Below are 56,169 nucleotides of genomic sequence, written 5' to 3' on the forward strand. Positions count from 1 at the left end.
CGGTTTTATTTTGACTCAAACAAACCTCTGGCAAAGAAATCTTTCACCGCTTCCCAGACATCTGCTCCCACAATGTGCCAACAGGACGTGAAAAAATGTCCCGTGAAGCCATCCGGACCTAGCGCCCTGTCCACCCCCAGGCTGGCTAAACACAGCGTTCTTCACCTCTTCCAGAGAAGGGACTTTCATTAATAAGCTTTATCCTCATCCGTGAGAATCTGGGGGGTGTGACCTAATAAATCATCATCTTCCTGGATCTCCTGAGCGGTAAATATTTTCGAAAAATATCTAACCGCTTCCCCTGCTACTTCAGAATCCCCAGTTAGCCAAGTCCCCACTCCATTTTTAATATGCTCCACACCCCTCCTGCATCCTCTGGCCTTCACTAGAGCATGAAAAAATTTCGTATTCCTCTCCCCCTCCCTTAGCCATGTCACCCTCAATTTTTGCCGTCAGAAAATCTCTTCTTGTAACAACACATCATGAAGCTTTTTCTTCGCCTCCACCAGAACCCCTCTTGCCTCTTCACATGGGTTATGATAAAAAATTATTTCTGCACTGCTAACACTGTCCTCTGCATCCCACACATTCTGGCGTTTATTTCCAAACACTCTGCGATTTCAGGTTTGTAGGTGAGCTCTGAGCATCTTTAATTTTGCATAAAGAATATAGAGGGGGGACCCCCAAAACACATTCGACCAGCAATGTTTGACCGTGTTATAAAAATCTGGATGTGTCACCAACATTTACTGGAACTTAAACGTTGATGTGCGCATGCGGCTCTTGGTCTCCCATTCCAGAAGGATTGGCGAGTGATCTGAGCAGCATCTGTTCAGGTGCTCCACCCTCGACACCTAAAACACATTGGACCAATCAACATTAAACAAAAAAGATCTAACCTGGCCAAGATTTTGGAACTCCCCTCCTGATTGTTCGTCCAAGTGAAGGCGCTCCCACTAAAACCTCCATCCACCAAGTTTGCCATGCTCACAAAATTCCTAAAATAGTCCAAGGAAGCCGAACAGTCCCCCCCCCCCCCCCACCTTCTCCATCGGATTCAGGACGGCATTAAAATCACCCCTACAGCCCAGGGAGTGGAAGTCACCACCGTATCCTCCAATAGACTGTTCCATAGTGCATGACGTTCACCCGGCAGAGACAAACCATGCACAAAAGTCATCCTTACTATCAAGGACCCACTCAAAACGCACTCTAATGTGATGTACTGCAGATGCGTTCTCACCACAGTGGCTTGTAAATTGCTTTTCCAAAACACCCAAATCCTGTCACCATGCTCCACCCCATTAGAAACCACTGAGCTTATGCCAATCTTTTGCATGATATTTTGACCTTTATCAAATTAAATCTTTGGTTCCGCAATAGCTACGATGTACACCTTAGACGTGGATATAATGGATTTCAATCGCCTGAGAGATGGCTTAATCCCCACACCCGGTATGTTCCAAAACATACCAATCATGGAGAATATCTTTCAAGGGGTTTTGTGGTCCTCATGGACCTTGTAACACGGCTTGCTTTCACAACCGTATTCTGACCAGGCTGAACCAACCTCACCCCTTCAACATCTCCCTCAGGGGGATGGCTCCGCTTTAGCACCTCATCCTTATTGCTTCTCTGTACACGCTCTATGAAGGCCGCAAACGATTTGTTTAGATCTACGCTGCCCTGTCGTAGCCTCTCCACTTCATCTATACGAGATCCCCCAACCAGACCCTTACCCACGAACGAGTCATCCCTCCAAGCCTTCCCCTAAAACCCCCCACCCTCTCACACCTTGTGCCCCTACCTAGACCGATTCACTCTGTTGGATTTCATCACCTAGCCCTACATCTTTAGCAACAACATCTTCCCCCAAGTCAAAAGCAATCCCTCTATCATGGCTCCCCACCGCCCTATCCTCCCACTCCCTGCTCCCTCTCCTGGCATTGAGGCATCCCACTCGGACTCATGAGGGCCCCTCCACTGCCCGCCGACATCTGCACCAACCCAGCCAAGTCACCTCGCTCCTCGGAGCTACAACCTGTTCCTTCGAAGCCACACTCCCTCAATGGACTAACAGCTTGCTCCTGAACGGCCATCCCTTTCTCTCTCGCCAGCCTCACGGAGATCCTCGCAGGCGACACCTCCCTAGGAATGGCTCTCCTCTCCTCTTCAATTGTCCCCATTCCCTTATCCTTCTCCCCTTCCTCTTGCTGCCGCTTCCTACATCGCTCCACGCCGTGCCCAAGCTTGGCACAGCCTAGGCAGAACGCAGGCTTTTTCTCGTAAACCACCTTTTGAAAGAATCCTGTATCACCACACCCAATCCAAACACGATTGGGGTGCTCCTCCCTGAGATCCAATTCCACACATGCTCGAGCTGCCGACGTTCTAGTGCATCCCTTGGTCGCCCCATCGATCCTGAGAACCTTCCCAACCGTTCCTGCGATAGACCAAAAAAAATTGCCCTGGTAGAGGTTGACAGGGAGACTCAGGAAAGATATCCACATCGGCACAATCGGCAACTCCAACCCTGATCTGAAACTCCTTCTCCATTTGAAGAACGAAACGAGAAACCTTTGATGAACACCACCTCCTTGAGCCACACACGCACAAAATCGGTCTGATTCATGAATCTCAGAAGCAGGTGCCGCGAATCCAGCGACTTCACCACTACATCCGCTGAAAGGTGGAAGGAAGCCTGGAGCGCCTTCTTAACCTCGAACAATGACGGCCTGCCATAAGAACATTTTGCTACGAGAGCAAGCTTGAACGGCTCCTCCGATAGCGTAATTTCCTCTGGCGAGAAAAAAACTGTCGGTGCACCGAGATGAGAGGACGGGGTTTTCACCGGCACTACCACGGAAGGGATCAACAGAGGCGGGGCTACCACCGCTGCAAACGATCTGGCTAATGCTCCCGACCTGCCTGACAAAGCCTCCAACGCTTGCCGAACAACCCTGGCGACGGGCAGCACCGACATAGAAACCCTACTACGTAAACCCTAAACCTCCTGAAGATCCATGCAAAACCCTACTCCCTCACGTCTCAACGGTGTTCCTGGACATTTTATAATTATCTATTAATTTACAACAAAAAATAAAATAAAAGACTAATTATCTATTGAATAAAAGTATTTACAATTTAAGATTGGGCCAAGTATTTTGACCCAAAGTAAAGTCTAATAATCAATTGAGTATGAAACAAACCAATATCCAATCACATGAGACTGGTCAATCAAGGCCAATTCGGCCCGATCAGGGTCAATTAGGGCCAAGCTAGGCTGGGCTGAGCCCAGCAGGTTTGGACCTAGGCTAAGATATCTCAACCTGACCTAGGGCCTGGTTGGGGCTTGGGTTGAGCTAAGAGGACCCAAGGTTGGGCAAGGGGTTTCAAAAATCCGGCCCAACCCGACCCTGTTTCACCCCTAGATTGTTGTTTGGTGCAGGGTTTTAACACTTGCACCAGCATGGAGGCCGTAGCAATGCCAATATACATGTTAGAGGCAACCACTTGTTCTATTATTACCATTTAAGTGGTGGAAAGAAATATTTATAAATACAAAAAGGGCAAATGGTTGCCTCTCACATGTTTGGGCAGCTGCACGTACATGCAGATGATCCAATCTCGACATTTCGCCATTAACGTGTGGACTGCTCTCCATTTCTCAAAATGGAAGAGTAATGGATGCTTCTAAAAGCCGTCGATGGACACAATCAAAGTCATGGTCGCTGCAATGGTGAAGATAAGGTGTATATGGACTTGATTGGATCACAATTCTACAGGAATTAAAAAAGATCCAAGGGATTAAAAAATATAGAGTAAACATCTAGCAGACCCCCTAAGGTTTGTCTTTTAGCCCCCCTGTTTATTAAAACCTTACTTACAGAGCCATAAACCTCGCGATGTTAGTTAGGTGTTAGTTTTACAATGTAAAAGACCAAAATAGTCTTTGTCCATCTTCCAAATCAAAACAAAACCTTAAGTGAAAAAGATGCCTTTTGAAACCGAATCTCATCGTCTTCTTCCTCGCCTCTCCATGGATCTACAATCGGCCCAAAATCACAAGCTTTGCAACCATTTTTGGCAATCTTCCTCCCTCTCTGTGAAAGAGCTCTGCAAATCGATTTCTCCCAACTTCAATCTCTCTTCTTCCCTGCCCCGTAACCTCCGTCGGCTATGGAAATCGTTAGGGATTGACTTCTACTTCCATGACATTGTTAGTGGTGATAACTCAACTGCCATTAATGTTGCTGAAGTAGCATCTACAAAGACATCACCAACAGGGTTTGGTATGATGAGAATGATCGACGATCCATTAACGGAGAGGCCAGAGGTTATGTCGAAGCTCGACGGAAGAGTTCAAGGGGTCTATGCATCTGCATCACAGAGTGACTTTGGGCCATGGAGAAGAGAGAATTGAAACTGAGAGAAATCGATTGTATCAAAGAGAGAGTAAAGGAGAGATGGCATGGTGAGATTGGTTTCAGAGATGGCAGAATCAGAGAGGACTTGGGTTTGGAGAGTTCAATCATGGCCATTGGGTGTTCTTACCGGATATCATATCTCTCATCTCCCACTATCCCATCTTCATTATTTTAGTCATTCACCCATCTCCCATTATCTTCTTCCTCATTGTCTTCCATTATTTCCCATCTCCCATTGTCTCCATCCTCATTATTTTAGTCATTCAACTTGTATATATGTACCATTGTATTACGACAGAAATTACAAGGAATGAATCCATTTTGGGATACTCATTTTTAATAGGGTTTAGTGACCAAAATAAAATAAGAAGTGGGAGAACAAGAGTCGGAGGGGTATTCGGCTATGAAAATAGTTAGGGATTTGAGAGATGGAAACGGTTTCTGTCGGTGGGTTTAGGTTGAGATGTTGATGGAGATAGGGTGCAATTATCGTAGGGAGAAAATGAGGAAGGAACGTGATGGGTTGAAGGTGATTTCAGGTTTGGTTAAATGGGAAATGGAGAGGGTTTCACCAGAGAAAATAGGGATGGCAGAGCTTAGTGGTCATGGCGAGGGTTAAAGAAAAAATGAGAAGTGGCTATGGATGTTGTTCTATGATGGTCCCCTGGCTTAGGGAGACAAGCTTCACCGTCTCAGTCTCCCTCTTTGTTTTTGTGATTTGCAGACGCCGGAGAAGAACGTGGCAATTTGCAGAGGTCGAAGATGTTCTAGATTTTTTAACACCTCATCTGCAACCACCGCTCCCGACATCATGCATCGCCGCCCTCTTTTTCGGCCTCTGCTACTGTCCCAAACACTCTCAAACTCTACTTTTGTTCCAAAATCTAATTTATCCATAAGGGTATTATGGTAAACTCTTATCACCATAAGGGTATTTTGGCCTTTTATGAATTTAGGGTCTGCTGACATCATCACTTAATAGGTTCACCTTAACGGAATGGATATTCCTTCCGTCTTACGGGTCCGTAAGTAAGGTTTTAATAAACAGGGGGGCTACAAGATAGGTGAACAACCTTTAGGGGGTCTACTAGATGTTTACTCAAATATATATATCCATTATGGCATGTTTATAAGCACTGACAGGCATTAGAAATCTTAAATTTCGTTGGCACTTGCCCATTCAAGCTTCAGCTTTAAGCCTTTAAACAAAATCATGGCTCATACCTCATCATCAAGGAACTGCCATTTCCAATCTTCAAAGTTTAATTTCATTCTCTTTCAGGTCTCATTGTATTTCTTGCTTTTAGTACTTCTTGCAATATGTCATAGCAGGGACCCTGAGTTCCATAACGAGATCGAGATGATCTCCAACCTTCACACCTCCACCTTTTTAATTCACTTCTGAGGAAACCTTTATAGAAAAGAATCCAATTAATTGAACAAGCAGCTCGAATCAGAAAAAAGTTACATGAACACCCCTGGACCTTTCAACCTGATAAGGCAGGAAATCACCTCACCAACCAGAAGTGTCCACGTGGCAGAGCCGAGGTGGATGACCATGAACCAAACCGAGCCGAGGTGAGCCGGGCTTGACCTGGGCATCACCGATCTTGGTTCATCCCCCTTCGTGGCCCAAACACCTGGCCGAGCACGCGCCCCACCAAGGATGCGGCCTGGCTGTGTGGTGACCAACCTCCTTAGCCGAGCCTACGCAGGTTGACCAAAGTCTAAGTCCCCTGGTGTGGTTGAGCTCACACAGGTCAACCCTGGCCGAGATCGAGGTTGAGGCCGAGCTACGAAGCCGACCTCTGAGGCCGAGCTCTCTGCCACAGAAGCTACCATAATGCCCCACCGGGGATCGCGAACCACGCCAGCACGTCCCGGGAATCACGGGATAAGGATCGAGCCACGATCCCAACGCGATACAAAATCATGCCAAGTATGGACTCTACCTTAACGAGAGTCCGACCTTGAAAATGACTCTCCACTCCGCTCTACGCGAGAGAGCCTTCCAAGAGAAGAACTCCTGCCATACTAGGACTCTCCCAACCGCCTCACCTCATCCACACTCTATAAATATCCAGGTATGGAGCACTATTCCTCATCTGGCTTTTCACTAGCTGTTAGGATGTTGCATTGGAGACCTGACTTGAGCGTCGGAGAGTCCTAGGCTGGAGCCACACCATCTCTCTTGCGCTAACTCAGTTTTTACAGGCTCATCCGTGGGCGGACTGAGCACCAAAGGTTTTCACCCGCAACAGATTTGGTGCCGTTTGTGGGAACGACGTCAGCAAGACATCGTTGTTTCTACCAACCTGACAGGCAGGCGAGACGCTCGCCACCACTTGAGGCGACGCGACAAGGCGCAATCGAAAGACCCCCGTGAGGGGGAATAACCCAGCAGAGCATGGGAGCCACGATAAATCCGATCCCACCACCAGAAGGGCGGGCCCAGGTTGAGACTAACACAGATGGGCTGACCTTACCGTCGCCACCACCATTTCCGAACAGTTTGGATCCTGAAGGGCCGGTGAATAATCGACAGGTCATGGAGTTGCAACTGCAGATGCTTCAAACCAACGAGATGTTGCGAACCTTCATGACTCAGATGGCTCAGGGTGGGCAGATGGGTCAGCCACCAGTGGCGCCTCCGCTGGCGCCCGCGCGTGTCGTAGAAGATCAACGATAGCATGGTGGTCTGCAGAGGGTCGAGCTGAGCCGAGCTACGTCGTCCCATCCCCAGGGCCGAAGAACTCCCCCTCCACGTCTTAGCGGGGATAATTGACGAGATGGGCAAGGACCTCATCGAACCCCGAGGGCGGTAGAGGATATCAAACCGACAGGGTCGATCGCGAGGAGATCGGTTTTTTTTGGACGATTGAGGAGACACCAGGACCAGCGTGAAGAGCCCTGAGGGCGACGTGCTACAAGGGAAGAAGAGAATTCTCGCCATAGCTCCAAGAGATGAAGTCCACTTGGCCGAAGAAGTGGACGAAGGAGTCCACAAGAGTCTGACCACGAAGATAACAGGCGCACGAGAAGAGGTGATGTTGGCCAAGCTGACCAAAATGGTTGATCTCATCCACACGAATGAGAGGTTCAGGTAGGCCGACCTCACCAGGATCAGTTGGCCGACCAGAACGGCCGACCTCAGCAGGAAAAAGCTCAAGACCTCATTTGAGCTAAGGCACAAAATGGTCAAGCTCCAGAGTCTCAAATGGAAAAAAAAGCTAAGGGAGCTGGCCGAGCAAGTAGAAGGATTGAAGAAACAAGCCAACCCGGACGCTTACTCACTAGTCGGACGTCATCCCTATCCACCCGAGATCATTACGGCACCTCTGCCAATAGGGTTCAAGCCCCCTCCTTTTGATCGGTACGATGGGACTACCGACCCGACCGACCACATCAACTACTTCAACGCGATGATGACCATGTACGGTGGGATCGAGATTGTTTCCTGCCGAGCGTTCCCTTCCTCCCTTAAGGGTGTGGCGACCTCTTGGTTCTCATGGCTGCCGCCGAACTCCATCACTAGTTTTGGTCAAATCTACTGAGCCTTCGTCACGCGCTTTCAGAGCAGTATGAAGCATAAGAAGACGACGGTAAACCTCATGAGTATGAAGCAAAGGTCGGACGAGTCAATTCGGTCATTCGTCTCCCGATTCAATAAGGAGTCCTTAGATGTCAGAGACTTAGATGAAGCCACGGCTCACATTGCGATGAGCGATGGACTCACACATAAAGACCTGATCAAGGACTTGGCCCAAAAGCCGACCAAAAGTATGGTCGAGCTCCTTGATCGGTGCAACGAGTTCACAAGGGGAATGAAAGCAAAGGTGAGAAGAAGAGGTCATCCACTGGTGACCGAAAGGATGAGAAGAGGACTCGGACTGACCGTCGAGCTGAGAGGTCGGACCAATCTCGAAGTCCCGACTACACTCCATTGAATACGTCATAAAAAGAGATCTTGATGCAAATTCAAGACGATGGGTACATCCGTCGACCTCGCCCAATGCAAGCCGGCTCATCCCATAACCCAAACAAGTATTGCTTGTTCCATAAGGACAACAACCACGACACCGAAGATTGTTATCAGCTAAAGCGAGAAATTGAAGAGTTGATCAAGGCCGGACACCTGAAGAAGTACATCAAGGGAGATCGAGAAGAATGAAGTGGTCGCCAAAGCAACGACTGCGACCAGAGGAAGACCGAGCTGAGGTCAGAGGGTCGCCGACCTGATCGAGAAGAAGGCAAAGCCCGAGCTGATACAAAAGACGAGGAGGTCGGGCTGAGCAGCGACAAAGGAGCTCCCATATACACAATCCTTGGAGGGCCCGGACAAGAGTCTACTAAGAAGGCTAAAGCAAATGCACGATTCGTTGGAGTCGCCAAAATGCCCAGCAAGAAGCTCAAGCCCGAGGTGACGATCTCCTTCATCGAGGCTGACCTAGAAGGTATAAGTTTACCTCACGATGATGCTTTGGTGGTGCAGGTCAAAATTGCAAGAAGACCCATTCATCGGGTATTGGTCGACACAGGCGCATCCGTGGACCTCATGTCCCTCGACGCGTATCGAGAGTTTGGCTTCGACGACGATGCGCTCAAGCCAAAAGGCACCGTACTCCATGGGTTCTTGGGAGCCACCGCCACCATCAAGGGCTCCATTGACCTACTGGTCATGTTCGGGCAAGCTCCATGTCAAACGACGATCCAAGTCAAGTTCATGGTAGTGCGGTCGGTGGTAGCCTTCAATGCCATTCTCTGCCGCCCGTCATTGACCGCCCTCCAAGCCATCATCTAGCCGATGCATTTGAAGATGAAGTTACCGACCGAGAATGGCGTAGACGAAATCCGAGGTGACTAGAAGAAGGCCCGGGAATGCTACGCCACATTCGTCAAGCAAAACAAAGGGAATGTCCGAGGAATGGCCATGTGTATCGAACACTCCCCGGAAGACCAGCGAGATGAGCTCACTGAAAGAAGAGGACGACCTATGGAAGACCTGACCCCATTCTCCCTCAGCAAAGAAGACCCGACAAGGGTAGTACAGCTTGAATCTTGAAGGAAAATGCCAACATCTTTGCTTGGTCGGCCGCCGACATGCCCGGTATACCCCAGCATATAGCTGAGCATCGACTACATATAGATCCGAACCGAAAGCCGGTTCAACAAAAAAGAAGAAACTATGCACTTGATCGCCAAGCTGCCATCAAGGAAGAGGTGGAGAAGCTCCGCCGATCAGGGTTCATCCAGGAGGAAAAATTCTTGACCTGGTTGGCTAATGTCGTTATGGTCCTCAAGCCAAACGGTAAGTGGAGAATGTGCGTCAACTATACCGACCTCAACAAGGCTTGTCTGAAAGATGAGTACCCTCTACCTCGGATCGACCTCTTGATCGACGCCATGGTCGGACACAATATGCTGAGATTCATGGACGCATACTCCGGCTACAACCAAATCATGATGCATGAGGAGGACGAGTCGTACATGGCATTTTGAACTGACCAAGAAAATTTCTTCTACAAGGTCATGCCGTTCGGATTGAAGAATGCCAAAGCCACAAACCAGTGGCTCGTGAACTACATATTTCGTGAGCAGATCGGGAGGAATATGAAAGTCTACGTGGATGACATGTTAGTGAAGAGCTTGAAGGCTGAGCACCACTTGGCCGACCTGGAAGAGGCCTTCGGGGTGCTAAGGAAGAACCAAATAAAGTTGAACCCCGCCAAGTGTGCATTCGGCGTAACCTCGGGAAGGTTCCTTGGCTTCATGGTCTCTGTGAGAGGCATCAAGGCGAATCTGGCAAAAATCAAGGCCATCCAAGAGATGATCCCTCCAAGAACAATCTGAGAAGTGTAAAGACTAAACAGACGAGTGGCGGCGCTGGCACGATTCATGTCGAGATCGGACAACAAGTGCCTGCCATTCTTTAAGGCCCTCAAAAGCATCCGGAACCCGAAGGACTTTGTTTGGTCGGACGAATGTCAATAAGCTTTCGAAGAGTTGAAGAAATACTTGGAGAACCCACCTCTCCTCAGCCGACCCGAGCCAAAGGAAGAGCTTCAAGTTTACTTAGCCGCTACCCCAATGGCGGTCAGCACGGTGTTGGTTAGGGAAGAGAGTTGAGCTCAAAAGCCCATCTATTACATCAACCATGTCCTCGTCGATGCTGAGACGAGAAGGTGGCGTTCACCTTGGTCACCGCTGTAAGAAACTAAGGCCTTACTTTTAAGCTCATCCAATCGCGGTGCTGATCGATCAGCCCCTCAAGAAGATATTGCACAAGCCTGACGTGTAGGGGCGACTCATCACCTGGGCGATTGAGCTAAGTGAGTACGATATAAGCTATCATCCAAGGACCGCGATCAAGGGGCAAGTGCTGGCTGACTTCGTCGCTGAGTACACAACACCCGACCATGAAGTTGAAGAAGAGAAGACGATGGAGGGAGCTGATACCGAGGCTACGGCCGACCCAACCTGGACCATGAATCTGGACGGCTCAAGCAACTTCGGAGGAAGCGGAGCTGGGCTGATCTTAGTAAGCCCCGAGGGGTTTTGGATTCAATATGCCCTCAGGTTCTAGTTCCCTACCTCGAACAATGAGGCCGAATATGAAGCCCTCCTTGCCGAACTTCGAGTTAGCAAGGCCATTGGTGTTAAACGACTGAAGGTACGGGGGGACTCCCAACTCGTGGTCAACCAGGTCAATGGAGATTACGAGGTGAAAGATGAAAGAATAATATCCTATTTGAGCCGAGTACGAGCTCTGATCTCCGAGATTGAGCACTTTTAAATGACCCGAGTATCGTAAAAGGATAACACTGCGGCAGACTCACTGTCAAAGTTGGCTGAGGTTGACCTCCCAAATCTGACCCGATCAGTGTACATAGAAATCCTAGAGAAGCCATCCTTGTAAGAAGAAAGCGTTAAGCACATTGAAGAGGACAGGCCGACCTGGATGGACCCCATAGTCAACTACTTGGAGAATGACCAGCTCCCAGAGAATCGAGACGAAGCAAGAAAGGTCAAGATCCGAGCTGCCAAGTACACTATGATCGATGGAGTGCTCTATAAAAAAGCGATCTCGGCACCCCTCCTCCGTTGTCTCTGACAGAAAGGAGCAGAGTACGCCTTGGCTAAGGTACATGAAGGAATATGCGGAAGCCACATGGGTGGCCAAGCACCGGCATACAAAATACTTTGACAAGGGTTTTATTGGCTGAGAATGCAAGAAGAGGCCATGAAATATATGAAGACATGCGAGAAGTGTCAGCTCTTCGCACCAATGCCGAGCTGACCTGCAACAAAATTGACGTCTGTAACGAGTCCGATTCCCTTTGCTATGTGGGGGATGGACATTCTCGGGGACTTCACCATGGCATCGAAGAACCAAAAATATGTGGTCGTGGCAATCGATTACTTCACCAAGTGGGTCGAGGCTGAGCCCTTTGCAACCATCACCGAGAAGAACATGGAGAAGTTCTTCCGGGATAAGGTCATCTACCTGTTCGGACTACCAAAAGTGCTCATCACGAATAATGGCGCGCAATTCAATAATCTAACATTTCGAGAGTTCTGCAAGTCCTTCTACATTGACTTCCGACCAATCTCAGTAGCTCATCCACAAGCCAATGGACAAGTAGAAATGTCCAACCGAACACTACTCACCGGAATCAAGAGAAGATTGGATGAGGCGAAAGGAAGATGGGTGGAAGAGCTCCCAAGTGTCCTATGGGCATATAGGACGACTGTAAGAACACCTACCGGAGAGAGCCCTTTTCGACTAGCATATGGGATCGAGGCCCTCGCCCCGGTCGAGGTCATGGCATCATCATACCGAGTGCTCAATTTTAACGAGAAGACCTACGAAGATGGGCTGAGAGCCAACCTTGACTTTCTTGATGAGGTTAGGAAAAATGCCCTACTCCGAAACACCGCATATCAATAGAGGACGGCAAAGTACTATGACTCAAGGGTGAAAGAGCGCCACTTTCGCCAAGGTGGCCTCGTCCTCAGAAAGCTCAGCGCATCACAACCACGTCAGCAAGGGAAGTTAGCACCAAACTGGGAAGGCCCATACATAGTCTCCAAGCAAATTTGCCCAAGGACGCATCGCTTGCAGACTCCAGGGGCAAGAAGGTACCGAGGCCTTGGAACTCAAAAAATTTGAAGAAATTTATTTAGTAATTCTCTTAAGTATTCTTCTCGGCACAGCTCATGATAAACATTTATGTATTCGGCTTCGGCCTCGACATTCTTGATTCAATGAAATAAAGTCTTTTTTCCACTTGCTTAGCACACTTGCAACCCATCGAGCGACCAAGTCGTAAGACCGGTCCTTATAGACCTGGCCGACCTCAAAGGCCCACCCTCATAGGTCGGCAACCAAGTCATAAGACCGGTCCTCATAGACCTGGCCGACCTCAAAGACCGACCCTCATAGGTCAACAACCAAGTCATAAGACCGGTCCTCATAGACCTAGCCGACCTCAAAGACCGACCCTCATAGGTCGGCAACCAAGTCGTAAGACTGGTCCTCATAGACCTGGCTGACCTCAAAGACCGACCCTTATAGATCGACAATCAAGTCATAAGACCAGCCTACAAAAACTGGCCGACGTCTAAACCAACAAGAGCAAAACTCTCCATGGTCGAGCTAAACAAAGTCTAAAACTAAGCTAAGGCATTACGCTTATGCAGGCTACTCGACCACACAACCACCTATGTGATGGTCGACCGGAACTGACAGCTGGGGACAGCAAACTAACCGAGGCGACCCCGCCCAGGGATGAACTGTCCGAGTGGGACTCCTCGTCATCGATTGAGGATGATCCCGAGCTCCTAGCTCAGTCTTCCAGAAGTGGTTGGGCCTCAAGGCCGGACTCCGAGGGAAGAGGAGGCTCAGCTACTTCGACCTGACAAAATTCTACTACGCCGGGCTCGTCCAAAGTCAAGCCCAACAGGTCGATGGTAGAAGAACGAGCAGGGAGCCCTCGGCTCGGACTTGCGCCCACGCGACTATTACTGGCTGACATACTAGGCGGAGAGGACTTACTAGTTGAAGGAGAGCTGACGACGAGCTGAACATGCGCGAAGGGGTGAGACGAGCACGAGCTGGAAAACATCGGACACTTGGAAGCAGAGAGAACTGAGCTAGCCGAGCTGTCTAGAACTTGAAATAGTGATGAATGGCGAAGGAGGAGTCGCCTATTTATGGCCTCTGAGCAGAGGGGATCCAACGGCTGAGAAGAATTCAACAAGATTCAACGGTCCAGATCAAGGGATGATTCGAATTCCTGAGCCTGCCATAATGATAGGTTGACGTGGCCCTAACCCCCAACCGTCAGATCGTACAATGTCAAGTCACCAGCTAGATGAGATCAGCTCAGACCGCTGGAAACTGACCAAAAGACTTCACTCACCAGGGCCGAGCTGACCCCTGATGAGTGGGGGGGCCTGTGATAAGGCAGGGAATCACCTCACCAACCAGAAGTGTCCACGTGGCCGAGCCGAGGTGAATGCCCATGAACCAAATTGAGCCGAGGTGAGCCGGGCTTGACCTGGGCATCACCGGTCTTGGTCCGTCCCCCTTCGTGGCCCAAACACCTGGCCGAGCATGCTCCCCGCCGAGGACGCGGCCGAGCTGTGTGGTGGCCGACCTCCTTAGCCGAGCCTACGCAGGTTGACCAAAGTCTAAGTCCCCTAGTGTGGCCGAGCTCACACAGGTCAACCCTGGCTGAGGTCGAGGCCGAGGTCGAGCTACAAAGCCGACCTCTGAGGCCGAGCTCTTTACCATAGAAGCTACCATAACGCCCCACCGGGGATCACGGAGCCACGTCCCAGGAATCACGGGATAAGGATCGAGCCACGATCCCAATGCGATACGAAATCACGCCAAGTATCGACTCCTACCTCAACTAGAGTCCGACCTTGAAAATGACTCTCCACTCCACTCTACGCAAGAGAGCCTTCCAAGAGAAGAACTCCTACCATACTGGGACTCTCCCAACCGCCTCACCTCATCCACACTTTATAAATATCCAGATATGGAGCACTATTCCTCATCTGGCTTTTCACTAGCTGTTACGCTGTTGCATTGGAGACCTGACTTGAGCGTCGGAGAGTCCTAGGCCGGAGCCACACCGGCTCTCTTGCGCTAACTCGGTTTTTACAGGCTCATCCGTGGGCGGACCGCGCACCGGAGGTTTTCACCCGCAACACCACCTTTCCAAGGGGAGTCAGCAGTCTTTTTGTGCCCGGTTGTGTCTAGGTGCAGATACACATCCCCACACAGCACCAATTAGTGTTTTTTCTCCCAAAAATTTTATTAAGGACATGAAGTACTTTAAAGCACTATTTTTTTTGGACTCAAAGAAAGGCAGAGTTAATATTGGGTTGAAAATCAAAGTTGAGTTAGATTGGGTGGGCTTTCATTGATGCATTGGATAGCCCGCAACTAGCCCATGCCGAATCCCGAAAAAACCCAAACCTTTGAATTATCTGTGAGTATATGACATTTGTATGTGAATTATACGGTGTAAGTTTGAAATTATAGTAGAAATCATTTAACGATCTTTTCACCAAAAAATATTTAAAGATCTTAAGTATATTTAAGAAGTAGATTGATTGTTATTTTGGAAAGAAAATGCTAACGTTCGTCATGGTAGGTGAACTTTGTAGAATTCACCAGTTGGTATATATGTAGCATGAAATGGAGTTTGGATCCCGTCCCCACGTGGGGATGGGTGGAGATAGACTCACACCCTCCATGGGTATGCATCCTACATGCCAGTGGCAATTCCCACACCCCATGGAATGTGTAGATCTGTCCCCATCTATCTCAACCATACTACAATCCCCGACCTTCAATTGTGCAAGTTATTATTCTCAAGTTCGATGCTCCACTGCCCATTCTCCCATATTGTAGGGAGACTGTTTCCTCCAATGGTTCTACAGAATATGATACAAGTCATACCCAATGTTCTTCGAATAACTACACCACTGATTATTCCAAGTTAAACATGTCAGCTTCTTCCCCGGCTTCCCTCTTGAATAATGGAAGGTAAGCAGAAATGTAATATATTAAGCTCAAGATTGCAGTTCTGTCTCTCTCCCCCCCCTCCCCCATTCTGTCAAGAATTGTTTTTACACGTCGTTATATTGAATTCCCTCTGTGTGCTCTTGTGGTGTGATACTTCCTTGATATATATTCTGCTTTTTTCTGTGTAATGCATAGGAATCGTCTGGTCAAAACAACTGCTTGATGGAAAGCCCTACCCTTAAATAATTATCCCTATGTCAAGTTCTGAGTTACTTATCGGAAAAAAAAAAAAAAAAAAAAAAAGTTCTCAGTCTCTCTGTTTTATGACCCATTTAACATTATCATCCTTCTATTTTGGACAGTTGAGATGAATTTCATTCAGTTTTTGAAGTTTTGTGTTCCTAATAGGGAAAAACTTAACAGACTAAAAGATGATGATGTGCTAAATGTCTTCCATTTGGCATACATATTAGTTTTTTTTGGGTCACCGGTTGTTTTGGCGGAGAATTTTTTGAAACGATTCCAACATTCAGGATGATCTTAGGAGGGTCGTTGTGGCATTTTCTGCATCCAGTAGTAGCCAATTTTGTCGACGTTCATGGTGGTTTTGGGGTTTAAAATCAGGTTGATAGAGGAACAAAGGGATTGTTCAGGTTGTTTTTACCAAAAATGATGGCCTGCATTTGGATCGCTCCAGTAGGTCGTCATTTGCCGAGAATGCTCTAATGTCAGCAAGGGCGATACCGGTGGTGAGGGCGGCGATGTTTGGTCACTCAAAGGTGGTTGCAGGAAGAAGAAGAAGAAGAAAGAAAAAAAGAAAGAAAGAAGAACGATGGGTATGAGGTTAGAGATGAGGGAATTATTGTACTTTTCATTGCATTTCTAACACTTAACAGCAATTTTTCACAGAATAGATATGGTTGATAGAATCTTTTGATTTCAGGGGAGGAGAGAACTATTACTCAATATGCAGGGGAAGGGCTTGTCACTAGGGCATAATCGTGTGGAGGGAGGGAGTAATTTATTCAATAATATAATTAGTTGGAGTTTTAGGAAGTGGTTGTTGACATGATCTACAAGATTCGAATCTGCAATTTAAACTTTAATCTAGACAAATAATGCATCTCCTAATTCCACGGGTAAGAGAGAAGGGAGGGAGGGTCGATGTCAGAGATGCTCTTTATAATATAATATAATTAATTGGAGTTTTAGGCAGTACTTGTTGACATGATCTACAAGATTGGAATCAGTAATTTGAACTTTATTCTAGACAAATAATGCAATCTAGACTTTCGGGCATTAGAAATCTTCAGTTCCTTCGGCAATTGCCCGTCCAAGCTTCAACTTCAAACTTTAAACCTAAATCATGGCTCTTATCTCATCAGGGAATTATTGTACTTTTCATTGCATTTCTAACACTTAACAGTAATTTTTCACAGAATAGATACGGTTGATAGAATCTTTTGATTTCAGGGGAGGAGAGAACTATTACTCAATATGCAGGGGAAGGGCTTGTCAGCAGGGCATAATCGTGTGCAGGGAGGGAGTAATTTATTCAATAATATATTTAGTTGGAGTTTTAGGAAGTGGTTGTTGACATGATCTACAAGATTCGAATCTACAATTTAAAATTTAATCTAGATAAATAATGCATCTCCTAATTCCACGGGTAAGAGAGAAGGGAGGGAGGGTCGATGTCAGAGATGCTCTTTATAATATAATATTATTAATTGGAGTTTTAGGAAGTACTTGTTCACATGATCTACAAGATTGGAATCAGTAATTTGAACTTTATTCTAGACAAATAATGCAATCTAGACTTTCGGGCATTAGAAATCTTGTTCCTTCGGCAATTGCCCGTCCAAGCTTGACTTCAAATTTTAAACCTAAATCATGGCTCTTATCTCATCAGGGAATTATTGTACTTTTCATTGCATTTCTAACACTTAACAGCAATTTTTCACGGAATAGATACGGTTGATAGAATCTTTTGATTTCGGGGAGGAGAGAACTATTACTCAATATGCGGGGAAGGGCTTGTCACCAGGGCATAATCGTGTGGAGGGAGGGAGTAATTTTTTCAATAATATAATTAGTTTTTTTTTTTTTTGGTAAACAATAATATAATTAGTTGGAGTTTTAGGAAATGGTTGTTGACATGATCTACAAGATTCGAATCTGTAATTTAAACTTTAATCTAGACAAATAATGCATCCCCTAATTCCACGGGTAAGAGAGAAGGGAGGGAGGGTCGATGTCGAGATGCTCTTTATAATATAATATTATTAATTGGAGTTTTAGGAAGTACTTGTTCACATGATCTACAAGATTGGAATCAGTAATTTGAACTTTATTCTAGACAAATAATGCAATCTAGACTTTCGGGCATTAGAAATCTTCAGTTCCTTCGGCAATTGCCCGTCCAAGCTTCAGCTTCAAATTTTAAACCTAAATCATGGCTCTTATCTCATCAGGGAATTATTGTACTTTTCAGTGCATTTCTAACACTTAATGCAATTTTTCACGGAATAGATACGGTTGATAGAATCTTTTGATTTCGGGAGGAGAGAACTATTACTCAATATGCAGGGGAAGGGCTTGTCACCAGGGCATAATCGTGTGGAGGGAGGGAGTAATTTTTTCAATAATATAATTAGTTTTTTTTTTTTTTGGTAAACAATAATATAATTAGTTGGAGTTTTAGGAAATGGTTGTTGACATGATCTACAAGATTCGAATCTGTAATTTAAACTTTAATCTAGACAAATAATGCATCCCCTAATTCCACGGGTAAGAGAGAAGGGAGGGAGGGTCGATGTCAGAGATGCTCTTTATAATATAATATTATTAATTGGAGTTTTAGGAAGTACTTGTTCACATGATCTACAAGATTGGAATCAGTAATTTGAACTTTATTCTAGACAAATAATGCAATCTAGACTTTCGGGCATTAGAAATCTTCAGTTCCTTCGGCAATTGCCCGTCCAAGCTTCAGCTTCAAATTTTAAACCTAAATCATGGCTCTTATCTCATCAGGGAATTATTGTACTTTTCAGTGCATTTCTAACACTTAACAGCAATTTTTCACAGAATAGATACGGTTGATAGAATCTTTTGATTTCAGGGGAGGAGAGAACTATTACTCAATATGCAGGGGAAGGGCTTGTCACCAGGGCATAATCGTGTGGAGGGAGGGAGTAATTTTTTCAATAATATAATTAGTTTTTTTTTTTTTTTGGTAAACAATAATATAATTAGTTGGAGTTTTAGGAAATGGTTGTTGACATGATCTACAAGATTCGAATCTGTAATTTAAACTTTAATCTAGACAAATAATGCATCCCCTAATTCCACGGGTAAGAGAGAAGGGAGGGAGGGTCGATGTCAGAGATGCTCTTTATAATATAATATTATTAATTGGAGTTTTAGGAAGTACTTGTTCACATGATCTACAAGATTGGAATCAGTAATTTGAACTTTATTCTAGACAAATAATGCAATCTAGACTTTCGGGCATTAGAAATCTTCAGTTCCTTCGGCAATTGCCCGTCCAAGATTCAGCTTCAAACTTTAAACCTAAATCATGGCTCTTATCTCATCAGGGAATTGCAAATATCTCCTAATTCCAAATCTTTATTTCATTCTCGTTCAAGGCTCATTTTATTTCTTGCTTTTAGTCCTCCCTTTTGCAACATCCGTGAGCTTCAACTTTTCCAGTTTCAATGAATCAGTATTTTATGGGAATGGTATCATCATGCCCTTGGGAGATGCAACACTCTCTGATCCAAGGATCGATCTCACTCGAAATCGACAGGATCAAACCTCTACTGCTAGTATCGGTGGAGTGTTTTATAATGCTCCCGTTCATCTTTGGGACAAGAAGACCGGAAACCTAACCAACTTCACCACCCATTTCTCCTTCACCATCGGAAAGGCCTCACTACAGTGCAATTCTTGCAGTGGAGTTGGAGATGGGCTTGCTTTCTTCCTTGCTCCCAATGGTTCCTCCGTAGTCCACAATATTGATGAAGCAGGTGGTGGTCTTGGTCTTTTCAACAACACACCATCCACACCATATAACAGAAGTGGACCCATCAATAATTCCATCATTGCAGTGGAGTTCGATACTTTCCAGAACTATTGGGACCCAGATGCCAATCACATAGGTATCGACATCTCTTCCGCTGTATCTGTAAATAATATCTCATGTAATGGTTCTCTTTGGGAATCGATGAGAGATAATAATAGCCCTTGGGAGGCTTGGGTTAATTATGATTCAAGTTCCCAAAACTTGAGTGTTGTATTGAGTTGTGCTAATAAATCTCTTTCTTGGGAGTACTGTAGCCTTAACTATATTGTTGATCTGAAGGAATATCTTCCAGAGAATGTCACTGTTGGGTTCTCTTCATCCACAGGACTTTCCGCCGAGCTACATCAGCTCAACTACTGGGAATTCAGTTCGAGTATGGAAATTGATAATTCGAATAATACCACCGGAGCATCCAACTTCAGTTCTTCAAGTGTGGGAATTGATAAATCGAATAATACCACCGGAGCATCCAACTTCAGTTCTTCAAGTGTGGGAATTGATAAATCGAATAATACCACCGGAGCATCCATCAAAAACAAGCTAGTAATGGTGGTGGGATTGCCTGTGGGCGGAGCTACCATGATTACTGTCTTGGGTTTGTTTTTGTTTTTCAGGTGGAGAAAGAATGGAGAAAATAAAGCAGTTGACGATGTGGTCTTAGATGTCCCCACGGGGCCTAGGGAGTTCTCCTATCCTGAATTGGCTGGAGCAACTAGTAACTTTGATGAGAAACAAAAGCTGGGAGAGGGAGGATTTGGAGGTGTTTATAGAGGCTTCTTGAGTGATCTAAACATGGATATTGCTGTGAAAAGGATCTCCAAAGGGTCTAAACAAGGGATAAAGGAGTATGCATCGGAGGTGAAGATCATTAGTCGATTGCGGCATAGGAACCTCGTACACCTTCTTGGTTGGTGCCACCAACGGAAAGAGCTACTCCTTGTGTATGAGTTCATGCCCAATGGAAGCCTTGATTCCCATCTATTTCGAAACAGGGGATCCTTGACATGGGAGTGGAGGTACAAGATAGCTCTTGACTTAGCCTCTGCATTACAGTACTTGCACGAAGGGTGGGATCGATGCATCGTCCACAGAGATATAAAATCCAGCAATGTAATTCTAGATTCCAACTTCAATGCTAAATTGGGGGATTTCGGTCTGGCTAGGGTTATGGAAAATGATCAGAAAGGGTCACAAACAAATAATGTGACTAGTACCATGGGAGGATGGCTTGTGGAACAAGAGAAAGGGACACAGACAACCAATGTAGCTGGTACCATGGGATACATGGCACCTGAATATGTTTTTACTGGGAAGGCTAGCAAAGAATCTGATGTCCATAGCTTTGGCATTGTTCTCTTAGAAATTGCTTGTGGGAGAAAGGCCATTGAGAAGACGGCTGACCCAAGTGAAGTTTGTTTGGTAGAATGGGTTTGGAATCTCTATGGAAGTCGAAAGCATCTCGAAGCGGCTGAACCAAGTCTATGTATGGATTCTAATAAGCAGCAATTAGAGTGCCTGATTGTTGTTGGGCTATGGTGTTCTCAACCAGACCACAATCTCAGACCTTCTATTGGGCAAGCTATTAATGTTCTCAAATTCGATGCTCCACTACCCATTCTCCCATATTGTAGAGAGCCTGTTTCTACAGAATGTGATACAAGCCATACCCATCGTGATGTTCCTCCAATAACAACACCACTGATTCTGCCAAATTAAACATGTCAGCTGCTTCAGCTTCTTCCTCGGCTTTCGTCTTGAAAAATGCATGGTAAGCAGAAATGTGATATATTACGTCAAGATTGCAGCTCTGTGTCCCCCCCCCCCCCCCCTCTCTCCACCACCTGCCCTTTTCCTTCTGTGTGCTCTTGTGGTGTGATACTTCCTTGATATTCTGCTTTTTTTTTTTCTGTGTAATGCATAGGAATCCTCTGGTCAAAACAACTGTTTGATGGGAAGCCCTACCCTTGAATAATTAGCCCTATGTCAAGTTCTGAGTCTCTCTGTTTTATGACCCATTTAACATTTTCATCCTTCTATTTTGGACCGTTAAAGATGAATTTCATTCAGTGTTTAAAGTTTTGTATCTCTTGATAGGGAAAAGACTAAAAGAAGATGATGTGCTAAATGTCTTCCATTTGGCATATATATTGATGCTTAAATTTTGTGGAGATTTTTTTATGTCATCATTTACCAGCTTGGTATCTTCATCCCATTACAGATAGGTATGTAAATGGATCGGATTCAGCTCGGATTTATAGCTATCCAAATCCGAATCCATTTGCCGAATGACATATCCGTATCTGATCCGATATCCGATGGATTCTTAAAAACTAATATCATATCTGAATTTGGGAGTTTATTTAATATCCGAATATTATTCGATCAAATAAACTATCCAATTAGTAAACGAATTTGACCTATATTAATTACGGATTTTCGATTCCAAGTATCAAAATATCCTAATAAAAGTGTTTATAATAAGGGTAATATAATAATATATATGATTTAACAAAAATATTAAACTAATTGCATTGTACAATCGCATAGTATTTACTATCCAGATATTATCTGATCTGAAATGGAACTATCCAAATCTATCCGAAACATAATCGGATTCGGATATTTTTCGAAAACCCCCAAATGGATTCAAACATAAATCGGACACGGATTTTCAACTATCCATTTACATCCCTAGATATGGAGCTTCAAAATTGATTAAAAACTCAACATTTGAAAATTTGACATAACTCTGAGAATACAAACATAAGACTCTTAGGATCTGAGGCTCTTAGCTGAGACCTTCTTCTTCTTCTTCATGTTCTTAAGTTCTTTGGATTTTTTAGGCCTGCAGGTAAGGTCCAACTGGGCCTGGGCCCAGATAAAGGGACTCAAGATTGGGCTAGGATTTTAAAAAACTTGACCCAACCTGACCTTGTTGCAGCCCTAGATTCATGATAGTGTATGCCTATTCTAGGATATATATTGGAATCGTGGGTGTATAATTGTTCTAGGATTTTTGCCCCTAAAAAAAAAGTTTATGACAACCTACAACGATTTTATTCCGTGAACTAGGTTTTTATCCTTTAGAATGTAATCTTTTGATAAGATGGTGAATAAGTCATTTTATTTGCTTTGACAAACCTATATATTTTGAGCCCATAGACATGTTTGGTGTATGAATGAATAACGAAACCTGACCTTACGATATGGGTTCTAGTTTGCTAAAACAGTTTTAATATGGACCCATTTTATTGGCCCATATATATGTTTTTACTTAGGTTTACCTTGGACCAATTTATTGGACCAGACTCGTATTGGGCATTTGGTCAAAAAAACTCATTTTGGGTCCATGCGGTATGGGCGTACTTTGTAAAGCACATATCTAAGTAAGGACAGTAATTGTTGTGAATAATAGTAATTTATTCAATTCAATGGGAAACGATCCTCCAAACTCGGCGCGTTCAGAGGAACCCACTCACAGTGATAAGTTTATTTGGGAAAATCTCTCATTCCCCATGGTTTTAGTACATTATCGGATTGGGTATTGGTCACCATCAGATTCGATACGATATCGACACCTTATATGCATGAAACGTTTCTATTGGACAAGTTTACCTTTGATTTTTTTTAAAAAATTAGATTTTTTTAACTATTTTACCCCTTGTCCGTACATAGGTACAATATCGACCAAGTATCGATATCTCTCAAGTTCTACACTTACACTCTATTTAATCAAACTTCCTTATCAGAAGTTCCACGTATGAAAAGATCGTACCCAATGCACAAGGCTCCGGCATTTAGCAAGATCCGCAGAGAGAGGATCAAATGTATGCAGCCTTACCCCTGTTTGCGGGACTTGAACCCAAAACAGTGAACTCTTGATTCCCCAAAATGTGTAATCTTGCCTTTTTTGGATCTTTCCTGTTATTTTGAAATGATCAAATAACTCTTCCATTAAAAATCTTACCCTCACCCACCCCTGCTTCAACCCCGCAACTGCCCTCACCCAACCCTACCAAACCACCCCATCCCCCGCATATGTACCATTTTTCATGGTTTGGCTTCCTTTTGCTTCGTGCGCAGGCTAATCGGGATTCATTAGTGCACCAGTCACATTCTGAGTAACTCAACAATTGAAGGAGACGCATCAGAAAAACCAATGGTAAGTTGTTATTCTGAGAACGAAGGAAACTCCCTTCTTGGCTTCTCTTTATAGAATTTTTCTGTTTACCTCTCCCTAGTTTTATACACTAATGTTTTATCACTATATCTGTCTCGTGGCTTTCTTTTTTCTATTTGTCTCTCTAATAGGTGGGGTGGGTGCAGATTGCGCAGTAGGGGGAAAGGGGGCAGGGTTGGGCAAAAAGGTGGGGATGGGTTGAGGGTGGGGAGGGGTCAGAGGCAGGAGCGGTGGAAGTGGGGGTGGGGGTGGGGATGAGGGTGAAGTCCGGGTTAGCAAGCAAGGAGTACTGGTAGGCGGGGGTGGGTGGCAGCTGTAGAGCGCAGGGTGGCGATGGACTATTGGAAGGGGAATCAGGAGAAGGATGGATATCAAGGGTAATCTAGGAATTTTAAAATACCAAAGGAGAAGTAGAGGTTAAATTCTGTATCAATGTAGAGGGAATCAAAAAAGAAGTTTGGGATAAGGGACTCTGAATAATTATTGGCTGAACGTAGGGAAGTATAGTAATTGCCCTAATTTTAATTCTAGTTTTTAAGTTACAAACCTACCATTTTATCTAGGTAGGTCCTTATTATAAAATATATAGAAATATTTAAAGAATATTAAATTAGGTTACACATTCATTTGTAACCTACTAGGTTACATTCACACATATCCAAATATTTAATATAATATAAGGAGAGGGTTTGCTACACAGATAATTTGCGGTTTCATGCTTTGGAGTTAGGCATTATGGAAAAACGAACATTAAAGATTAGAGGGACATATAAGACATTTTACAGGGGTTGTGCTACGGTAATTCGAGTCTTACTCTTATGAGGAGTGTCCGCAAGCAATTTTGAAATTAAGCAAGCGTTATGCAAATCTTTTATCCTATAATATAATATAACTGAAAGGGGACTTCAATTTAGCTTCAGTAGACTACACCCCAATAACAACCTGACACGAAGTTAATATTGTGAAACCATTTTTAAATATTTGTGTGGATCTTCAAATTTGGATTTCAGAAAGAGACATGCAAAAGAGAGGTCATCCATGTATCATAGTAACCACACAGTGGGATTGAGATTCTCCCCCTACCCACCACCACCATGTATGCAAACCCATCCAGGTTCATTGAATATAACCTAGCTAATAGCCTTCAATTTTTAATTTTTTTTTTTCTTATTTTTAAATGTATCCTTCAATTCAGCAGCCTAGCTAACATCTGATAGTATAAATATAGACTCAATATGGCTAACTCTCTTCAGTATGATATAAAGGCACGTTGGGTGCCCCCTGGAGTTCCTCCATTCACTTCAGCCAAGATTCATTCTCTGAACACAACTTGCATAGCTGAAGTGTTTGGAGGAACTCTCGGTGCCACCAAAGATTAATGCATGTGACTCGTTGGAAATTGAGGAGCTCTACCAGCTTCTTCTAGAATCTTCTTTCCCACTTTAAACGTTTTTTTAATACGTTTCGGAGTCTGAGTGGTGGGCTTTATGCATGGCGGTATCTACTAAACTCCTGCATTTTTTAAGCTAAAAGATTCTCTAAGCCGTCAGGGTAGAGTATGCTGAGCCCTTTGTGTCTAGCTCTCTCCTCTTTACGTGAAATATCCTCATTGTCTTCCTATATACAATATTGTTATTGAAGCATGCTTATGTCTCTCCTCCTACCAGTCTCTCCGCTCGCAATTTTTGCATTCAAGATCCATTGGAACCCTCCTTGTTCATTGATGGTTGATTGGGTTATCGTTCAGACGAAGAATTCAATCATATAAGACGACATATATGTGTTTCTTCGTAGTGGACATTGGTTTATAGATTTTCGTCTTGATTTGGCCTTCTTTGGCTCTGAATCCTAATCTTCGTACCCCAATTGAATGAGAGACATTCACAAGGAGTGAGAGAGACGTGAGGAGAATTCAGTCGACGAGGAAGATCAGCAAGGGTTTCGCCCTTGGATTGCTTGAGCCTTCAATCACAGAAATCGTAAAGCATCTGATCCCTAATTTTCATTTAGGGCAAAAATTGTAGTGCGAATAGTGAAGGTAATGAAGGATATGGGAGAACACCCATGCTGGTGGTTTCTTTGCTGTCATTTCGGCTCACTGGCTACCATATCAATGGCTTAAGTGACCAGAGGTGAGAGCGGCTAGCCAGGAAGAAGGGGAGATACAGTTGTTTTGGGGAAGGTGGATGTTATTTTACAAACATAACCTTCCTATGTAATTGTTTGAAGTTAAAAAAAAATTGAATTCCAAATGTTAAACTTAAGGATTGAGTTTCCCTCCACCCACGGTGAACCCATTCACTGAGGGACATGAGAGGGTGAGAATGGATATCGTGGGGATATTCTGGAACATGCTAAAATCCTATGAGGGATTTGTAAACCCTAGGATATGGTGGGTGAACCGTCCTCAATGGGTGGAGGAAAACTTTGTCCTCAATTAAATGTCTTTTTTTACCTTAAAAATAATCACAACATGACAAAAAATGGGGGCTTTGTATTGTATTAAAGATATAATAAAAATACAAATTATAATTGGGGTATTGTAAATGAGGTTACCTTCACCCCCAAAAAAAATATGAAGTTACAAAGTCATTTGTAACAGACCAACTGATATACGGACGAACCCTTTTTTATATACTAAAATTTTAGAGAGGAAAAAAAAACAAGTTTCTGCACACTTCCTACACACCATGCCATGTGGATAATTGATGTGACCATATAACCCTTTTTTATGTACTATAATTTCTATATATTATATTTTATAAATTATATAAAATATAAAATATCGAATACCAGTACCGTACCCAATATAAACCATATCGAAACTGATACCATACAGTAGGGAATCGGTATGGAAAAGCCACCATGTACCTGATACAGTACGGTATAGTACAATATGTGGTATTTGTCTTTTGTTCCATACCAAATTGACACCCTTACTCATCAGGCTTTTGTTTGTAGATTCTGTAGAGTCATACTCAAAGACATTATTAGCCCGGTAGAGTAAGCACCTTATAGTGTTGTCCATATTTCATGGCTCGAGTCCTGATCGAGCACAAGAGGTGGTTGAACTTCCTCAAAGAGAGAGGCAAGGAGCATACTAGTAATGACATCTTGTTGTTATCAAGTGGCGACCTCATCAGGAACATCGGGGCATGGTACAGAGCCATCAACATAAGAAAAGAGACGTTGTCCTTTGAGAAGAAGGGCAGTAACTTGTGTACGCCATTACAGATAATTCATAATTGGTAGGCGTGAGTTTGAGAAAAATAAAGAGATGGGTAGCGAGAAGAGTGGTAAGGAAGGGGGCGGTGGATGGAGATGTAGAAGACGGACGGGACGAGTGATGGATGAATTGATAGACATGATATAGAGATGGGAGATAGCCGACTAGGGTTGGGGGAAGGGGCTCGGTGATATATATATATATATATATATGAGAGAGGAGCTCGTGGGAACTTTGTTTGACTTTGATACCATTTTAGATTAGAATGTGTTCCATATATTGTTGATGATCTCCAATAGGCGAACCTTCACAAGAACCCTTGGCCGACTCATTACATGTGATATAAAATTCTAATACAAAGCTCAACTAGAGAATTATAACAAACACTCAAACTGAAATAAAATAAGACCTAATATTACTAAACTATATCATTTGTATTTTTGGTAAACTAGCTCAACTATATCATGAGAGCATATCCAAGAGAAAACCTCAAATGGAATAGGAAACGACGGATTAAGGATAAACTATTTGAACGGTTGATAGCGTGAGATTGTTGTATCTTCTATGAATGAATATTATCTTAAATTAATCGAATTTAAATCAAAATTAAAGATATTACAAATAATTTTCCAAAATCGTCATTACAAACCACATGTAAATAATGAAAATCGAACCAAAACTGGACGATTGACATGTGCTATGATTGGTTGTCAAGAAAAGAAAGAGATAGATAAATCAGTTTTGCATCATCATGATTTTTGTTTTATTATATTTTTATCTATTTTCTTTTTTTCTTTTTTCTTTTCTTGGCACCCAATCATAGGTTATCAATGTCGAACGAAACTACCTTGCTGGTACTTGGATTGTAAGCATGTTCCTGCGATGCGGCTCACAACCAAAGAAACAGAATCTTGAAGGCTGTTTTTTAAAATACCAAAACCTAAGAGGGTATTTATAAACCCAAAGGAAAAGTAGATATTCCATTTCTTTGGTTGTAAGCCCACGTGGATGAAATTTTATTGCTATAATAATAGCAAGAATGTTTCTGCTATAAGGCTGGTAGCCAAGGAAATGGAATCTTAAGAGGTATTTTAGAAAATAATAAGACCTAGAAACGTAATTATGAACCAAAGGCGAAATGAATTATTCCATTGCCTTGTTTGTTAGCTTTGTAGCACGAACATTCCTACTACAGGTGTAGCAGCAACAATTTTTCCAATCTAGGTAACAGTAAAAAATTTCCATTCATACCAAGGAGACGTCGCTGCAACTTACAAAACTCTGTGGGACGTGGCAGCGTGGGATCGACTCCGAATTCACCGACCCATAATAGGAAGAGGTAATGGCAGTGGTGTCCTGCGTTTCTGTAATCAAGCTTTCGATGTTGAAACCCAGCGCCGGTACGAAGTCAGGTTTGATGTGCGGCACGTCAGGTGGTGGAACGGATCCCGAAATTACCAGAACGATGGTGGGCATCTTGGGCCTTTGAGATGCAACGGGATGGGAGCAGGCGAGCCCGACGAGAAGGAGGCGGTGGGCTTGCTGGGCATCGTATTCATCCTTAAGCCTCTTGTCGACGGCCTCGAAGATGCGACCCTCACGGTAGAGAGTCCAGGCCCAGTCCACCAGTGATTTGGTGCCGGCGATCTTAGTCCAGGGGCGCTTACTACAGACCACTTCGAGGACGACGGCGGCGAAGCCAAAGACGTCCGACTCGGTGGTGGCCTCGCAAGTTCGGAAGCACTCTGGGGCCACATAGCCCAGCGTGCCTGGGAACCCCTCCACTTCGGCGTAGGAGTTCTTCTCTTTGTCTAGGGCACGGGCAAGTCCGAAGTCGCCCAACCGAGCGTTGAAATTGGAGTCCAGCATGATGTTGCTGGCCTTGAGGTCACGGTGGATCACCATCTCGTCGTACTCGTCGTGAAGATAGTGCTGGCCCGATGCTACGTCTGCTATGATCTTGTATCGACGCTCCCAGTTCAGTAACTTTTCAGGCCCACCAAATAGATGGTTATCAAGGCTGCCATTTGGCATATAGTCGTACACCAACAAAAGCAAGCCTTTCTCGTGGCACCATCCTGCCAATGGAATTTTATCAAATCAGACAGATAATAAGCAACGCACGTGCAATGACCGTCTTATCCCTGTCCCAAAGCCTTATCCCAATAAGGGTAAGTGTTTTGTTGGTGAAGGATTGTAAAGTCGATAATACCCTCAACTGTCACCGAAATTGATGGAAAGAATTTTAAAAAAACAATCTGGAACAATACCCTGTCCTTACCGATTAATCGGACGAGATGTTTGTGCCGGAGGCGATTAATGATGGTGAGTTCAGCGAGGTAATCATCGATCCCCTTCATGCTTTCCCTGGAGAACCTCTTCACTGCAACTTCAAAGTTCTTACGTTCGAGGAACCCCTTGTAGACCACTCCAAATCCACCCTGCCCGAGCTTCAGCTTCTCGTCGAAGTTGTTGGTGGCCTTCTTCAGGTCTTTAAACTTGAGCTCCTTAGGCGTACCTGGCAGGCTCTTCATCAGCCCCAGAATGTTTGGGTCGTTGTCCCTATCCCTCCACTTTTTCAAGTGGTGAACCAACCCGAAAACAAAAATCCCAAACAATGCCAAACACGCCACTCCAACACCGATCACGATCTTAACCAAACTTAGATTCTTCTCGTGAGGGAGCACCTCCACCGATAGATCCCACTTGAACACGCTGTTCAGCTGCGCCTGCACACCTGTCGAGGCCGAGAAACCTATGTACGAGTACTGGCTCACATAATCCTTGAGGTTTATCTTCTCATTGAGAACCGGGCTACTCGGCTTGTCGGAATCTGAGTCGCCCATGTAAACCTTCATCAATTTGACTCTTCCATCGTATTGGATCCACACGGTATAGTTCTTGGCAACCTCTGGTGCAATCTGGATCCCAAACTTGGAGAGCGACACCGTCCTGCTCGATTTGACGCTGTATATGTCCAGACCCATGTGGTTGTCATCTGGATCGAACTCTTGTTTGACCGTGTCAAACTCAATGGCGACGATCTTGTTAGATGGGTTGCCATCGAGGGTGGCGTTCGTTAGCCCCAGCCACTGGCCATAGCTCGCCGAAGGGATGTTAAGTTCTGGGGCGATCACGAAAGCGAAGCCTTCACCTACTGACTCGTTGAATGGTCGGTAGATGTTTATGAGGAAGGTTGAGTTGAAAGAGGCCACGATATCGGAATCCGTCGAAGAAGAAGATTCTTCCCAGAGCTTGAAGGGTACTGAGAACATGACACGGCCAGACTGGTTTAAGCAGCCGAAGGCATCGTTGAGAGTGTAGGTTGTTATCTGTAGGGCTTGTGTACTGATGGATGCATCTCCTATTACATCAAAAACACTACCGTACTGAGATGGATCAAAGCTATTGAATGTGAAGTTTGTTGACTGTTTCGCTGAAGATGTTGGGGCCGGGAATAGCAGAAGCGAGATAAAAACGATGATGGAGGCAGAGTTCCCCGGCGTAATCATACTCATTGGAAGGCGAGAGCCAGAGGAACAAACAGAGCTAAATGACCAAGCAGAAGAGACCAAACGGGCCGTAGAGAAGAGACGTAGACTATATTAATCAATCCAGACTCCAAGGAGTGGGCGTAGGTGCAAAAAACATTTTAACTATTAAATGATTCTGCTGAGTCAAAAGAGATAAGAACCACGTGATTCCCTCCTCAGTGCTCACAGGAAACATATACAAATGGACAAGTAATAATAAAATATGTTAGGGATTGGTGTGAGATAAAGGTGGCAGGGGATAGGTTCCAATATATAAAATGACGATGACTCGAGTCGAAATTGGTGAAGAGATCAGCAACTCAATTTACCTGACGATGGACATGCACAAACCGTACTGATCGAAAGTGGATACGCAAAAATAGACAATCTTGAACAATGTTAGCAATTCTCCAAGGGACTGAATGAGAACTTTGATTAAGAAGGTTTTTCACCAAAATCGCGTGATGATGATTGCAGGTAGATTCCTTGAAATAGCCGCTTGTAAAGCCATCGTAATCGCAAGTGCCTCAGCCACAAAGGCAAATGTACATCCAACATAATCAGCAAATCCACTAATGAATTGCACATCTCTATTTCAAAAAACCACCTCCCACTCTAGTAGGCTTGTGTTGCACTGCCTGAAGGGTCATGTGTAGTGATGGATCCGGATCCTCTATTGCCGAGCTGTCCCAATTTCCTTACTGTATCTCCTTACTGTGCAGACACAGTAGGACATGAAATGACCGCCTTACCACCACTCGGATAAGGCACTCAGGCAGGGATAAGGCGGTCATTAGGCGCCTTACTGTGTCTGCGTAGTAAGGCGCAGTACGGACAGCTCGACAGTAGAGGGATCCGACCCTCTTGCCAATGGCGAGCAGGATAACATCGTCAGAGAGGGAGGCAATAAGGAGAATTCTGATAATTGCATCTTGCTATTTCCATAGGTGAGTAGCATTCTCGTTGGCTGGACAGGGATTGGTGTCGTTAATGTAGCCAAGGAGAGAGAGACCTGGATGTGCCAAAGAACATAGTTCTTTGAGTTGAGCTTAATGGATATCTAGTGATGAGCAAGGGAGGATGAAGAGAAGGGTGTAGCACCACCACCGGTGGTGGTGGAGGAGGCGGTAGAGGTATGTGCCATGAACAAAGAAAAAGGAAATTAGAGAGGAAAGAGGTCGTTGCAGCAATGTTCTCTTGATGCCATATTAGAAATTGAATTCTATATCAGTATATTCCAAAAAGGACAGATGATTGCGTCTCACATGTTTGTGCAGCTGCACGTACATGAAGATGATCCAATCTCGACATTTCTCCAGTAACGTGTAGACTGCTCTCCATTTCTCAAAATGGAAGACGTCATGTTGTCTTAATGGATGCTTCTAAAAGCCGTCGATTGACACAATCAAAGTCACGGTCGCTGCAATGGTGAAGATAAGGTGTATATGGACTTGATTGGATCACAATTCTACAGAAATTAAAAAATATCGAACATGGCATGTCTATAACCACACAGAGGCATTAGAAATCTTCAATTCCGTTGGCACTTGCCCATTCAAGCTTCAGCTTTAAGCCTTTAACCAAAATCATGGCTCATACTTCATCATCAAGGAATTCTCATCTCCAATCTTCAAAGTTTAATTTCATTCTCTTTCAGGTCTCATTGTATTTCTTGCTTTTAGTATCTCCTGCAACATCATTAAGCTTCAACTTTTCCAATTTCACTAAATCATTAGTGAATAATGGAAGCATCAGACTCCAATTAGATGCACTACTCTATGAGCCAATCATCAGACTCACAAAAAATCGACAAGATCAAAATAGTACAAATAGTACGGGTAGAATGTTGTATAATGCTCCCGTTCAGCTCTGGAATTCGAAGACCCTAACGGATTTCACCACCAATTTCTCCTTAACTCTCAGAAATCCCTCAGACTACCACAACTGCGCCTCCCCTAACAAGACTCTCTGCATTGGAGATGGGCTTGCTTTCTTCCTTGCTCCCTTTGGTTACTTCATTGCTTCCGATGATTCCACAGTCGAAGATGTAAGCCTGGGAAGTGGTGGTCTGGGTCTGTTCAACAACTCAGCAACTCAGAAGATCGTTGCAGTCAAGTTTGATACTTTTCAGAATACATGGGACCCAGATAACAGTCACATAGGTATCGACATATCTTCCATCTTGTCTAATAAAACTATCTCATGTAATAGTAGTCTTTGGAGTTGGATGAGAAATAATTCTATCCCTTGGGAGGCTTGGGTTAGTTATGATTCAAGTTCCCTAAACTTGAGTGTTGTATTGACTTGTTCTGATAAAACCATTCCTTGTGAGATCTGTAGCCTTAACTATAATGTTAAGCTAAGTGATTATCTTCCAAAACAAGTGACTATTGGGTTTTCTTCAACCAGTGGAGAGGCCTACGAGCTACATCAGCTCAACTCCTGGGTCTTCGATTCGACTTTGGAACTGGAAGTTAATTCTTTGAAAGATTTTGTGGCAATGGCTGCGGTCGAATCTTCCATAGCTACTCTCTCGGTTTTGTATGGTATTTACAGGTGGAGAAATGTTGGAATTCAATATTGTGTCTTGTATATTCTTCTCTCAATGGAGGATCAAATATATAGTTACATAATCAATTGTTCTAACTATGGTATGAAAGATCTCATCTATTATCACATGTGATAATAGAAGATTGTAGAGGATATGCACATGTGATAATAGAAGATTACAAAGGATATGCACATGTGATAATAGTGGATTTACACGTTATACAAGGGATTGCTTGCAGATAATAGAAGATATCCTAGGAGAACCGAAAATTGAGAGTAAACTCAATATTCGGTCAATAAGAAAGTATTGAAAAAAGAAAGCAGCAGCAGATGATCAAGTAGTGGTCTTAGATGTGCCGACGAGGCCTAGGGAGGTTTTTTTTTCCCCGGAGACAGGAGGGGTATCCGACTTTAGGCCGACTAAATCCCCCATGGGCTTGTACATGACCCCCGCGCCACGTACGAACTGGGAGCTTCTGGGCCCTAGTGAGCCTCAGGCGGGTGGCCCCAAGAAATTATGCAGCTACGAAGGTTTGATCACGAGACCTCACTTCCTGAGGCAGAGTCTCATGTCCCCTCCAAGCCAGCTGCGCTAACCCCTTGGGGTTGGGCCTAGGGAGTTTTCGTATGCTGAATTGGCTAGAGCAACTAATTATTTCCATGAGACACAAAAGCTTGGAGAAGGAGGATTTGGAGGTGTTTATAGAGGCTTCTTGAGTGATCTCAACATGGATGTAGGTGTGAAGAGGATTTCTAAAGGATCTAGACAAGGGGAAAAGAAATATCCATTGGAGGTGAAGATCATTGGTCGATTGCGGCATAGGAACCTTGTGCACCTTATTGGTTGGTGCCTCCAACGTAAAGAGCTACTTCTTGTGTATGAGTTCATGCCCAATAGAAGCCTTGATTCCCATCTATTTCAAAATAAGGGTTCCTTGGCATGGGAGTTGAGGTACAAGATAGCTCTTGACTTAGCCTCTGCATTACAGTATTTGCATGAAGGGTGGGATCAATGCGTTGTCCACAGGGATATTAAATTGAGCAACGTAATTCTTGATTCCAACTTCAATGCTAAACTAGGTGATTTCGGTCTAGCTAGGGTTGTTGAAAATGTAACAAAGTCACAAACAAATAATGTAACTAGTCCCATGGGAGGATGGCTTGTGGAACATGGGAAAGGGACACAGGCAACCAATGTAGCTGGTACCATGGGATACATGGCACCTGAATATGTTTTTACTGGGAAGGCTAACAAAGAATCTGATGTCTTTAGCTTTGGTATCGTTCTATTAGAAATTTCTTGTGGTAGAAAGGCCATTGAGAAGACTGCTGACCCAAGTGAAGTTTGTTTGGTAGAATGGGTTTGGGATCTCTATAGAAGTCGAAAACATCTCGAAGCAGCTGACCCAAGTCAATGTATGGATGCTACTGATAAGCAGCAATTAGAGTGCTTGATTGTTGTTGGGCTATGGTGTTCTCAACCAAACTTCAATCTCCGACCTTCTATTGGGCAAGCTATTAATGTTCTCAAATTTGATGCTCCAATGCCCATTCTCCCATGTTGTAAGGAGCCTATTTCTTCTCCATTCAATAGGAGGAGTACATTCTCGATTACATCTTTCCAGGGTTTTCTAGAAGAGTCCGGATCACATTCCCTTACCCTCCCATGCCAAACCTATCGGTTGTAAATGGGTCTACAAAATCAAGAGAAAGGCTGACGGTACCATTGAGCTTTACAAAGCCCGCTTGGTCGCCAAGGGTAACACGCAAACTGAGGGCATCAATTACCATGAAACTTTCACCCCAGTTGCAAAATTAGTCACTATTCGCACATTACTTGCTATTGTGGATATCCAACAGTGGCCCCTCTCCCATCTTGATGTACAAAATGCTTTTTTACATGGTGACCTCGATGAAGAAGTTTATGTGCATCTTTCACCGGGTTACTAAGGATAGGGGAGAATGTTGTTTGTCGCCTCAATGGCTCTTTGTATGGCCTCAAACAGGCTTCCCGTCAATGGTTCGCCAAGCTCTCCATAGCCCTTCTCCGTCTTGGTTTTACTCAATCCAAGGCTAACTATTCATTATTTTTCAAGGGTCATGATGCATCTGCTATCTATATTTTGGTGTATGTCGATGATATCCTTATCACAGGTCAGAACTCCACTGCTATTACCGCCCTAAAAATGACCTTGCATCAACAATTCCGCCTCAAGGATCTCGGCCCGGTTAAGTACTTTCTTGGTCTTGAAGTGGCCCGGTCCCGTCATGGAATCTTTCTAAATCAGCAGCAATATGCTTTGGACATCCTTTTGGACATGAATTTTTCTGGGGCACGCACTACAGCCTTTCCTATGGAACAACACCTTAAATTATCCCCCTCCGAGGGAGATTTACTAGATGATGCTGGTTCTTATCGCCGCCTGATTGGCCGGCTTATTTATCTCACCATTACTCGGCCTGATATTGTACATACTGTTACCCTCCTCAGCCAATTCATGCACCAGCCACGATAGCCCCACATGGCTACAGCAACTCGCCTTCTTCGGTATTTACACAGCACCGTCGGGCAGGGCATCTTGCTCTCCTCTTCTAGCGCCCTCACCTTACGCGCTTATTGTGATTCAGACTTGGCCGGTTGCCCTGTTACCAGGCGATCCACTAGTGGCTATTGCATCTTTCTTGGTTCCAGTCCGATCTCTTGGAAATCCAAGAAACAACATACTGTATCCCACTCCTCCGCCGAGGTCGAGTATCGTTCCATGGCTGTCACCACTTGTGAGCTTATTTGGTTGACTACCGTCCTCCAGGACTTGGGGATCACACGGACCGAACCCATTTCTCTATACTGTGATAACCAGGCCGCTCTCCATATTGCAGCCAACCCTGTGTTCCATGAGCGAACCAAACACATTGAGATCGACTGCCACATTGTTTGCGACCACATCAACAACGGTCTTCTTCGTCCCACATATGTACCTAGTTCTGATCAAGTTGCAGATATATTCACTAAAGCTCTGGGTGCTACTTTATTCAACACTTTGAAGGCCAAGTTGGGTGCTCTCAACATTCACAGCCCAACTTGAGGGGGAGTATTGGAGACCATGCAATTCACATTGATCACATTTCTCATGTGATAATACAGCTGCATAGATTGATTGCCTCCTGATTTCATTCTTTCATTTTTCCTTATTCATTTTATTTTATACTCTTTCCTTGTATATACAATTGTCCTACCATTCTTTTCCTTCTCCAAAGTTGTATAAATATAACCTCATATCAATGGAATATTCAAGTTATTTCCACAATTTGATTGCATTCGTAACACATCTCTCTCCCATGTAATTTATGTATCAAAATTACTTTTAACTATTGGTATATAATAGGAACTCCTAAACAAGGAGGGTGAGGCTCTCTTTGCTGTAATGTTTTCGTTTAAGTAAACAGGATTAGGTCCAAATCCTTAACCTCCTCATTGATTAGAGTGGTACAATAATCTCAATCTTACCCTCCAAATGAGATTGGGTGCAAAAGGTAAATAGGTATATCCACTCACAATTAATTTTCAATGATGTTCCAACTTATTTATCTAACTAAATTGCAAAACGATTAGCAGTTCTTCTGCTTAATCAACTTTCTTATTGGTTGCTGCAACTTGTTTATCAAAGTAATTTGCGGAGAAATTCTCAAATTTTCTTCTAAAATGTACTTTTTTTAAAATATCTGCTTGATTAACAAAATGAAAAAGATTTGAAAATGGAAACTTACATGAGTAGAGTTGGCAATGCTAAGAGTGCATTTGGTAACATTCAGAACAGTGTTCTGAATAGTTCTTTTGTTCAAAAAGAACAAAAAAACATGAAAAGTGTTTGGCTTTGCGGTTCATTTTTTCGTTCTTTTAGAACGAACTGGAGGTCTTGAGCACCAAAAGAACGTTCTTTACAGACCGTCTCCAAGACAGTCTGCAAAGAACAAAGAACAAGACGCGACGGACAAAAGTCACAAAACACGGGTTTTTTTGGAGAAAAAACACGACTCTCACATCTCTCTCGCTCTGCTACCACGAATTTGGGAGACAACAAAGGGCTCACTCTGCAACCCTAGGTGAGATCTCTCACTCTCTCTCGCTCTCTCTCCTTCTCTATCTCTCGCATGCTGGTAACATTGTTTCCCTCTCTCTGTTCTCTCTCTCTCTTGCACTCTCTGCACTTCTCTCTCACTCTTTCCCTTTCTCTGTCTCACTCTCTCCTTCTCATATACTCTCTGTGTCGTTCTTTTGGTTCATTTCCTCTCCCTGTCTCTCTCTCTCTCTCCCTCTCATACTCTCCCTCTCACCGTCTCTGTGTGGAGACTATGGAAGACTGATCCAAATTTTTTTCGATTTTGTCTCAGGAAGTGGATCTGCACCCTAAAACCAAAAACAACAGACAGATTAGCCCCCCTTTGCTTCCCATTTTGTCTCAGGTAATTTTATATCTCAGATCTAGTGTAGTCTACTTTTTTTTTCTTTTAAATTTTTTTTCCCATTGTGATACATTACAATATGGATGACAAATAAAAATGGTTTTGATTTTACAAGTTGGTATGCCTCTAGATGATTCCATGGTAAATTTTGTGACGTTGGAGTTTTCTGGTTTACTCTCTTCTGTCTTTGATCAGTAAATTCAAGGTGCAGGAATTGCTTGAACTATAGCTTTTCATGGGGAATAGTTTTGCAGATTGAATCATAAGTTGGGACAGTTGGTTGAATAGTTTTGCCACTCATCTTTTGACTTGCATTTTTTTTTATTTTTGTTATTAATTTGTTAGGATTTCTTTTTCCATTTTTATTGCTATTATTTCTGCTACTGTATTTTTTACCACATGTTCCAGAGACCTGGAGAAATAGCATTAAATAAGAAACCATCATTATAACTCCTACAATTGATTCATAATATCATTTATATCAATTCCAGAATTGGTAATTGTCCTGAACATCCTGAAATGTCTAGGAAGCATGTGATGCAATCATTGGTAATGGATATTTTCTGTCCACAATGGATTAGTTTCCAGACTCGTGTAGATAGTCCACAACCATGACTGACAGGGTAATTCCACCTAAGCAGGGGTTTTTTTTTTTTGTGGATAGGTAAGGGGGAGGGAAGATGTGGACGAAGAGGCTTGAACCCAAGACCTAGTGGTAGCAATGGGCTTTTAAGCACCACAAGCTACCAAGTGCACTAAGCACTTGTTCACTAAGCAGGGGTTGTTAGTAGGCCAATCCATGGAGTATTTCAGCCTTGAATTTGTGTTAAAACTAGTAAGCTCACATAGGGCTATTCAAAGTGGACAGAAGGGATATAACAAGAAACTCTCACAAGTCTTAACTATCCCCACTACATAATTTTGGACTTATTAGCGATTACTCCTTGCTTGGCTAGATCATTGGCTATCTCATTTGCTGACTTTGGCTTCTACTGGAATGAGGTATGAGGTATTCTCTTAGGAAGCAATGTGAATGATGAAACAAATAAGGTGGGTATAAACACCAAGGCTAACTAGAGGCTTTCCTCATCCAACCAGTGACTATAGCTGAATCATCTTCCCAAGGGGAGTTCACCTTTACTTGGAGGAGGAGATTGGCGAACTCAATAGCGGATGAGCTTGCTTGTAGGTTTTTTTTTTTTTTTTTGGGGGGTGGGGGGGTGTTGCTGGTCAGGCACTCATTGAATTTGGGGTCCTATCCTTTGATGTAATCTGTTTTTGTGTCAGATTTTACGCCTTCTGTTGTTGTTATACTCTTCCTTTCTCCTTGTTCTGTTTTTTTTTGCCAGTTTTACTTTATGTTCTCTTTCTTAACCAACCCATCTATCATGTATTGTTTTTTAAAACATGAACATGGTTTATATTCTTTGTACTTCGTTTGAGTGTTCGGTACATAGCATGATTCAAAGAAACAAGAATTAATAACCGGATTTGTATTAGTAGTTGGTGTTAAAAAAATTTCTTCTTCTTTTTATGGGTACGTGGTAATTATGATGTTTGATCCTAGAAACCTAGATATATCTCCTCGATATATTTGAAGGTTCAGTTCTCTTTCCCTTTCTAATCATTGTGTTGTTTTGTAAACAATTAATCATGAAAGTTGCATAGTATATCCAAGACATTAGAATTGACACAGAGCAAAACTGTTGTCTCTGACGGGCCGAAAGGTGATGATTTCAAGAGTAATAGGAGCATTTTTTTTTGGGGGGGGGTAGTGGCAACACTTGTAGTACTGCTGAAATCGGAAGGCCAAAGGTGCAAATCAGAAGTCCATTTATTTATGTTATGAAGCATAGATGTGAGGTTTGGTTTAGAATTGTGAAAAAAAGATGACTCTTTGTTTTGTACTAACAATCCAATATATCCATGTATTCATCATAACATACCCTTCTGATGCTTGTTTTAAGCTTCTGATTGGCTGGGTATGCATTAGGAGCAGAATCGTAGATCCATACTCAAATCACCTTTATCATTGTCCCATCCTCATGTAATGGAAAACCCAAACTACAGCATAAGTGACTTCTTTATCAAGAAGAAAATTGTGGTTCCTTCTCTATTACCAACCAACAGTTGCAAGTCACACTGCTTAATGCTCCAATTATCTCTGTAACTATAATCCAATTGAACTGATAACCTATATTAAATCAAACCACTTTACTGAACAAAGAAGGAGTCAGCGAATCCTTAATTAGTCATTAAATTAACCCCAGATTTCAACCATGAGGTCCAAACTCCAAAGTCCAAACCCTCTTAATCTCTTATCTTACCTCCACACTTCTGTATCACAACTTTGAGCTCTGTCTCTGTCTTCAACTCACAGACCCACATCCACCAAATCTCAGTCCTCTCTTCTTTCTCTTTTACAGAGTCTCTGGTTTGCATTTCTGTGACTATTTTTTTAAGCTCTTAAACACATATTTCCAATTTCTTTCCCCTCTTTAATTGCATTTAATATATCTTTTTCCCCCCCTTGGGTAATTGGGATAGATTTGTCTTTAACAACTAATGACAGGAGAAACGGTTCCCTCCTGCATGGCAGTATCAAAGCTCAGCGATTCGGAGTTTATTCTTGAAAAACAAGCACATGGGTTCTTCTATGCAGTCCCTTTTATGGGCCTTACAGGGACTGAATTCTCATTGCTTTCCTCGTAGGATTTGTGGGTCTTCTCTAATTTTTTTTGTTCTTACTTGAAGATTACCCATCTCTTACTTCAGTAATTTGTTCTATAATTTATTAGTACTTTTGTTCTTGGCCAAAAGGGCCAAATCTGTGTGGTTAATACCTATATGTAGCCTTGAAAATAGCATGTTTGTATGGAATTGTTTGGGTCTTTTGGTTATGGTTGAGGAGTGGTTCTCTTTCAAGTGGACTAACTCTAGCTTTGCTCATTGTGATCAAACCTCCTATTTCTCTCTATTTTTTTTAATCAACATTCTTCAATTCTTTGGTAATGAATATAACTATTTATTTTTTTTGGGTAATAGATATTTTTATTTCATATTATTTGTTACATAATATATGTGTTATTATTTAGATATTATGGCTACTTCATCAAGGTCAAAAGGAAAATCAAAAGTTGGTCCTGTATCTTGGTCCACTACTGAGGTTGCCTTACTAGTTAGGTTGATGGTAGATAATGTAAGGGCTGGCAACAAGAGTGGGGCAACCTTCAGCAAGAATGGGTGGGATGATATTCAGACCCGGTTAGAAACCTCTCTTGGTAGGGTGTTCGATAGAGAACAGAAGGAACAAGTTCAACAAGATGAGGATAGATTATGGAAGTTTCAAGTCATTACTTCAAACTACGGGATTTGGATGGAACTCAATCACCCAGACAGTTACTGTTGACGATGACAGTGTTTGGGATAAAGCTATAACGGTAAATACTATACTAATATCTTCTTTGGTTTGATCTAAACTATTATATTTAGTCTTATGTTGATTATGTAGCAAATATCTAATAATTTATTTGATATTATATATAGGCAAATTCAGGATGGAAAAAATTTAGGCATCAAGGCTTGGCACATTGGTCTGAACTCCAAATTATATTTGGAGATTCTTATGCCCATGGAGATGGTCATTTGGATAACACGCAAGACTGGGTGACAACTGAGATTGATGATTTAGATGTTGATGATGAAATACCTACTTCAACCCACACCACTTCAATGGGTCTAGATGACTTTGAAGTCAATGAGGTTGAGGAAGAGACTACAGTCCATAAACAAGATAGAACTCCAACAGCTAAACGGAAGCGAAGTATGAGCGGTAGTGTGACAACTGCTTTGGGATATGTTGGGAAGTTATGTCAGATAAAGATAGAGAAGGCAACTGCAAGTGCTGAGGCTACTTTTGAAGTTTCTGGCCATGGCACGTCAGTGACTCCTATCGATACTAGTGTTTTGGCATGTACACGTGTCCTTGATGAGATACCTGATATAAGTAAGGACATGTATCTGAAAGCCTTAAAACAAATTAGGGAGTCAGGACCATGGAGGAAGTCATTCATTGGTTGTAGGCCTGATAGGAGGATGTGGCTGTTGGAGGAGTTATAGTGTGATGTTATTTAAATCTATGTGGTTGTTTGAAACAATTTACTTATGTTATGTTTAATTTGGATGGTATGATGATACAATCTTGTATTTTTTTTAATTCTATGTGGTGGTCTGAAACAATTTAGGTTGTGTTATGTTTAATTTGGATGGTATGATAATACAATCTTGTATTTTTTTTAGTTATATTTGAAATAATTTACTTACTGTATTATGTTAAAAGTTTATTACTTGTTGTGTATATTTAGCAGTCATGACAACAATATACCAGTTCAGTAATGACTCTTCAAGTGATGAGGATGACTTGATAATGATAGCTGCAACTTTAGTTGCCGCACAATCTCTATTTACAAGAGAACCTTGTAGGGATGGTAGACATCCAGGATCAATTATGGTCCATGAGGTTTTGAGTGGTCATGCGGACCGTTGCTTTCAGAAGTTCAGTATGGAAAGACTTGTCTTCCAAAATCTATGTACACTGATGATATCTAGAAAGTGGTTAAAAGACAGTCGATATTTAAGGGTGGATGAACAAATAGCCATGTTTATGATGATAGTAGGAAGGGGTTTCTCTAATCGGGATATTTAAGAGGAGTTTCAACATTCTGGAGAGACCATTAGCCGTACATTCAAGCATGTTTTAATGGCTATGGGAAAATTGGCAAAAGAAATGATCACACCACCAGACATCCAGAAAATTCAATTAGACATGCAATCAAAACCAAAATACTATCCTTTCTTTAAGGTAATATACAATCAATACAAGTATGAAAATTCAATTATTTCAAATTTTTCTTATTTTAATATGACAAGTTTATTTTATGAAATTTGTTTTTAGGATTGTATTAGAACAATAGATGGTAGTCATATTAGTGCCATAGTGCATCAACAAGATGCTACGCGCTACAGAAACCGAAAGGGCATTACCACACAAAACGTGATGTATATATGTTCTTTTGATTTGCGATTCACGTATGTTTATGCTGGTTGGGAGGGCAGCGCTAATGATTGTCGTATATTTGAACGTGCAAGGAGAGATCCAACATTACAGTTCCCACATCCACCTGAAGGTAAAACCCATTTAATCCTACTGATATATGAAGTACTTTATTGGTAAAGTTGGGTTTTTCCTTACAATGGTTTGTATGTGTGGGAAAATATTATGCTGTAGACTCTGGGTATGCAAGTCAAGTTGGTTACTTGACTCCATTTCGAGGTAAGAGGTACCATATTCCAGACTACAAGGAGCTGGGAGAAACCCAAAGACTACTAAAGAGCTGTTCAACTACAGACATTCCTCACTTCGAAATGTAATTGAGCGTACATTTGGGGTTCTGAAAAATAGGTTTAGAATATTAAAACATATGACTAGTTACTCAATCAGAGATCAGACTTACATTGTGATGGCCTGTTGTGGGTTGCATAATTTTATTCGTGATGAACAAGAGGCAAACAAAATATTTGCTGGTTTAAGTGTTGATGACAAAGTAGTCATAGATCCACTGAATCCTGTACACTTGCCTTACGATACATCTATGTCTACTCTCAATCAGAGAAAGAGTGCAAGAATCATGAATGGATTGCGGATAAACATTGCAAATGAATTGGCCATAAGTTGTAGGATGGCACAACTTACATGAGTTTCTTTTGTATTTGTTTGACCAACCTAGATATTCAATCAGAGAGACAATGCAAGAATGTGATTTGAATGAGTTTCTTTTGTATGTGTTTGACCAAACTATGGCTTGTTTATGTAACTTATGTTGGATTTTACAGAGTGATAATTGCGGATGTGGATTTTTTCAATGGATAGAAGAAGGCATGACCTCATCTTCTAGCAAATAGACTAATGTATCAGTGGTTTGTCCCTTAGGCTGAACAGCTGTATCCGCTCCGTCTTCTTCGTAATTTCTGAAAGGTTATTGCAAGAGTGCAATTACATCCTCGGAGAATCATGCCAAGATGTTCAAAGACATCCTTGAAGGTCTTACCAAGTTAGACTTGAAGAAAGAAGAAAATTAAATCATGAGAGGGGTTGTCAAAGTTGTAATTTAATGACTTTAATTAACTATAAGTTGACATATTTTAATTATAAACATATTTTAAATTATGTTAAGTTTAGGAATTTATTAGATATTTTAATTTATGTTAAATATGAAACTTATGAGAAATTTTTAATTTATGTTTGTAGAGAAACATGTATTTTGAGGTAAGAATGGCATTATTGTAATTAACATCAAAACTATTCTGGACAGATTTTACCAAACACCATTTCCGTTTTGAACAGCGTTCTTGAGAACGTTATCAAACGGTCATTTTCGGCCTCAGAACGCCATTCCAGATGAAGAACTCAAAAGAACGTTCTTAGTCAAGAACGGGCGGTCTTTGTTCAGACCGTTACCAAAGTATAAATACCAACATGCACATGGTATCAGTTGTAATTGTATTGAATTGTACCATCACATTTTTTTCTTGCTGCCTGTACTCTCAGCAGAACCTTTACCCTTTCCACTCTTTTTTCACCGATGAGTTCTTGAGCCAGTTGGACTAGCAGAAGTCCACCCGGACTGGTCAAAGGTATTGAGCAATATAGGATGAATTATATATCAAAACGAAGATCTCGTCAAGCTCTTTAAGTATTAGGGCCTTCGGCACTGATGTATGCTCTTTTTGGCCATTTTTGCGTGTTTTGAAGGAGAAAAAGCCCACCGAATGTTTGAAATTTGAATTTTGAACTTTTATTTTCTTCTTCTATAAACAAGCCTCTCTATATAAGGGCTTTGATTTTTCCTTCGTAAGCAGTTTACATTTTGAATTGAATAAGTTTTTCCGTTTGCTCTACTTGTAGATTCAAGGTTCGTCGACATTAGAATGAGATCTAATCCCTCGGTTTCCTTCTACGTCAACAAGGGGGGGGACCAAAGTTTCAGAAGACGCTTCCTAAGGAGGGGGGGAATTTGGCGAAGCTGGCCTAGGACATTGAGCAGACCCGGTACTTGAACGAACCAGGGGAGCTGGAATAGGGGAAGGGGGATCATGGGCTTCACGATCATCTACACCGATAACAGAAAGGACCTCATTCCCAGTGGGCTTAATGGGCCCAAGGTCAACAAACAGCTTAAAAGCTCCACTCGGGTTTGAAGAATAAAAAGCCCACTCTGCTTGGACATGTTATTTTCTTCTTAAGTCCCATGGCCATGGTAGCTGTAGATGAGGTTCTTGAGATATCATTAACGAAAGCCCAAGTCATAGTGGATGGTGGATATCCTCATGATATTGTACATTGCTCCTTATTTGAAGAAACCTATACAATAGGTTAAGTATGAACTGAACCAATCATCGTTCACATGGTCAGACAACAACATGTTCACAGCCATCGGATGCAACATCGCTGCATCATACATACGCCTCAGAAATTTACGAGTACGTGCATGTCTCTGTGCGATATCGTACCGTGCCGCTTGAAGTGACAGAGGAGTACTGTTGTTCTAGAATTGGTTGTTGCCAGACCTCAATTCCTTCAGGTCTCAAAACTCTTAATTTTAGTGTTATGAGTTTAGGTAATAACTCTGTGAATTGGAAGTTCTCTGCTTGCAACGTTGCTTTCTTGACCAATCAAACCCGGTTCAGCTAGCTATATTTTAAAGAAGATTCCGGTGGTGTTGGACTGGGCTAGAGGAAGTCAGACATGTGAATCCAGTGCACTGCCCAGTGCACCTACGTGGCGCATTGGGCGATATACAACACTTGAGAGGATAAAAATTCATCACTCTCGTACTGTGGTGCATCATCCCATGCGTCACTTAGATGCACTGGGCAGTATACTGCACTTGAGACAATAAAGATCTGCCAAATTGAAGTGAAAAAATGGGCCAAACATTTATCTTTCACACCTCAATCCTTGCCAGCTTCATGTGAACCATCATAACATGTGAGGGTCAATCACAACGTGCACGGGAGTATCAATAGGGCTGGATTTTAGCATTTCATGAAGGGCGCATCGGTCATTTTGCCATATGTTGTGTCTAGGCATTGAAGCCACTGTGCAACGCACCGTTCTTTTTCCCAAATTTATAATTTATAAATACCAAAAAAAAAAACATAATAAACTTAAATAAAATAAAAAATATACATATAATTTGGTAACATAGAAGAAAAAACACTAAATATATGCATATTAAAAAATATATAAAATATTATATACCACAAAATACCTTTACTTATCTTTGAAAAAGATTTCTAAAACCTTATTCATATATATACAATGCCACACATATAATTTACATACACTTATATTAACACGAAAGATAATCAGCTGATTGGATAAATAAGTGGGTTAAATATGCTATTTACCCTAACCAACTCAACCTTACTACTATTACTTTACATTAGAGTAAATTACGCTGATCTTTCTGACAATTCAACGAACCGAAAATTATTCAAACCTCTCTTACTTTTCAAACTTGGTTTCACTTAGCTCCAGTCCGTTAAATGTGTTAGTAAAAAAACTGTTTTGATAAAAATGCCCTTACTTATAAAGGAAGCAGAGGAGGAAGGGGTGCCTTAATTTTTTGAGGAAAGATCAGTTGTAGAGAAATGGGGGGTTTTAGCAAAAGGAAAGACAAAATTTGTGTCCAATGCCAAACATCCTCCTTTTCGCTCTCGCCCACTTAGTTACCCTCAACATTAAAAACTTGTGGAAAGTTAAACAATGGTAGGTTAGGGGTTTGTATCGATAATAAAGAGAGCAAAAATATATGTGCCACGCGGAATGGTCAGTATTAAAAACTTGTGGAAAGTTAAACTTTGACTGATTCATGAGTAACACCATGTCCATATGCTTGATGGAAACGATATGAATTTTTTGAAATCTGATCCACACAAAAGACAACTAGCCTCAAAGATTAAGACTAAGATTAAGACTATGGAAGGAGGCTATTAATTTGAATGTTGACTTGAGAGTACCCAAAAAAGTAGTTGTGGAAAATTCCAAATACTAGACAGTTTCCAACCTTGACTAAATAAGTTTTCTTGGGTTCTTGAATAAGGATGTAATTGGATATTTGTAAATTCGTATTCGTATTCGATTCGCGTTCGTATTCGTTTGGGAGAATTCGAATCCGTTCAAAATTAATCGGATACGAATATGATAATCCCTCTATCCGATCGATTATTATCTGATTTGTTTAACAGTTTGATGATAATAAAATATCTGAAATATAACTCTGTGTTTGTCTATCCTTTTAAGTTACCTTATTGGATTTTGTTATCTTATTTTTATAAATTTATAAGTTAAGATAATGTGATTTTTTTTCTAGATTTGCTATTGGTTTATATATATTGTTTTATGTAATGTGATACATGGAATTACATATCTATTAAAAAATCAAAAGTAAAAAATGTAAGAGAATAAAAGACTAAGAAGAGTAGAAGAAATGGTTATTACTGAACTCTCAAGTCTCAACCCTAACCCTCATCATAAAAACAGTAAATATGTCAACGGATAGTCAAAAATTCGTATTCGATTCTTACTTATATCCATTTAGGAGAATCTGTATTCAAAAAATCACTATTCAAAAATTATCCGAATCCGTCCGAAAATCGATAAGATTTTATCCGAATCCGTCTAAATATAATCGAATACGAATATGATAATGCCACTATTCGATTGAATTCGATCCATTTACATCCTTATTCTTGATCAACTCCGAAGAAAAAAAAAGAATATAAATAGAGAAAGGGGGAGAAAGGGGGAAAAAGACATTCTTCCATGAATTATTGAATAGAAAAGGGGTAAAAATTATGCTTATCAATGCTTCAATTCTTTGGGAGAGACAACAGACAAGCGAGTCTACTTGTATACACTGAACGAATCGGGGCCATTCATGTTCTCATCAAGCCGCAACAAGTTCATAGCCATTGGATGCGACACCGTTTCTTACATTAAAGTGGGTGACAAAAACTTTACGAGTGTTTTCATAAAAAAAAAAAAGGAGAAAGTTTTCGAGTGGGTGTGTGTCTCTATGCAGTAGCGTGAATAGTGTGAAACGATTCTTGCTCTGGAATTGGTTGTTGTCAAACCTCGATCCCTTTGGGCCTAAAAATTTTCAACGTCAGTCTAACTAGTTTTTATAACCACGTACTCTGCAATGCTGAAGATAAGGTGTATATGGACTTGATTGGATCACAATTCTACAGAAATTTAAAAAAAATTCAAGGGATAAATAAATAAATAAATCCAACATGGCATGTTTATAACCACTGACAGGTATTAGATCTTCAATTCCGATGGCACTGGCCCATTCAAACTTCAGCTTTAAGCCTTTAACCAAAATCATGGCTCATACCTCATCATCAAGGAATTCTCATCTCCGATCTTCAAAGTTTAATTTCATTCTCTTTCAGGTCTCATTGTATTTCTTGCTTTTAGTATCTCCTGCAACATCATTAAGCTTCAATTTTTCCAATTTCACTAAATCAGTAGTGTATAATGGAAGCATCATACTCCAATTAGATGCACAACTCTATGAGCCAATCATCAGCCTCACAAAAAATCGACAGGATCAAAATAGTACAAATAGTACGGGTAGAATGTTGTATAATGCTCCCGTTCAGCTCTGGAATTCGAAGACCCTAACGGATTTCACCACCAATTTCTCCTTCACTCTCAGAAATCCCTTAGACTACCACAACTGCGCCTCCCCTAACAAGACTCTCTGCATTGGAGATGGGCTTTCTTTCTTCCTTGCTCCCTTTGGTTACTTCATTGCTTCCGATGATTCCACAGTCGAAGATGTAAGCCTGGGAAGTGGTGGTCTGGGTCTGTTCAACAACTCAGCAACTCAGAAGATCGTTGCAGTGGAGTTTGATACTTTTCAGAATAGATGGGACCCAGATAACAGTCACATAGGTATCGACATATCTTCCTTCTTATCTATTAAAACTAGTTCATGTAATAGTAGATTTTGGAGTTGGATGAGAAATAATGCTATCCCTTGGGAGGCTTCGGTTAGTTATGATTCAAGTTCCCTAAACTTGAGTGTTGTATTGACTTGTTCTGATAAAACCATTCCTTGTGAGATCTGTAGCCTTAACTATAATGTTAAGCTAAGTGATTATCTTCCAAAACAAGTGACTATTGGGTTTTCTTCAACCAATGGAAAGGCCTACGAATTACATCAGCTTAACTCCTGGGTTTTCGATTCGACTTTGGAACTGGAAGTTAGTTCTTTGAAAGATTTTATCGCACTGGCTGCGGTCGAATTTGCCATAGCTACTCTCTCGGTTTTGTATGGTATTTACAGGTGGAGAAATTATCGAAAAAAGAAAGCAGCAGCAGATGTAGTGGTTTTAGATGTGCCGACGGGGCCTAGGGAGTTCTCGTATGCTGAATTGGCTGGAGCAACTAGTTATTTCCATGAGACACAAAAGCTCGGAGAAGGAGGATTTGGAGGTGTTTATAGAGGCTTCTTGAGTGATCTCAACATGGATGTAGCTGTGAAGAGGATTTCTAAAGGATCTAGACAAGGGGAAAAGGAATATGCATCGGAGGTGAAGATCATTAGTCGATTGCGGCATAGGACCCTTGTGCACCTTATTGGTTGGTGCCACCAACGTAAAGAGCTACTTCTTGTGTATGAGTTCATGCCCAATGGAAGCCTTGATTCCCATCTATTTCAAAATAGGGGATCCTTGGCATGGGAATTGAGGTACAAGATAGCTCTTGACTTAGCCTCTGCATTACAGTATTTGCACGAAGGGTGGGATCAATGCGTCGTCCACAGGGATATTAAATCGAGCAACGTAATTCTTGATTCCAACTTCAATGCTAAACTAGGTGATTTCGGTCTGGCTAGGGTTGTTGAAAATGTGACAGAGTCACAAACAAATAATGTAACCAGTCCCATGGGAGGATGGCTTGTGGAACATGGGAAAGGGACACAGACAACCAATGTAGCTGGTACCATGGGATACATGGCACCTGAATATGTTTTTACTGGGAAGGCTAGCAAAGAATCTGATGTCTTTAGCTTTGGTATCGTTCTATTAGAAATTGCTTGTGGTAGAAAGGCCATTGAGAAGACGGCTGACCCAAGTGAAGTTTGTTTGGTAGAATGGGTTTGGGATCTGTATGGAAGTCGAAAGCATCTCGAAGCGGCTGACCCAAGTCAATGTATGGATGCTGCTGATAAGCAGCAATTAGAGTGCCTGATTGTGGTTGGGCTATGGTGTTCTCAATCACACTTCAATCTTCGACCTTCTATAGGGCAAGCTATTAATGTTCTCAAATTTGATGCTCCAATGCCCATTCTACCATATTGTAAGGAGCCTGTTTCTTCTCCATTCAATTGGAGGAGTACATTCTCGATTACACCTTTCCAGGGTTCTACAGAAGAGTCCGGATCACGTCCCTACATGGTGACTGCCCCAACTCATCTCCCACCTTCCCCCTCTACAGAATGTGACAACAATTCATACCCAATGTACGTCCAAAAGCAGCTGGCACCACTGAATCCGCCAAGTGAAACATGCCATCTTCTTCAGCTTCATCTGCCTAGTCTTCCCTCTTGAATGATTCATGGTAAGCAGAAATGTAATATATTAAGCTCAAGATTGCAGTTTTATTCCCACATGTCATTGTATTATCAATAAGACATTCACTCCTTGTGTAATTGAGGTGTGATACAAAAAATTATCTCCTCCAGTTCCCTAGTGCCTCTAATAAGGGGGACGGGTGGATCCCACCCAGGCAAAGTGTTCGGGCAGGGGTAGGGTGGTCATTATGCCCTCCTAATTAGAGGCACTGGGGAACTGGGCCAAGAAGGGACCTGGAGGGGATAAAGATCCGTTGTGATACTTCCTTGATATTTTGCCTTTTCTGTGAATCTTCTAATCAAAATGACTCTTTGGTGGGAAGCCCTACCCTTGAATTAGTCCTATGTTTTTAAGTTTCAATCAACTTTTGAAGTTGTGTCTCTACATGGGAAAACTAAACAGACTGAGAAGATGATGATGATATGCTAAACTAGATATCTCTCTATTGCGAGCTATCACATGTCTTTTTATCGCTCAAGAATGCGAATTCAACCTAGAATGCATTCCAAGAATGTATATCAAACACAACCTTACATTAATTAGGTAAATAAGAAAAGAAATAGAATTTTTCTAATTAACTCTATATCTCTATATATGCATACAGTTGAAGAAGGTAGGATAGAAGATGAGATTCACATTAATAAAGATGTATGAGCTTCTAATTAATCAAAATTTATCCACTCTCTCTCAAATCCCCTAATTAAACAGGCCGAGCTAGCTAGGTCTCTCTTCTCCCTCTTACAAACTAAAAGTGAACAGAACACATCATTGGCTGTATTGGCCAACAGTGCAGAGGCAGAATAATCCCCTTTTGTTATAGTTCCTTACTTCCGTCTTCTACCACACGATTGATCCATTATCACCTTTTTTATTTTTTACATCGTTTTTCAATAACCATTTCTATAACATAAGCTTGTCTGGAGTTACCAATCTAACCTTCGAGACCATTTAGGACTGCCACGAACAACTTTGATTCCACCTTGCTCATTGCCATGGGCAGATTTGGCCAGGTCTATAAAAGACCCGCAGGAGTGAATTAACACCAATAGGGATTGTTTACACCCTATTTTTGTCATCTGACTGAAACACTATTTATGCTCTCATTCTGTCAATAATAGGAATGTTTGAGATGAAGAACAGACCTCGAATCAACACAACAAATTTATCTTTTATCTTAGGAGTAGGGATAATGTAGATTTTTAGATCTTGTTTGGAGAATAATTCCAGCAATATGTCTGTTTAAAATACATCTTTTAGTATCAAGTTGTAAGCTTTAACAGATACCTTTCTGCAAGTAAGCAATTTGATTTCAAAGTTCTTCTTATTCTTAGCATTGCAATTTTTATATTTAAAAGTCCTTAGAGTGACTGAGGGAGTTGGGCTCACGTTCACGTATGTGAGCGTATGAGAACGGCTCATAGCCATCAAGATGGAATCCACCCTATGGGACCCACATGGGGGTGGATTCTATCTTGATGGCTGTGAGCCGTTCTCGTACGCTCACATACGTGAACATGAGCTAGGCTCAACTGATGCACTATAAAGATCCCACTCTTTCCTGATTAAAAGTTAGATTCAATTCACTTTATGGCATGCCTGCACATCTTTAATTCACGCTGTCAATACTGAAAAATAGTAATGACAGGGATAAAATGTGAGAAACTCATGTCGTAGCAGGGAACCTGAGTTCCATAATGAGATCGAGATGATCTCCAACCTTCACACCTCCACCTTGTTAATTCACTCCTGAGGTAACCTTTATAGAAAAGAATCCAGTTACTTGAACAAGGTGGAATCAAAACAAAGTTGCATGAACACCCCTGGATCTTTCCACCTTTCCAAGGGGTGTGGCTGTCTTTTTACGCCGGACTGTGTCTGGGTGCAAATACATGTCCACACACAGCATTAGAGAGAGGCAAAGTTAAGATTGGGCTGAAAATCAAAGTTGTATTGGATTGGGTGGGCTTTTATTGATGCATTGGATAGCCCGCAACTAGCCCAGCCGAGTCTCAAAAAACCCAAACCTTTTAATTATCTGTGTGTACATGACATATGTATGTGAATTATATGGTGTAAGTTTGGAATTATAGTAGAAATCATTTAACGATCTTTTCACCAAAAAATATTTAAAGATCTTAAGCATATTTAAGAAGTAGATTGGTTGTTATTTTGGAAAGAAAAATGCCAACGTTCGTCAAGGTAGGTGAACTTTGTAGAATTCACCAATTGGTATATATGTAGCATGAAAATGGAGTTTGGATCCCGTCCCCACGTGGGGATGGGTGGGGATAGACACACACCTTCCATGGTTATGCGTCCTACATGCCAGTGTCAGTTCCCACACCCATGGAAGGTGTAGATCTGTCCCCACCTGTCTCTGGGGAAGGAATGCAGACTCATGAATATGTTGGACTTGTACATTTTTTTGGTGAAATGTTGGACATATACAGATCTATGATAAAGAGGATCACCTCTCATTAAAAAAAAGTACGTATCTTTACAAAAAAAAAAAAACAAAACGTATTGTGGGTCATATTATGGTTCAAATTTATAAAATTTACAAGATTGGCATAAACATCTAACATTTGAAGGTTAGTGGCATATTTATAATTTTTTATTACAACTTATAGACACTTTGGGCTTGCATGATAATATTTTTGTTTTTTTATTTCTCTTTTTTTTTTTTTTGGGTTTCTGGGAACATGAAAAAAATTCGTTTTTTAACATCAGTTCATTTTTTTGTTCAGAGGAATCAACTGGGGCAAAAATGTTGTTGAGAAATAGAAAAAAAAAAAAAAAAACAAAACAAAAGAAGCTCTAGCTTGAAACTTCTCTGTCCCAAAAATAAAGGGAGAGAATTGCTCTATACTGAACATATGGTTATTTTTTTATGGGCAAAACAGTAATTTCATGTTCAAAATAAAACACCACCTCCAATGCAACTACAACCAGTACCACCACCACCAACCCTACCATTGTTGTCGCTACCACCTCCATCACCGGCATCACCATTGCCATTAAAGGTTATCAACCAAAGAATGGATGTCAAATTACATGGAGGAGTCTCAGAGAAAGGCCGAAACTGGATAATCTCAGCTTGAAAAGATTGATAAGAGCTGCTAAAAAGACTAAGATGAGTAAAATAGAAATGACAACAAGAAGCTAAAGGACCTTTCAATTCTTTCCTTATTCCTTAGTTTGATCAAAATTTTAAGCATTGTGCTAAGATTTACGTCCTAAGTGTGTGATCAGCCCAAAACTCAAGCTCTTTATTCTAGTCATCCCAAAAATGTTGGGTTCAGTGGCTTTTATCTAGACTAGTTGATGAGATGGTCCAATGGTCTAGTTTTGGTTGTCCGATTGGTCATGAAGAATTTTCAAGTGAAAGAGTGGAATCTTCAAGAAAACTGTGCTTTCTCTCACAAGAAGAGAGAAAGTGAAATCTTGCCTAATAAGGTAAAGGAGAGAGAATTAATGGTTTCTCTAAAGAGACAAAATGCAATAAGGTAGATAATAGACTGTAGAGAACAAAGATAAAAAGAAGGAAGTGAAAGGAAGTGAAAAGCTAAGGCTTTAGAGACACCAAGGAAGAAAGAGAGAGAGAGAGAGAAGGTGAGTAAGTGACCAGGTGAGAAAAGGTAAGAGAGAAACCATTAGTGAAAGATTGAATCACTCCGTAGTTGTAGGCAGTATTATTGAATCACGTAAATCTCTCATCTCTTGCGTGATTGTTTCTTTATTGTTTTTCTTTTGTTTTTGTTAGCCATGGTTTTAATTCATTACTAACCCATAATTAAAACCGGTTTAAGCAATAAGTTATATCCAACTGATGAATTAAAAAAATCAAAGATTCTAGGCAATATTAAAGGAAGTAGAGAAAAATACATATACTCCTTTTATTGTTAATTTCAGTCAACGAAAGTTAGAGAAATTTTTTCACTAAAAGTAGACGCTCAGATGTGTGGGTGATCTTCCGAAATCACATTGATAGATGATATTGGCAATTATGACATAGAGTTGATACTGTTTGACACTGAAGACATGGCCTCGATGATTAAACAAATATCAAGCCAGTTCAGAGCTCCGAGTCACTCTTAATGGCGATTGACTCGGATTGTTATATCAAAATTTAATTAGTCGTTCGAAAGTGTCTCGTGAATTATGATATTTTTTGTTTTTTTTTTATTGAGAATTATGATATTACTGTTAGCATTTTAGTGATACATACATGTAGGGCTGTAAGTTTGGCCCTTAGAACCCAATCGTTGGGCTGGGCCTGAGTTGGCGGTGTTTTCAGGCCCGAGGCAAGGTTGGGTAGAGGGCTGGGCTGAAGCCTCGGGCTGTGTCCAGTCCAGTGCAGTCCGATCTTGATTTTATATAATTATATATTAATAATTAAATGTTATATTTAAGGCTTTAACCATTTAGAATTTTTTTTTAAGAATGATTGATATTGATGATATCTTATTTTTCTTCATTTTTTTCGTGTATATAAGGACACAAAAGGCAAAAATACATGACCAAACAATGTCAATCAAGACCAACCCAACCCTGACAAAAATCAGGGTCAATTACGGTCAACCAGGTCCAATTTGACTTTATCAAGGTCAATCAGGACTGGTCTGGGCTAGACTGAGCCCAACATGATTGGACCTGGACTGAGATATCTCAGCCCGACCTTAAATCCGAGCTGGACTTGGGCTGAGCTAAGAGGTCTCAGGGGTTGGGCTAGGATTGTAAAAAAATCGGCCCAACTTGGTCGTGTTTCACCCAACATACATGGGGTGGTGGAGGTTTTCTTTCCCAAGTAATTATATTTTATAAGGACAAAAGTTCTCTACAGGGGACATAGGGGCCACGCCCAGACACAGTATGGGCCGAAAATGATGGCCCCACCCCCGATATGTCACCATGCATACTCTCATTGGCTGCCGCACGCATGTGGCCCATTCTGCAGAGCTTTGGTCTCAGCATACTTACCCATTTGAGATTACTTTTGAATAAATCGGGAAGTTCAGTATTTTGTAGCTGCTCCTAGTTTTTTCCTTCCTCCATTCTGTTATATGTAATCTGTATTTTTTTCAGCTGTATCTGGTATTTATGAGCTTTTTGCATAGGAGGTCCAGATTCTTTGTGATGGAAGGGTAACAAAACTTGAACACCTCTCACCCCTAACAGGGCATGCCAATTTACTGACTGAACTGCCCCTAGCATCCCTAATGCATCCTTTGTGATGGAAGGGTGGCAAACCTGAACACCCCCTAATAGGGCATGTCAGTTTACTAACTGAACTGCCCCTGGCATTCCTAAATGTATCCTTATATATTGTTTCTGGGGATGCCAACCAAAAGTGGCCTCTTATATTTGGAACAGGACAGGTTACCAACCCCTGCTGCTAAATATTTTCTACTATTTTTTTTCCTTAATTTACTGATAAATTGCTGTCTTTCAATTTTGGATCTCATCTGTTGAATAAGTACAAACTATTATGAAAATCCTCCTCAAGTACAATCTTTGAAAACAGCCTCTCTGCAAAAGCAGGGGTAGGGTTGCATACATTATGACCCTTCCCAGACCCCGCAATAGCGGGAGCCTTGTGCATTGGGTACGCCCTTTTTTTTAATCCTTAAGTACAATCTCTTCTCCAGATAAGTTGGGAAAAAATAAAAAGCAACAAGTGAAGTTCTTTAAATTCAGACAATTGGTCAATGAAATCTAAGGTAATGTACATCTTTGTTATCTATATGTGGGTGAATGTAAATTGTGTGCAATCAAAATGTCTATGTTTGACTAATTATCCCTTAAATGAAACTAAACTTTGACTCACAAGGTATACTAATTTTTCTTAGATGATCAGATATCTCATATCTATGTTATATCGTTTTGCTATGTTTTTGTTTTATAGAGTCAAGGATCAGGAATTTTCTGGAGAACACCTAGGATAAAG

The 56,169-nt window shown here is 41.9% G+C and overlaps 5 protein-coding genes across 5 annotated transcripts; 4 read left to right on the forward strand and 1 right to left on the reverse strand.

Moving 5' to 3' along the window:
* Positions 1-3,994: 3,994 nt before the first annotated feature.
* On the forward strand, positions 3,995-4,423 carry LOC122663233 (dirigent protein 21-like). The gene has a single exon (XM_043858924.1). It carries the CDS (start codon positions 3,995-3,997, stop codon positions 4,421-4,423), a length of 429 nt encoding a protein of 142 aa, XP_043714859.1.
* A 14,613-nt stretch (positions 4,424-19,036) lies between these two features.
* Positions 19,037-21,274, forward strand: LOC122663234 (L-type lectin-domain containing receptor kinase IX.1-like). Its single transcript, XM_043858925.1, has 2 exons — positions 19,037-19,979; positions 20,082-21,274. Exons 1-2 carry the CDS (start codon positions 19,052-19,054, stop codon positions 21,272-21,274), a joined length of 2,121 nt encoding a protein of 706 aa, XP_043714860.1. The 5' UTR covers positions 19,037-19,051.
* A 6,935-nt stretch (positions 21,275-28,209) lies between these two features.
* LOC122663235 (probable L-type lectin-domain containing receptor kinase S.5) lies at positions 28,210-30,476 on the reverse strand. The gene is made up of 2 exons (XM_043858926.1): positions 29,246-30,476; positions 28,210-29,042 (listed from the first exon to the last, which is right to left on the reverse strand). The coding sequence occupies exons 1-2, from the start codon at positions 30,474-30,476 to the stop codon at positions 28,210-28,212; spliced, it is 2,064 nt and encodes a 687-aa protein (XP_043714861.1).
* Positions 30,477-32,020: 1,544 nt separating this feature from the next.
* On the forward strand, positions 32,021-35,563 carry LOC122663236 (L-type lectin-domain containing receptor kinase IX.1-like). The gene is made up of 3 exons (XM_043858927.1): positions 32,021-33,043; positions 33,645-34,686; positions 34,969-35,563. The coding sequence occupies exons 1-3, from the start codon at positions 32,086-32,088 to the stop codon at positions 35,561-35,563; spliced, it is 2,595 nt and encodes an 864-aa protein (XP_043714862.1). The 5' UTR covers positions 32,021-32,085.
* Positions 35,564-47,946: 12,383 nt separating this feature from the next.
* On the forward strand, positions 47,947-50,198 carry LOC122663237 (L-type lectin-domain containing receptor kinase IX.1-like). The gene has a single exon (XM_043858928.1). The coding sequence runs from the start codon at positions 47,964-47,966 to the stop codon at positions 50,196-50,198; it is 2,235 nt and encodes a 744-aa protein (XP_043714863.1). The 5' UTR covers positions 47,947-47,963.
* The last annotated feature ends 5,971 nt before the right edge of the window (positions 50,199-56,169 follow it).

The sequence above is a fragment of the Telopea speciosissima genome, chromosome 5, assembly GCF_018873765.1.
Source record: "Telopea speciosissima isolate NSW1024214 ecotype Mountain lineage chromosome 5, Tspe_v1, whole genome shotgun sequence".
NCBI lineage: Eukaryota > Viridiplantae > Streptophyta > Magnoliopsida > Proteales > Proteaceae > Telopea > Telopea speciosissima.

Bases quoted from the DNA above. Each gene is read 5' to 3' on its own strand.
- LOC122663234 (XM_043858925.1), top strand. From the start codon at position 19,052: ATGGCTCTTATCTCATCAGGGAATTGCAAATATCTCCTAATTCCAAAT. The intron at 19,980-20,081 runs GTTCTTCAAGTG...ATACCACCGGAG, and splicing joins CACCGGAGCATCCAACTTCA to CATCCATCAAAAACAAGCTA.
- LOC122663233 (XM_043858924.1), top strand. From the start codon at position 3,995: ATGCCTTTTGAAACCGAATCTCATCGTCTTCTTCCTCGCCTCTCCATG.
- LOC122663235 (XM_043858926.1), bottom strand. From the start codon at position 30,476: ATGATTACGCCGGGGAACTCTGCCTCCATCATCGTTTTTATCTCGCTT. The intron at 29,043-29,245 runs GTAAGGACAGGG...TTCCATTGGCAG, and splicing joins ACATCTCGTCCGATTAATCG to GATGGTGCCACGAGAAAGGC.
- LOC122663237 (XM_043858928.1), top strand. From the start codon at position 47,964: ATGGCTCATACCTCATCATCAAGGAATTCTCATCTCCGATCTTCAAAG.
- LOC122663236 (XM_043858927.1), top strand. From the start codon at position 32,086: ATGGCTCATACTTCATCATCAAGGAATTCTCATCTCCAATCTTCAAAG. The intron at 33,044-33,644 runs GTATTTACAGGT...AGCTGCGCTAAC, and splicing joins TACTCTCTCGGTTTTGTATG to CCCTTGGGGTTGGGCCTAGG. The intron at 34,687-34,968 runs GTCCGGATCACA...TCGATGAAGAAG, and splicing joins TTCCAGGGTTTTCTAGAAGA to TTTATGTGCATCTTTCACCG.